Source organism: Miniopterus schreibersii (genome assembly GCF_964146895.1).
Source record: "Miniopterus schreibersii genome assembly, chromosome: 2".
Lineage (NCBI taxonomy): Eukaryota > Metazoa > Chordata > Mammalia > Chiroptera > Miniopteridae > Miniopterus > Miniopterus schreibersii.
Window position 1 is genome coordinate 128,461,916 of NC_138102.1, and position 72,089 is coordinate 128,534,004.

A 72,089-nucleotide genomic window follows, 5' to 3' on the forward strand; every position below is an offset into this window, starting at 1 on the left:
GGGCTGTGAGGGAAGGGCCTGCCCGGGCCTTTCCCGGGCTTGTACATGGTGATCTTCTCCCTTTACCTTCACGCCCTCTTCCCTCTGTACAGGGCTGCGTCCAAATGTCCTCTCTCATAAGGACACCAATCATATTGGATTAGGGTACACCCTAACGGCCTCATTTTAATTTAATTACATCTTTAAAGGCAGTAATTATCTTTAAATAGTCCCATTCTAAGGTAGTGGGGGTTAGAACTTCAAATATGAAATTTGGGGGTGACACAATTAATCCCATAACAATATGTAAATTATACTGCAATAAAACTTCAAAAATCACTTATATTAGTGGAGCACTTACTAGATTCTAGGTACTATGCTAAGCACTTTACATATACCATCTCGTTTGATCTTTTCAATAACACTGTAAGTAAGTATGATTATGTCTACTTTAAACATGAGGAAAGCAAGGCACAGAAAAGTTATATAATTTGCCTGTGGTCACAAAACCAGTAAACAATGAGCCTGACTTCAAACCACATAGTCCAACTCCAGAGCCCATGCTTTTAATCCCTATGCTACACCTGCATGTGCTGGGCAGTCAGGCTCTTTAAATCAGTTCTCTGATATCTGTTTGATGACCTCAATTATATGCAAGAGAAAACTAAGGCTCAGAGAAATTAAGCAGCCTGCCTGGCCGGGAGTGGCTCAGCGGTTGAGCGTCGACCTGGGATCCAGGCGATTGGGGTTCGATTCCCGGTCAGGGCACATGCCCGGGTTGTGGGCTGCAGCCGATCAATGAGTCTCAAATCATTGATGTTTCTATCTCTCCCTCTCTCCCTCTTCTTTCCTCTCTCTGAAATCAATAAAGATATATTTTAAAAAAAAAAAAAAGAAAAGAAATTAAGCAACCTGCCCAAGTTCATACAGTCCATAATTGGGTTTTCTCTAAAACCCAAGAAATTTCTTAAGATTATGGTATTTAAGAAGTACAAATTGGTGGTTACAAAATAGTTGGAGGGATGTAAAGTACAGCATAAGGGATAAATCAATAATATTGTAATAATTACGTGTGGTGTCAGGTGGGTACTAGACTTATTAGGGAGATCACTTCATAATTTATATAAATGTCTAATCACTATGCTGTACACCTGAAACTAATATAATATTGAATGTCAACTATAATTGAAAAAAATTTTTAAATTTTAATATTATGGTATTTTTAAGTATGTGTAACTGTTGCTCTCACCATTTTAAAAAATGTTTTTATTGATTTTTAAAGAAGGAGAGAGGAAGGGAGAGGGAAAGAGAGAGAAACTTCAATTGGCTGCCTCCTACATGCTCCCTACTGGGGATTGAACCCAAAACCTGGGCATGTGCCCTGACTGGGAATCTAACCTGTGACCTCTTGGTGCATGGGACAACACTCAACCAACTGAGCCACACCTGCCAGGACTCTCACTATTTTTGATGGAGATCTCAGGGCAAGGAAACACTGCCTGGCACACAATAGATGCTCAATAAGTAGTTGTGGAATGAATGAGCACTTAATGAAAAGGGGTGGTCTGTAGTTTCAACTTCACAGTGATGGACAAAGGAATCTGCTCATGCTGGAGACCTGAGCTGCCTCAAGCCTGCAATACTGGAGACTTCTTGGGCTGCCACACGTCAGGGGATCCTCTGGCATGTGGAGTTCGTGATATAAACTCCAGAAGTTACCTCTTGGCTGAATACCTATGTATGGGGAAATGGGCACCCTCATAGTCTGCTGGTATGAGTGCAAACTGGGGTGAACTTTTCATTGGGCAACCTCACAATGTGTATCAGAAAACCTTACACACACAACCTTTATATCCTGAAAATTCCTCATCCGAGAATATACAATTGTTGAGAAAAAATTGAAAACAATCTAAATATCCAATAATAAAAGAATAATTATGGTACAGTCATAGAATGGAATAATATACAGTCCTTCACGATGATGTTGCTTTATGTTATTGCTCTAGATAAAGTTCATGCTGTGGGGGGGAAAAAAAAAGTTCCTGCTGTGAACGAAAAAGAGGTGCTGAAATAAATCACAAATTCCTAACTAGGCAGTCATGCTGGGTAGTCACGATTTAGGCCTATAATTTCTTTTTTTTTTTTTTTAATCCTCACTCGAGGATATTTTTTCCATTGCTTTTCAGAGAGAGTGGAAGGGAGGAGAGAGAGAAACATCGATGTGAGAGAGACACATCGATTGGTTGCCCCCCCGGGTGCTGGGGCCAGGGGATCGAGCCTGCGACCAAGGTACCTGCGTACCCTTGGCCGGAATTGAACTTGGACCCTTCAGTTTGCGGGCCGATGCTCTAACCACTGAGCAAAACTGTCTAGGGCCAGGCCTATAATATTTTATGAAAGGTTTTAAGCCAGTCCTTTCCATTGTTCTTGTTCATCCAAGTTAACACACCTTTGAAATGCCAGAATACCCCTTGAACATGTACCCACCCTTAAGAAAGCTCGTAAATTTGTAATCCAATCCCCCACCTTGCTTTCTCCCACCCTGATGTAATCTCCCTTACTTTCCCTCCTTAATTTCAAATGCTTAAAAGAAACTGCAGGCCCTGGCTGGTGTGGCTCAGTTGGTTGCCCAGTCTCTCAAGGCACATTGTGGGTTCTCTCCCCTGTTGGGGTTTGTGCAGGAGGCAACCGATTGATGTTTCTCTCTCCTATCGATGTTTCTTTCTCTCTCTTTCCCTTCCTCTCTCTCTAAAATCAATTTTAAAAATTAAAAAAACAACAACTGCAAAACTGTCATTTTCCAGAGCATTTGGGATTTTGCTTCCTTCCCTAGGATTTTGTCATCAGTTTTGGCTCAAATAAACTCATAAAAATTCTGTATAAGTTTGGACATTTCTTATGTCCACAATGCCATATATATATGAGGCATATTGACATACATTTTATTAGCTTCAGGTGTACAATCTAATGATTCAATACTTGTGTACACTGCAAAGTCATTATACCTCACCATAAAAAGTTACAAAATTTGTGTGTGTGTGGCTGTGTGTGATAAGAAATTTCAAGATCCAGTCTCTTGGCAATCTTCATGTTGTAATATTAAGTGAAAAAAAGCAAAAACTAAGCCAACTACATAACAGTTCACAGAAAAAAAAAGTGAAGATGGCCATTAAGTATATGAAAAGATACTCAATCTCATTCAGAATTTAAAGCAATGTCAAAACAACAGTGAGATTTCACCTATGAGATTGTCAAAGAGTTAGCCAAGGGGTAGGGAAACAGGTGCTCTAATGCACAATTGTTTAAAGTCTAAACTGATATAAAATTTTAGGAGAAATTTGGCAATATCATTAAAATTTAAAAATACGTAATTCCTTTTTTGATCGAGCAATATTACTTCTAACAGTTCTACTATAGGACAATTTTACTTTGTCCTATAGACTTCGCAGATATACATGCAAAGATGTTCATTACAGCACTAACTGTAGTAACAAAAAACTTGGAAACAGTTCAGTGTTCATTAACAGCCAAGTAATTAAATAAATGGCAGAACATTCACACAGTGAAACATGGGCAGCCCTTAAAATAAGTAAATTATGTAGATCTCTATGTGTTTATTGGCAAAGATATTTACATTAGTCAGGGTCCAGCAAGGAACACAAAACTCATGTTAGATAATTCAATAGAGGGAATACAGGAATTACAAAAATTCAGAGGCAAACTATCTTATATCCGGAAGGTGGTGATCCAGGGACACAGGCAGCCCTGCACTGCAAGGCACAGGTAGGAGGGGAGTTGGGAACGCAGGGCCACCAAAAGTAGCCTATCAAAGTCCATTTCTTCTACTCTCTCTGCTTCTTTTTGGGTTACCAGCTTCAATCACTCTCTATGGACCAACTTCCTATTCTCCATGCATATAGCTGCACCAGCCCTAGTTGAAGCTGAAGGTAATCCCAGGAGATAACCTGGTTGATCCAGATTGGGTTAAGCACCCACCCAAATCCAATCATCTCTAGCCAGGAGGAAGGGCCGAGGGACTCACCTCTGTAAGTGGGGACTGGAGTCCTCCCCAGAGGGGCTGAGGTTGGGGAGATCCCGTCTGCTACTGACAACATGGGAAACTGGATTGGTACCCATGCCGTCTCCTGAGGTGGGGGATTCATGACGGGGAGATCGGAATGGAAGATGATAACATAAGTGTTGGATATGTTCAACTGAGATGCCCATGGAACACCCAAATGTGTTGTCCAGGAGGTAAATTAATGTAAGTCCAAAGTTCAGCTTGGGAATTTGGACTGGAAATCTAGGCTTGGAACAATAAAAACAGAATTTTGAAACCATAGGTAAGTAAGAAAAAAATAGTGCTCACTCAAGCTAGAACTCCAGAGAATAAAAAATATTTACAGGATAAACGGGAATAAAGCACTAAAAGAGACTGGGGGAAAACTGATCAAAAGGACTGGGGAGGGAAAAAAAATCATGAAAAGAAGAAAGAGAGAAATTTTCTAGGAAAAGAAAGTAGTCAATTTTGTTGGAAAGATAAACCCCAAAAACTGCCCAGCTGGACATGGCCCCAAGGCCTCTGGTGATGTGGGTATCAGAGTGAAGGAAGAAACCAAATTGAAATGGTGTTTAGGAGGTTATGAAATAAATTCTCCATGCTTTAATGCTTTCGCGGCCAATCATGAAACAGCCTTGGTGATATTAAATAGAAGAAATAAGTCAGATGTTTGTGCTTCAAGGTCCTTCTGCAAATCTCTCTCTCTCTCTCTCTCTTTCTCTCTCTCCCCCCCTCTCCCTCCCTCTCTCTTTTCAAATATATTTTGAATAGAGTAATTTAGACTAAGCTAGTTAGTTCGGGACATTTACGAAGGCCTAATCTCAGGTTTTTACTCTGAATTCAGAGAGCAAATCCTAGAGCTCCCTCTTGAGGTTGGTGATACTCTCTGAATATTACTAGCCTTGGAAACAGAAGGATCAGCAAACTGGTCCTGGGTCTGTACCTGGCCCTCTGCCTGTTTTTGTATGGCCTGCGAACTAAGGATTATCATCATCATTATTATTATTACATTTTTCATTGTTTGAAAAAATATCAAATGAAGGAAAATATTTTGTGATGTAAAAATTATGACATTCAAATTTCAGTGTCATTAAATAAATACATGACATAGTTTAGGTATGGCTGCTTTCATGCTACAGTAGCAGAGTTGAGTAGCAGTGACAGAGAATGTATAGCTCACAATGCCTAAAATATTTACTATCTGGCTCTTTTCAGAAAGTGTCTACCTAGAAGACTGGACAAGGCAGTCCTGAGACTTTAGGTTGCTTTTAGAGATATAAAAATACCTTAGTTCTGTTCATCAAACCTCAATGAAAACTTACTATAAATGTGTCTAATCTCTTCTTTTTTAAAAAAATGTTTTTATTGATTTTTTTTTTAGAGAAAGGGAGAGGGGGAGAGACATCAACCGGCTGCCTCCTACACACCCCCTACTGGGGATCGAGCCTGGGCATGTGCCCTGACCCGGAATCAAACCAGCGACTGTTTGGTACATGGGACTATGCTCAGCCAACTGAGCCACACCAGCCAGGGCAAATGTGTGTAATCTCTTAAACTCTTCAGTGTAGGAACAAGTCCTGCATATGTAGACCCACATGAATGCCTCTACTTTAGGCCAAATCCAGGAGGTTTTCACCTTTATTTGCACTTATTTGTGATATCTTGGGACACAGCTGGGCAAGACTCTGTGCCTAGCACTGGGACAGGCTAGCGCAGATAGAAGGAAAGGGGAGATCTCGACTTGTGCCTCAGTGTGGAGCAGAGCCAGTGCAGCCTGGAAGTGAAGCAGCAGAGAATATAATGTCAGCTAACATTTGTTGTTGTTTTGGGTTTTTGTGTGTATTTTCCCCCAGATAACATTTATTGAGCACTTTCTGTATGACAGGCATGCCAAGTGCTTTCCATATAATTATCAAGATAAACAAAACTAACTCCCCCTCTTTCACCAAGAGTGAAAAGTCTGAAAAATGGTAGTACGAACATAAGGTTAACAGCGAGACCTGGGAGATCATAGTTTCACAGCTAGACCTGGGAGATCATGGATTCCAGTTTTTCCTTTTCGGGTGAGTTAATTACAATACAAAAGTGAGGCAAGCAAGATGCAGTGGTAATTCAGAAGGTAAACTTACTTGGGAGTGGGGAAAGGGAAATCTGGAACTGGAAAGAAGGAAATATGTCAACAACAACAAAAGAGATGGGATAGTGCAGGGTATACTTAAGGAACAGCATGAAGATTCTACTGGTTGAAAAGGACAGTGTCTATAAACTAATTATTTAACTTAAAATTTTATTCTCAATATGCCCCAACAGCTCTTCCAATTATGCCCAACAGGGGAGGTCTTCTTAGGTTTAATTACACATTGACTTACAACTCTGCTGTAGACCACACTCGGCTATTGCCTCTGGTACAGCCCGGGAACCACGGGCCACCATCAGCGGTGCACAAGTGCCCCTGGAGTCCGTGAGGCCGTCCACGCAGTGCTGCTAAGATTTAAAGAAGCAAGGAGTCCATCAGGTGATGTGGAATCTGTCCTGGCTTACAGGCCTCGCCCTCTGCAGGAGCTGGTCGCCCTCGTAACAGATTCATAGGTACAGCTTGCAGGTTTTCTATGAGGGACATGCCAGTTACTAACTAGAGTCAGAGCACAGGCAAGTCTGAAAATGTGACCTCCTGCCAGGGGTTGATGGTTCTCTCGGTACAGGTGCAGTGTACGAACAGGGGCTCTCTCCCCCATGCGCACTAGGCTTGATACACCAGGCTCAGCAAGTGGCCTGAGACACAGAACTAGAAAGGTAACCACGGGTCAAATTCTCATGCGTAAAGGGAAAGGGTTTCGTTAACCCTCTACCCATCGTCCCCCAAGCCCACTCCAATTTCAGTGTTTTCCTCAAAAGTAACTCCTGTTAATAAATTTTCTAATAGTTGACATTAAATTGTATCAGTAAGCACTTAGTTCTTTGGTTTTTTTTAAAAAGTGTTTTTATTGATATTTTTTAGAGAGAGAGGAAGGAAGAGGGATAGAGAGAGAAACATCGATGAGAGAGGAATATTGATCGGCTGCCTCCTGCATGCCCCCTACTGGGGGGTCGAGCCTGCAACCCTGGCCTGTGCCCTGACCCCGCGTCAAAATGGCAACCTCGTGGTGCTTGGGAGGGCGCTCAACCAACTGAGCCACACTGGCCAGGCTTTTTATTGTCATTTTAGAGTATACTCCGTCCACTTTTAAAAAAGGTTCGCTGTAAAAGTGCGCCATGTTATGCGGGCAGCAGCCTCATACGTTTTGCGTGCCTTTTCTGAGTTTAGATATGTTCAGATACCCACATACTCACCACTGTGCCACACTGCCCACAATACCCAGCACAGTAGCGTGCTGTGCCGCTTGCAGCGTAGGAGCAATAGGCTATACCACACAGTCTAGGAGTGTGGTCGGCTATACCATCTAGGTTTGTGTAAGTACACTCTCTGATGTTTGTACAGTGACAAAAAACCCCTAACGATGCATTTCTCAGAAGGCATCCCCGTCGTTAGGCAACACATGACTGTATTTTAAAGCAAATCTCAGATTTCTAAACTCAATTTGAGATTCAGAACTTTATGATTTCTGAGTTTCCCATTATACCTTAGAAAGTCTTTGCAACTCCAAACACAACATTTACTCATGTTTTTTCTAGCTGTACCTCATTTTATTTGGTTTCAATCTCAAGAGTTTTAAGTCTATTATTATTTAAAAAACAACAACAAAAAACAACTGAAGACATTGGGGGTAATTGAAGGAATATCTGGAATGTCTTGTACAAGAGATTTCAAATATCCATTCTTTAATATCCCATCTAACAGGACTTAACACCCGAATGCTCTTACCTGTTACTAAATGGCTAGCAAGATTCTTATCTCAATGTGTTTGTACTCATGCCGCCTGATGTTCATATTTGATGCAGTCTTAAATTACTCCAAGAAAAGAGATTTGAGAAGTATTTAGGCATGAGCTAACACTTTGAACATAAGAATTATCGAGGCAGAAAGGCTGTAGATTATTGGTCTGAGTCACATTGCTAGATGACTAACCCCTTAATCTCCTGTCTCCTACATGTAAAATACACATAGCAGCACTACCTACCTACCACACTGTTCAGAAAAGTCAGACTACACTTTGATCTTCTTTAAAGAAGTGAGCTCCCTAATTAGCTGACTTTCCTTCACTTGTTCTTCGTCTTTATCTCAGAAGTAATTCATCCTTGGTAAAGAAATATTCCCTTCCACTTCTATAAGAATGGGGAAACAGAAATCAAAACCTTGTATTTTTAAAGTTTGCTTTAAAATTCTAAACAAAACTTGTCATATGTTTTAAAAAATTTTTATTGAGATAAAATTCACATAGTAGTAAAACCATGTTTCAGGGTACAATTCAGTGTTTTTAGTATATTCACAAGATTGTGCAATTATCGCCAATTCTAGAACATTTCATCACCCCAAGTGGAAATTCCCTTCACCCATCCCCTGGCAACCAGTAACCAAGTTTCTATTTTTATGAATTTGCTTAATCTGGGCATTTCATATAAATGAAATCATGTAACATGTGCCTTTTGTCTGGCTTCATTCATGTTTGTATTCAAGGTTCATTCTGTTGTAGCAGAATCAGTACTTCTTTCTGGTTAAGTGACATTCCATTGTATGGCTATGCCCCATTTTATTTATCCATTCATCAGTTGGTGGATATTTGGGTTGTGTCCTTTTTGTGCCATAAACATTCATGTACAAGTTCTTGTGTAAACATGTTTTCATTTTGCTTAGGTACACACCTAGAAGTGGAATTGCTGGGTCATCAGGGTAACTAAGCTTAGCTTTTGAAGAATTGCCAAACTATTTTTCCAAGTAGTATACAGTCCCACCAGCAACATGAAGGTTCTGATTTCTCCACATCCTCACCAACTTATTTTTGTTTTACAATTATAGCCATCCTGCCCTGGCCGGTGTGGCTGTTGGTTGGGTGTCGTCCAGTGCACTGAAAGGTTGCCGGTTTAATCCCCGGTCAGGGCCCACGCCCCGGCTGTGGGCTTGACCCCCGGTTGGGGGTGTGCAGGGGGCAGCCTACGGACATTTCACTCTCACATTGGTGTTTCTCTCTCTCACTCTTCCTTCCTCTCTAAAAAAATCAATAAAACAATCTTTAACAAAAAATTATAGCCATTCTAGTGGGTATGAAGTCATATCTTATGTTTCTGGTTTGCATTTTCCTAATGACTAATCATGTTGAGCATCTCCTCATGTATTTATTTTCCATTTGTAGTTCTATTTACTTACTTACATATTTATTTTCCATTTGTATTTCTTTGGAAAAATGTCTATTCAATCATTTGCCCATTTTAAAATTGGTGGTCCTTACACAGAGACAGTGACCCTAAATGACACACTAGATCAGATGGATTTAATTGACATTTACAGAACATTTCATCCCAAAGCCGCAGAATATACATTCCTCTCAAGTGCACATGGGTCATTCTCAAAGACAGATCACATGTTAGGACACAAAACCAGTCTCTACAAGTTCAAGAAGACTGAATCATATCAAGCATCTCAGATCACAATAGCATGAAATCAGAAATCAATTACAGTAAAAACATTTAAACACATGGAGGCAAAATAGCATGTTATTAAACAATGAATGGGTTACCAATAAGATCAAGAAAGAAAAAAAAAATTCCTGGAAACAAATGAAAATGAACACACAACCCAAAATCTATGGGACACAGCGAAAGCAGTCCTAGGAGGGAAGTTCATGGCACTATAGCCCTACCTCAAAAAGCAAGAAACATTTTTAATGACCTACCTAACCCTACAACTTACAGAATTAGAAAGCTCCCTTGTGAAGCCATCCGGATCAGGGCTTTTGTTTGCTGGGAGTTTTTTTTATTGCTGCTTCAATTTCATCAGTTATTAGCCTATTCAGGTTTTCTGATTCTTCCTGATTGTTTTACATGATCTCACTCATAGGTGGAATCTAATAAACAAAACAGACTGAGGAACAGACTAGATCCAGAGACATAGAAGCATGGAACAGACTGATAAATCTCAGTGGGAAGGTGGGGGTGGGGGTAGAGGGGTGGGAGTTGGGGGGGGAAGAGATTAATCGAAGAACTTATATGCATATATGCATAACACATGGACACAGACAATAGGGTGATGAAGTCCTGGGGGTAGGGATCAATGGGGGGAAAATGGGGATATCTGTAATACTTTCAACAATGAAGATAAATTTTTAAAGTCGGTTGTCTTTTTATTTTTCAATGTTTTTATTGATTTGAGAGAGAGAAACATCAATCGGCTGCCTCCCGCTGGGGATGGAGGCTAAAACGTGGGCACGTGCCTTGACGGGGAATTGAGCTGGTGACCCTCTCAGTGCATGAGACAATGCTCAACCGAGCCACACCAGCCAAGGCAGTCTTTTTTTTTATAGTTATGAGAGTTCTCTCTGCATACTCATGGGAGATCCTACTTAGATTAAAGCCAGCACAGAAGTAAGAGCTGACAGGGTAAGAGTGAGCCATGATGACAGATTTTGAACTCATATATCCACCAATGCATAAAGTCAGAAATGGGTATCTTCCCCCATTAGTTTTTCCGATCCATCCCCAGGCCCTACCTTATACTGTAGGCACTGGGATAAAAGGTAGAAGAAAGCTGAATGATGCCTGGCAAAATTAGAAGTGCTATCCCCAACCCCCAGGGGGTCCCTGGCATTAACTTCAGACCACAAAGACCTTTGCACGACCTCCATAACGTTTATAAATGCCACAACTTAAGAAATAAAGCGACAAAGTAAAAAAACTAATCCACCAGGGCAGACGGAGGAAAGTGTCTTAGTGCTAGATGGCTAGTTATAACACCACAGGATATAGGATCCCTGCATTAGGTAAAGGCATGGTTGCCATTTTTAGGAGCTTTGTAACTTAATGTTTTCTTTTTTTTTTTTTAATTGATTTGGCGGGGGGGGGGGGGGGGGGAGAGGGATGGGGAGAGAAACATCAACTTTGTTCCACTTATTTAAGCATTCATTGGTTGCTTCTGACTGGAGATGGGAGCCTGCAACCTTGGTGTATAGGAACGACACTAACCAACTGAGCTACCCGACAAGGGTGTTAATGTTACATTTCTCAAAATACTATCCTATTGTTGTCCCTAGGTTGCCAAAATGGTTCTGCCAACATGGCCTTAAATATTAAGTACTACTAAATGTTCAAATTGCAGGAGGTGAGTCTGAAAGTAGAGGGCTCAGCATGTGGATTTGAACAGGAGAGCTTGAGAAAATGGTAGAGAAATTGGGGGTAGTATGTGAAGCTGATGCACAGGTGCTTCCGATGTGTCTTTGGAACATGCATGAGGGATTAAACTTTTCTATGTGGAAACTACCACTGAGGTTGTTAGGCAGAACTACTGAAGATACGATCTTTGCCATCAAAGAGCTTCTGTATACTACAATGGATGCCAATAAGAGATGGGTGATCACAATAGTATGAAGATACATTAATTGTAATGAGAGGGCTCTGGGAACATCAAAGGGAAAGGAAGAAACACATAATGAAGCAGAAGGATCAGTAAACCACTTATTGAGTACTTACTGGTTATTGGCACATCAAATACAAAAGAATCAGGATGAGGGCAGGTAAGAACTTAAGGAATTAAATATATACATTAATTTTACCACTAATTCTAATTACCAGGGAAGTACGAAACATGTATAAGTTATATTTTATAATGTAATTTGATGCCTGTCAAAAGGATAAGCTATATATACAATGTAATTTTAAAAAGTTTAATTACCCTAAAATGGGTTGATAAAATGCCTATACAGCACTCATGTTTATTATGTACATATATTTCACATTAACTATTGCTTGAAAAGCACAAGTACTTTGACCCCCTTGCTGAGAAATCGATGGTATGTATGCAGTTCTAAGAAGCATTTGCAGTCCACGTCTCTTTTACACTCCACCTGATTTTCTGTTCAGTTTTCTATCACGTTCTCTTCAGAACTGCTTATATCTCTTTTGTCTGATCATCTTCTTCAAGTTTCCTGATTTCATTTTTTAAACAATTTATAGTTTCACGACTTGCTTTTAATCTCTCCTTAAGCTCTGCAATTTCAAAGCTTGTTTTTTTCTTCGCAGCTTCTAATTTTTCTCTGGTTTTCACCTCAAGTTCTGCAACTAAGAAAAGCATACATTTTTATTGAAATATTTCATTTTTCTTACATGTCTAACATGTCATAGAGTAATATATAAAGCATTTCCCAAGGTCAATGTTTCCATGATGAAATGTGGACAACTTAAGATATATAACATTACACATAGGGGTGTGGGTAAGAAAATCTGAACTCCCAAGAGAGGATCCCAGATGTTTTCTGTAGCTAATAATAGTTGAAATTTTATAACATACTATCTTCGTTTTTCTCCACATACATGTTAATTTAGAAATAAGAGGGCATACAATTCAAAAGACATCCAGCTAATAAGAACACTAAATATATAGTGTTCTTACATTTATGTACAGGTAAAACTTACATAAATGAAATCACACTGGTAAAACAAAAAGGAGAGCAGTGTGTGTCTAGGTTTGAATTCCAGCTCTACCATTTATTAGCTGTGCCACTCTGAATACTTTATTATTTCTATCCTCATTTCCTCATTTCTAAAATGGATATTATTTTTTGAGGAGATTTTAAACGAATTCATGTATATAAAGTATCTAGAATATTATCTGGTATATAAAAAGCCCTACTAACTACAAGTATGACAGAGGAACATTAAATGATACTTAAAACATTCTAGCTGGCTATATAACAAATTACTAAAGAAAATATCACTACTGCAAAACAGAATTCATCTACTTAAATATTCCATTTAGTGTAGCATTGTTTTACAAAGAGAAATGCCTACTTTCACCCAACATCTCCATCTTGTGGACATTTCAGGTAATTGCTGCTGATGACCATTAAAGCACAGTTGTATATATGCTTTAAGTATAGCACGAGAGGATCTCCAATTGGAAGAAGCATGGTTTAGTGAAGGAAAAAAAACCCCTTTGAGGCCAGTAGGGCATGGCTCAGCGGTTGAGCGTCGACTTAGGATCCAGGCGATCAGGGTTCGATTCCCGGTCAGTGCACATGTCCGGTTGCAGGCTAGGGCCCCAGTCGGGGGCGTGCAGGAGGCAGCAGATCAATGACTCTCATCACTGATGTTTCTCTCTCTCTCTCTCCCCCTCTCCCTTCCTCTCTCTGAAATCAATAAAGATATATTTAAAAAACAAACAAAAAAAACCCTTTGAAATCAGAAAAACTTGAGTTAAAATACACCCTTGGGCCCCTATTAGCTGAATGCTGACATCTCTAAGTCTCCCTCAATCTCATCTTTCTGCATGATACAGTTAAAACTGTGTATCTCTCAGAGGATTTATGAGAATTAATCAATACAGGTGGCCCTTTGTATCCACGGTTCTGCATCTGTAGAACAAAAATATTGGGGTAAAAATGTTATGGTGTTGCTAATGTGTACTATGTAGTTAGGCTAGATGACCACATCTGCACTAAACATGTAGAGACTTTTTTTTCTTATTATTCCTTAAACAATACAGTTCAACAACTATTCACATAGCATTTACACTGTATTAGGTATTATAAGTAACCCAGAGATGATTTATAGTGTACAGGGGAATATACACAGGTAATATGCAAACACACCATTTTATACAAGGTATTTGGGCATCAGCAGATTATCATATCCTCCGGGGGTCCTAGAAGCAAGCCCCATGGATACCAAGGGAAGACTGTATGTATATGTAAAGCATCTAGCACATTAAAATCATGCAATAATGTTTTCTTATTTTGCACATTGCTGGTGACTTTCTTTTTCTGATACATTTTGTGACACAGGTAAATATTTATACTGCCAAACAATCTGTATTTTTCTACGTAATTTCTTTCATTGCTTTTATTTGTAAAATTATTTTCACCTCTATAAAAAAAAAAGTTTTACCTCACGAAGATGTAAAGTAGGACATACAAAATATAGTTAATAATATTGTAATAACTATGTATGGTGCCAGGTGGGTACTAGAGATATTGAGGGTAATATTTTATATTTATAAAGCATATGATTGTCTTACCTCTATGCTCTACACCTGAAACTAATACAAAATAGTACTGAATGTAAACTATAATTAAAAAATAAAGTTAGCTTGGCCAGGCGTGGCTCAGCAGTTGAGCATCGACCTATGATACAGGAGATACAGGTTCAATTCCCAGTCAAGGCACATGCCTGGGTTGCGGGATTGATCCCCAGTGGGGGGCATGCAGGAGGCAAGCAATTAATGACTCTTATCATTGGTGTTTCTACCTCTCTCTTTCCCTCTCCCTTCCTTTCTCTGAAATCAATAAAGATATGTTTAATAAATAAATAAATAAAATTAGCCCTGGCTGGTGTGGCTCAGTTGGTTGGAGAGTAGTCCCAATATGCCAAGGTTGTGGGTTCAGTTCCCCAGTCAGGGCACACACAAGAATCAACCAATGAATGCTTAAGGAAAACAACAAATTGATGTTTCTATCTCTCTCTTCCTTCCTCTCTCCAAAAATCAATAAAATTTTAAAAAATAAAAATTTTTAAAAGTTTGTACTTTTTGACCCCTTTCACCCATTTTGCCTACCCTATACCCCATGGCAACCACCAATCTGTTCTCTGTATCTAGGAACTTGTTTTTTTTAATCCCTCATATAAGTGAGATCATACGGTTTTTGTCTTTCCCTGACTTATTTCACTTAACATAATTCCCTCAAGGCCCATCCATGTTGTTACAAATGGCAAAATTTCATTCTTTTTTATGGCTGAATAGTATTCCACTGTGTATATATAGATACCATATCTTCTCTAGCCATTCATCTATCAATGGACACTTAAGGTAGTTTCCATATCTTGGGTACTGTAAATAATGCTTCAATAAACATGCCAGTATATGTATCTCTTTGAATTAGTGTTTTCCTTTTCTTTGGATAAATACCCAGAAGTAGAATTGCTGAAACATATGATAGTTCTAAGTTTTTGAAAAACCTCCATACTGTTTTTCCACAGTGGCTGAAGCAATTTATAATCCCACCAACACTGCACGAGGGTTCCCTTTTTTCCATATCCTTGCCAACACCTGTTAGATGCCTTTTCCCCATTTTTTCCCTTTGTCTTTTTTTTTTATGCTGCTGATGCTTTTTTTGATAACAGCCATTTTTACAGGTGTGAGGTGATATTTCATTGTGGTTTTGATTTGCGTTTCCCTGATGATTAGTGATGTTGAACATCTTTACATGTACCTGTTGATCATCTATATGCCTTCTTTGGGAAAATGTCTACTCAGATTTTCTGCTCATTTTTAAATTAAATTGTTTGCTTTTTTAGCTACTGAATTGTATGAGTTATTTATATATTTTGGATATTAACCGCTTATCAGATACATGATTTGCAGTATATTCTCCCATTCACTAGGTTGCCTTTTCATTTTGTTGATGGTCTCCTTTGCTGTGCAAAAGCTTTTTAGTTATTGGTTACTGCCTTTTCTTATGATGTGTAGAAGCTCTTTATATATTAAAGAAACTAGTCATTTGTGATATGAGTACAATATTTTTTCATGGTTTTCATGATTTATTCCCTTGCTCCCTCCTCACATCAATTAAAAAACATAATGAATGAAAGACACTTTGTTAGATGCTAGGGTACAGAGGTAGGAGATGGACAAGAAAGAAAAATGCAGTATAATGTCATAAGATAATCATAGGGAGCCATGAAAAGACTGGACTTATACTAAGGGGGGAGGGTATGTGTGTATGAAGGAAAGCTTCACGGCTGTAGTAAAATCTGAACTAAGGTTTACAGAATGAGAAAGGAATTAGGTAGATGAAGTAGACATAGCAGGCCCTGAAAATAGCACATATACATTTGGAAACAACAAGTAGTCCTGTGTGACTGTCTGTCTTAAATCTAGTCAGGAAGACCTGATTTAACTCATTTGTCAGAAAGAGCATTCACTATAGACATAGATTCTTTTAGTTACACTTTATCCTTGACAAATCATAAGGCTGCAAAGGGCAGTATATATCTGGAAGAAGACCTAGGTTAACTAGCAATGAGATCCTGGGGGAAACAGTTTAAACTTCCTTTATCTTGTTCTAGTTTTCGGCTTTCTACATGTTAAATGCTTATATTAAAAAATAAAATTTGTTTTAAATTTCCAAATGAAGCCTCAACTTGGAGTAAATCAATCCAAAGAAGAATAATTATTTGTTCAGAGCCAATATAACTCACTGGTTTGAAGCACAGACTGTAAGGCTTTTACACAGAGATAGAACAGCTTATTGTTAAGAGTACGAACTCTGGCTCTGATTTGTGGCTCTAGGGTCTTTACTTACAAAATGGGGCTAATAGTAGTACCTTCCTCCTATGGTTATTATGATATCCAATAAGTTAAGATATGTAAAGTGCTTGTCTAGTACACAGTAAGCTCTCATTAAGTGTTCATTTAAAGTATTCCTCCTAAAAGCAATTATTACTATTAAAAGCTACATCATTAGTGTTCAAGTAAATTTCCATGGGTTTACTAGTATAAATATCTTTATAAACTTTTAATATGCTCCATAAAGAGCAAGCTCTATCCTGAATATTACTCTATCTAAAAATTTTACTAAGTTTCTAGAGCCTAAGTTCTGAGGACAGCCTGGGATACAGTCCTGGCTCTACCACTAATTAGCTGGATTTGTGGCAACTTAACCTCCCTATGCATCAGTTTCCTTTTATAAAATAGGTTACCTAATAAAATTATTGTAGATTTAAATTTTATACATGTGCAGATTTAGAAGAGTACAAATAGTAAACACTCAATAAATCTGATATCTTATTATTACCAAATATTGCATATAATGCCCTCAAATTGGTGAAAGTGTACATATCTTTTTTAGGCCTTTGATTAACATTACTAAATTGCTTTCCTATGAGGCTAAAGCAATTTATACCCATACAAACAATTTGAGAATGCAAAGTTCACCACATCCTTACTATTAAAAATTCCTTTTGCTAATTTGATACACATATGGTCACCCATTATTGTTTGGTTTGTATTTCTAAAATTATTAGCAGGGCTAAATATTTTCCCATTTTATTTACTAGTGATATCTTCTTTCATCTGTACGTGTCTTTTGTTCATGTATCAATTGAAGTTTAAAATTTTTTCTATTTTATTTGTCCATTTTAGGGTTTTCATATTTTCTGCAAATTTACTTTTCTTCTTTGCTCTTTTGAAATGCAGAAGTTAAATATTTTTTACAAAATCAGGTTTCCCTTTCTTTAACATCTCAAATTTAAAAATTCTTCCCCAGCCAGAACAGTCATTTCTCTAAATTTTTAAAACACAGATTGATTGACTTAAAAAAAAATTTAATTATTTTTAATTAAACTGGAATTTGTTTTGATAAATGCTATGAAGCAATTATCTAAAATAAGTTTTCCTCTCAAAAGCTTATCAACTGCGCCAGTACCACTTTTGCAATTATCATTTTTTTCCTTAATGATTTGATATTGCTAAGAAAATAAAGTGTATATAATTCAAAACATGCAATGTACTAGTAAAAACTTCCCAAGGTTATACAGCTCCATACATAAGTGTTAACACATAAAATACATTTACAGAAAAGCCTTTTTATAAAACACATTAATTGCTTGTATCTACTTATTATACAAAAATGATTTGTTAATTTGTTTTGTTGAAAACACAAAAATGTGGTCACTTGAATTTTAAGAAAAAAGTTTCCTCTATGAGTTGGGTCCATTTCTTGGTATGGGAGAAAGAAGATCTATGGAGCACAAATGACCAGTAACAAATTAAAATAGCATATTAGGATATTAGGTGCTTTTTTATCTTTTCAAAGTGGTCATATACATATCTGTTTTATGTTCATAACAAAGTAGGCCAGGTAAATATATTTGCAGATGCAGAAAGTAAAGCATAAAAATTTTAAATGAGTATGATTTTAAATTTTAAATGACTACCAAATGGCAAAATTATAATCAGTATTCAGGTCTTTTAACTTGTAGGTATGGGTTTCATAAAAATACAAACAAAACACTACTATAACCAATAAAGGTTACATAGCAACTCCCTTCCCCCCTGCATTCTCATCCCCCACCGTTCTTTTACTGAATCACATCACTTCTTTTAACCTACAAATATACTAGTTTATTTCCCCCAGTACCACTCTACTCTAAAGACCCCATATCCTGCTTCTGCTACCACTGCAAGTTTCAAGGCAGAGGTGTGCACAGAGCCTGTCTCCAGTTTCTCTCATTTCATTCTCTCTTCATCCACGTCAGCTCCTTACTATCTGTCCTTACTATTCTCCTTCAACTGCTCCTGTTAAGGTCATCAAGGTCCTCTACCTTACTATAGCCCATCTCTTGGCCCTCATCTATCTTGACGTATCAGCATTATTGGACATGGCTAATGATTATTTCTTGATATACTTTCTGTACTTGGCTTTAGGACATTATAAGCACCTAGTTTTTCTTCCTCCATATTCACTGTTTTTTATTTCCTTTGCTGATCATCTCCTTAAATCTCTAAATATTGTAGTGCTCATGGCCCAGTTCTTGGACTTCTTTTCTGTCTTCACTCACTCTTTTGATGGTACCACTGGGTGTCATAATTTATAAATCCATCTGTTTATTAACTTCCAAATTTTTATCTTCAGCCTAGAACTCTCCTTGAGTTCCAGACTTTTAGGTGCAACTGTCTTCTCAATGTAACCACTTAGATATCTTACAGGCATCCTACATCCAACATGTCCAAGACTGTACTCCTAACTACTCTTTTTTTTAATCCTCACCTAAGGATATTTTTTTCCATTGCTTTTCAGAGAGAGTGGGAGAGAGAAGCATTGATGTGAGAGACACTGGTTAATTGCCTCCCGAACACGCCCCAACCGGGCTGGGTATTGAACCTGTAATCGAGGTATGTGCCCTTGGCCGGAATTGAACCTGAGACCCTTCAGTCTGCAGGCCAATGCTCTAACCACTGAGCACAACCGGCTCGGGCAGTCCTAACTACTCTTTCCCTAAAACCTGCCCCTTTCACACTTGCCCATCTCTGTAAAAAGCAATGACAATTTTTTGGTTCCTCGGACACAAAACCTTAAAAGGAATTCTTTGTTGATCTTCTCTCACATCTTTACAAAAAAATTATTGATTTTACAAAGAGGGAGAGAGAGTGCGTAATATCTAATGGTTGCCTCTTGCATGCGCCCCAACCAGGGATCGAACCCACAACCTGGGTACGTTCCCTGACTAGAAATTGAACCCACCACCTCTCGGTGTACAAGACAATGCTCCAACCAAGCCACACTGGCCCATGCTTCTCTTACATCTTTTTATTCAAACCATCAGCAAATCCTATTGTATCTCTCTTTAAAATAGATCCAGAATCTGACCCCTTCTCAGCACACTACACTGCTATCACTTGTGTACCACCCACCATTCTATTGTATCTAGACTACTGAAACAGCATCTCTCCTCTTTCCTTTTCTGCTTTAAGAGTCTATTACAGACACAGCAGCCAAGGTAATTGATCTTTTTATTTTTATTTTAAATATATTTTTATTGATTTCAGAGAGAGGAAGACAGAGAGAGAGAGATAGAAACTTCAATGATAAGAGAGAGTGATTGATTGGCTGCCTCCTGGACACCCCCTGCCAGGGACTGGGCCCACAACCCAGGCATGTGCCCTCACCGGGAAATGAACAGTGATCTCCTCGATCCTAGGTCGATGCTCAATCACTGAGCCATGCCCGTGGGGCTGACCTTTTTAAAAGCCAGTCTTACACTTTCACTCTTCTGCTCAAACCCCACAAATGACTTGATGCGTTCTTCACTTTAATAAAGTCCTCACAGTTACCCACAAGCCTCTGTATGATCTGGTTCCCTATTAACTTCTTTGGCCTCATCTCCCACTCCTTGTCCCCTTGTTCACTAAACTCTAGTCACACTGGCCTCTTTGCTGTTCATCATATATGCCCTGCATACTCTTACCTCAGGGCTTTTGCCCTTGTCACTCCCTCTACAGATAACATTCTTCTTTAAAAATATGTTTTTACTGATTTTTTTTTTTGGATTTTTTTTTTACAAGAGAGGGAAGGAGAGGGAGAGAGAGAAATATCTATTGGCTGCCTCCTGCATGCTCCACACTGGGGATTGAGCCTGCAACCCGGGCACGTGCCCTAACTGGGAATCAAACCCTCGACCTTTTCGTTCATGGGACTATGTTCAACCAACTGAGTCACACCAGCCAGAGCCAGATAACATTCTTATCTCAGACAGTTTCAAGGCTCACTTCTTTACTCCTTTAGGCATTCACTCAAATGCCACAATCTCAGGAAGCATTCTGTGACCTGGTATTTAAAACTCCAATCATCATTATCTCTTCCCACCAAAAATGCTCCCTCCCCTGTTTTATTTGTCTCCATGCCACCCATTCACTATCTTACTTTATTGTTTTATTTAAAACCTGTCTTCTTCCCACTAGAATGTAAGCTCCATGAGGACAGGGCTCTTTGCCTGGTTTGGACACCGCTCTATCCTCAGAACTTAGAACAATGCCTGGCATATAAAGGGGAATCACTGCATATTGTAGGCAAATATATAAAAGATCAAAAGAACAAATGAATGAATGGTGACATAAATGTTAACACAGGATGGCAACTAGGTTTCATCTTGAGTGGCAACTGCAAATGGGCATTAGCTGCATGGAGAAGTATGCATGGTATTCTGAGGCCAGTGTCACCTTAGAGGGAAAATATACCGTGGCTGAGTATCAGTGTGGCATTCTGGTACCCTCCACCTTAGTATTAATCTGAAACTATGTAAAATAACATCGGTTGAGAGAAAAAGAGAAATAAACTAGTTCACAGAATACAAAAGTATAATTATATTCTGCAAGTTTTTTCACAAAACTAGTAAACAGAAAATGAGTAACAGGTTAAGCAAGATTAATAAAAAGCTGTGCTTAAATGTAATTAGGGAATAAAAGACAAAAAGTACTTTAGAGAATGTGAGAGGCTGTCTTTTACCTTTTTGAAAGTTAGCCCTACTTTAGAAACCATTCAAAATATTCTTCTTACATTTTCTATAGTAATACTTATATCTTATTTTTTAACTACTGAAACATTTATTTATATATAGCATCAGAAAAAAATTTAGCCCTAGACAGTTTTGCTCAGTGGTTAGAATGTTGGCCTGTGGACTAAAGGGTCCCAGGTTGGATTCCAGCCAAGGGCACGGACCTACCTCAGTTGCAGGCTTGCCTGCCCTGTCAGGGTGTTTGCGGGAGGCAACCAATTGATGTTTTTCTCTCCCTCTCTCCCTCTCTCTCTCCCCCCCAACACTCTCTCTGAAAAGCAATGGAAAAAATACCCTTGGGTGAGGATTAAAAAAAAAAGAAAAAAATTTAAAAGTCACTAATCATACAATCCTTTCACCATTATATAACACATCATTTTTCAGGATTAATTATGTACTCATGACACTTACATTCTGTTTCATGCTTATAGGCTCCTAATGTTAGCTGACGAGATGTTGTTAATAACTGTTGCATCATTGCTGTTGGATCTTGAAATATCTAATGGAATGAAATGAAAAAAGGCCAAATAACTTCAAAGTTCTATAATTTAAAATGCTTTTAAAACTCTTGATATAAAATGTTCTTACCATTTCATCATAGAACTCTGAAACCACTGTCTTTTTCCCCAGCATTGCATTGGTGTCTGATTGAAACAACTTTAATAAATGATACAGGGTTACCTGTGAAATAAAAGAAGACATCACATCTGTGCAATGGTTAGCTTCATCACTGTGAAACACTGTCATTTCTGTAACTGAATTAGAAACTGGAATTAGTAAACATACGAAATTCAGGATCTTGTCTCAACTACAACTTACTGTGGCAAATCACTCAAACTCTCTTACTTTTACTTTCCTATTAGATATTACCATCCATCCACATCTGAGTTCATGTTCAAGAGAGTGACTATATATAAAAATAAAATAAGATACAGCTATGGAAATTAAACTGGGAAATCATTAACATATTCTTTTACATTTAACACAAGTGAAATTAGATTGTGACAGTTTTTCTGTGAAGATTAAAGTTTACAAATTTGCTATGGGGAAAAAGATTTGATACTTTCAAAAGGAATGACTAATATTAAAATGCTCAATGAGGGCAAGATAATTTCTTTGGTGATCTATAAGTAACAAAGTCAGTGATAATTCACTTTAGCAAGAGCAACATGTCTTCAAAATACTTAAAAACAGGTATGGTAAGACATCAAAGGAAAAGTTTTGTAGCACAATGTGTGATTACTTGAGCAAAATAAAACCCAGCTGGCTAAATATGAGTTCATGTTGAAGTTGGAGAAACCAATTCAGAGGCCTAAAAGAATTTTCCAAAACTTAGCAAAAATCATTCTAATGAACATGCATCAATCATAAGCCATATTTCAAGCAGATAGTTTGACAAATTTATGGAACAGACAGAAAGCAGATAACACTACATGGATGGATATTCCGTAACAGGGAAATCCACAACCTGAAAAGGTAAAGAAGAGAATTGATCACAGGTGGGAGCCAGCTCTCCCAGTGGAGCTCCAGAGAGGATCCAAGCTCAAAGTTGGCAGGTGTAGAAATCAAGAATGCTGTGGGGGCCCAGCCTACCATAGCTCATTGGTTGAGCATCAGCTTATGATCCAGATCTTGGTTTGATTCCCCGTCAGAGCACATGCCCCGGCTGTGGGCTTGAACCCCAGTGGAGGCCGTGCAGGAGGCAGCCAATCAGTGACTCTCTCATCATTGATGTTTCTATCTCTCTCCCTCTCCCTTCCTCTCTCTGAAATCAATGGGGATATATTAAAAAAAAAAAAAAGAATGCTGTGGGGGGATAGGCCTGTTACTCTTCCTTTCTTCTCCTTTCACTCACAGATAAAAGAGCTCACAGATATCCTCCTGTGGAACCTAGAATTTTTTCACTCAAACAATCAATATGAAGTAAAAATAAAGATATTTTCAGATAGCAATGGCTCTGAAAGTTTATTTCTTAGGCATCCTTTCTGAAGAAATTCCTCCAGCAAAATGAAAAAAAGAAACCCGAAAAGATGAAGAAAAAGGATCATTTGTCAACATTAGGAGTTGATAGGCACATCTAAAATGGAAAAATTCAGCCCGGCCGGGCGTGACTCAGCGGTTGAGCGTCGACTTGGGATCCAGGTGATCGGGGTTTGGTTCCCGGTTAGGGCACATGCCCCGGTTGCGGGCTCGATCAATGACTCTCTCATCGTTGATGTTTCTATCTCTCTCTCTCTCCCTCGCCTTTCCTCTCTTTGAAATCAATAAAGATATGTTTAAAAAATAAAATAAAATGGAAAAATTCAAATTTAGGGATTTAAATATATGAAATACACAGGAGTAATTTCTAGAGAGAAACAGAAAACAGGAACTATGGTTTTCCTGGAGAAAGGGCCATTTATGGGACAAAAGATGATGTTATGAGTTGAACTGTGACCCCCCCAAAAGTTGAAGTCTTAAACCTCAGTACAGGTGAATGTGATCTTACCTGGTAATAGGGTCTTTGCAGATGTAATTGAATTAAGATGAAGTCATGAGGGTGTGCCCAAATTCAATATGACTAGTGTCCTCATAAGAAGAGACACAAAAAAAGGTGATGTGACAATGAAAGCAGAGAATGAAGCTATGCTGCTGCAAGCTAAGGATGCCTGGGGCTACCAGGAACTACAAGAGGCAAGAAAGGATCCTCCCCTAGCTGCTCTGGAGACAGCATAGCCATCACCTTGATTTTGAACTTCTAGCTTCCAGAATTATGTGAATAACTTTCTGTTGTCTAGCCACTTGGTTTGTGGTACTTTGTTATGGCAGCTCTAGAAAACTAATACAAAAGACTTATACTTTTTATATTTAAAAACTTTTTAAAAATCATGTGCATGTTTGACTTTTATAATTTAACAAAAATATAAAACTACATCATAAAACTGTCCTCCCCTAAATTTATTATTTAGAATACCAGAGGCATTCATGCAGATATAGGCAATGAAAATTTTTAAGACAGATGTCTCCAATTTTGAGCTGTGTTTGTTGATTTTTAGAGCAATGAAAATGCCTATACTTGCTACAGAGATATTTCTAGGCATAAAAACCCAACTTTAGCCCAGCCAGTGTGGCTCATTTGGTTGAGCATCAGGAGGTCACAGTCAGGGCACATGCCCAGGTTGCAAGGCGAGATCCCTAGGGGAGGCGTGCAGGAGGAAGCCAATCAATTATTCCCTCTCATCATTGATGTTTCTATCTTTCCCTCTCCCTTCCTCTCTCTAAACTCAATGAAAATAGATGGGGAGGGGAGGACTTTCCAAGGGATTAGTCTTCTTAGTTTGAATTTCTTAAAAACGCCTCAAGTACTTCTGATGCAGTCAGTTAGAAACTAATTCTATGAACCCCTGGCCCAGGTGACACTCAACTCCTTTAAAACCACATAGAGTTTTAAAAACGTAATCTAATAATTAAAGTGTAAATGTTTGGTGCTAGAGGAATGAGCTTAAATCTATCAAGATGAAAATTAATGGTGATGACTGTTAAAGCCCTGAAATGAACTAAACACCAGCCACAAAAATGTGAAATGAGAGAGCCATGACTAAGTTGTGACCCTATAGATTTAAAAATAAAACAGGCTTATGCCAAGGTTGTAGGTCCCATCCCCAGTCAGGGCACATATAAGCAGCAGCCAATGAATGCATAAATAAGTGGAACAAAGAATCGATGTTTCTCTCTCTTTCTCCCCCTTCCTCTCTCAAAAATCAATCAACCAACCAATCAATAAACAAAAACAGGCTTAGTGGTTTATCAAAAGAAAGAGTAATGGAAAGAGTATGGGGACTAAATGCAAATACTTGGGTTCAAAATTAGCTCTGCCACAACTAACAGTATTTTTGAGACTTGATCTCTGAGCCTTAGAATTCTCATATCTAAAATGAGGATATCACCAACTTCACAAAGTTGCCGAGGGATCAAAGTGAAAAGTTTGAGGGACTTTTTAAATTATCAAGCAACAATCTAAAAAGAAGAGATCAAAAGATGAAAAAGTCAGTGATTATCAGTAAGGATTCATGAATAAAATAGAAAGTAAAGCTAGTAGTACTGATGGCAGCTTGAAAAAGCAAAAAGAATGTTTCTAGGGCTTTGAACTATAAAAAACTGGATACTCCCATTTCAGACAGCACATGGACTCAACTTGTTTAATACTAATAACCAAATGAAACTAATGAATTTAAAATTTTTGCTGTAGTAGCCCTGGCCGGGTAGCTCAGCTGGTTGGAGCGTCGTCCAGATACACCAAAGTGGCAGGTTTGATCCCTGATCGGCGCACATACAAGAAGCAACCAATAAAAGCATAAATAAGTGGAACGACAAATTAACATTTCTCTTTCTCTCTCCCTCTTCCCCTCTGTCACTCTAAAATAATCAATCAATAAATAAAATTTTTGCTGAAGTAATCACATGATTTTCATATTTTTCCAATAAATGTTCACACTGCATTCCTTCTTTCTATACCGAAAAATAAGTTTTGGAAGGCACATCACTTAAAAATAAAAAATCTTAGCTCATGGCAAGATACACCATGCCATAAGTGTACATAAAGTATATCTGAATAAAAATGTCAACATATAATACGCTCTTCATTAAATATTGTTACATTTTCACAATTACTAAAAAAATCTAATGTTTTCAATTATCATTACTCACAGGTCTTTCATTAGGATCAATAAAAAATATTTTGATGATTATTTCAAATTCACCCCATCCTGTTTCAGTAATTTCATACGGAGGCTTAGTAACAACTGAAGAAGAGAAAAAATAAAACAATTACAATTGTAAATTACTGATGCAGTTTCCTAGCTCTTTTTAAATTTGTATATTATAAATGAAAAAACTTTACTGTACCTCTTAAAGGGTTGCCATAGCTTTCATGTAACTTAAATTGAATTTTCTTCACATACGCGGACATATCCTAAAATACAGAGGAATTAATTAATTCTGCCATCTACATATAAAAACTAGGAGAGACATACAGAGCATATGTATCTAATTTTATAAAATATACTTGCCCTCAAATATTATGGAATCCAATTTTCTAAAAAAACCCATACCAACATGAATTATACCTAGGAGGTTTGCTTTTTATTTTAAACTAGGAAGCCTGTGATGAATTCTTTCATAATTCATAATATATAAGAATATACATATCAATTCACTTGTTTTGCAAATCATTTTTCTGTATTTATCTACAGACAATACTCTAAATCAATTTCCCCCCCATAAAAATAACAGTACACTTCAAATATTTAACCATATAATCCAAAGCTAATTTAAGAACCGGAACTTCAAAGAACAAAATTATATCATATAAAGCTAAAGTCAACTAAACTAAGCAACTAAAACGGATATAAAACTCCTCCTTTCCTTAGTTTTATTTTGAAGCACAAAAACATATTCATTAGTTCTGACACATAAAAGAGATTCTCCTAGCGAACATGGCTTTTTCAAAAATATATCATTACAGAAAAATAAGAAAATGCAAAACAGAATAAGCCTCACTCAATAGTAATGTTTATTAATCTTCTTATTTGCTTTCAGGTATTTTTTGTGCTTATTATCTACATTTTTTTTTTAAATTGGAATCATACTGTAATGATATATTAATAGCTGCTTTCATTACTTAACATGATATTGTGAACATCCCCCCTCCTTTTTATTGAATTTACTGGGGTGACACTGGTTAACAAAATTATATAGGTTTCAGGTACACAATTCTACAACACATCATCTGTATGAACATTTTTTCTGAGGCAAATTTTTATAAGTATCTTGAAAGACTTTTTTGTGAAATACATTCATTTTTTTCCTACAAACATGAGTGACAACTAATATTGGGTACCAGATGTCAAAATGATAGAGTCCTGCCTTTAGGATCTCTCTGTGAAGTAGGGGGCAGACAAGAAAATCAGCATTTCAGTGTAATCTTTGTTACTGAGGGCATGAGATACAAGGCTGTAGGAGGGGCACCTAACATAACAGTCTTTGGAGATCAAGAAAGTAATTCTAGTCCTAGCTGGTTTGGCTCAGAGGTTAGAGTGGCCACAGACTGAAGGGTACTGGGTTCAAATCCGACCAAGGGCACATACCTTGGCTGTAGGCTCGATCCCTGGCCCTGGTCGGGATGTGTGCAGGAGGCAACCAATCAATGTGTCTCTCTCACATCGATGTTTCTCTCTGTCTCTCTCTCCCTTACACTCTTTCTGAAAAGCAATGGGAAAAATATCCTCAGGTGAGGATTAAAAAATAAAAATAAAATAAACTTAAAAAGAAAAAAGTAGTTATAAGAAAATACACTTGAACTAAGACTAAGGAAACAGTAAGACTAGAGTAGGTGGAAGGAATGAATGAAGGGGTTTACGAGTGCTCCTTTAGGAAACTGAAAGTAATTTAGTATTGGTAGAATGTAGGGTATAAGGAAATGATGAAGCAAACACAGACAAGGAATAATGCTGCAGAGATAGGATAAGGAAAGGCCATAGCATGACTTCTAAAATAAAATAGTTTTACCTTTATGAGGGCAATAGGTAGTCATTGAATGTTTGTTTTTTAAAATAACCGCTTTATTGAGATAGTCACATACCACATAATTCACCCATTTAAAATGTACCATTCAATGGTTTTTAGTGTATTCACAGAGTTGTACAATCATCAACATAATCAATTTTAGAACATTTTAATCATACAAGAAAGAAACCCCATACCCTTTGCACTCATTCCTTAATCTTTCTTCCTCGCACCCAATGGCAACCTCTAATCTATTTTCAGTAGCTGGATTTGCCTATTCTGGACATTTTATAAAAACAGTATTATAGAATATGTGGTTTTTGTGTCTGGTCTCTTTCTCTGACCATAATGTTTTACTGCCTAGTAATATTCTATTGCATGGATATGCCACATTTTATTTACTCAAGACATCTGAGTTGTTTCCATTCTTTGGATACTGTGAATAATGCTGCTATGAACATTCATATACAAGTTTGTGTGTGGACTTTGAAGGGTTTAAATAGAGGAACAGTTTATTCATTCAATAAAGATCTGTTGAATACCTACTATGTACTGGCTGCATTCAAGGCACTAGAGATTCAGCAGCAAAACAAAATTACCAGCAGCCAGATTATATAGCAGTTTTGTCTTTCATCTTCTCTGATGGTTTTATTACCAAATTATCACTTAAAAATTAACTACTGTTCCTGAAACACCTGATTAAATACTAGGCTAACTTAAGATGTGGTGATTGGAAGAAGTGCTGTGGTTATAGAATAGTTCTTGTTACTGTAACTTAATTAGAAAAGTTTTTGTAAATTTGATTTCTACTGAACAATATGAAGATGACAGCTCTCACTTTATTCTTTTGATTTTTCGGGGGTAATATTTCTAAAAAGGACCAATTTTATAATCAGAAAGTCACCATAAAATAACATTACAATTTACCTTCAAGCAAAACAAACTGTAGTTTCAAAACAGTTATAGGAAAAAACTGTGCCTACCTCATTTCTATAGGGTTTTACATATACTGTCCACTGATGGGTATGCCCATCTTCTTCTCTTTTCTTTCCAAAATATCGAGCAACGTTGCCATAAACTATTGGTTTAACGATAGTAACCCCCTAAAAGAAAAATAATTTAAACACCAATTAATAATGTATCATTCCTCAAATAAACAGAACAAAAGTTCAAATGTTTATTTTTTAAAAAGGCAGGCATACAAGAGACTCACTTAAGATCAAAAGATATACAGACTGAAAGTAAAGGGATGAAAAAAGATACTTCATGAAAATGGAAACAAACAAACAAAAAAGGCCCAGGTAGCAATACTTATACCAGACAAAATAAACTTTAAAAGCTATAAGGAGACAAACTGGAAAAGAGATATGTATCCATATGTTCAATGTAGCATTATTTAAGATAGTCAAGATAAAGAAGCAACCTAAGTGTCCATCAACAGATGACTGGATAAAGAAGTGGTAAATATATACAATAGAATATTACTCAGCCATAAAAAAGAATGAAATCTTACCATTTCCAACAGCATGGACGGACCTTAGAGGGCATTATGCTAAATGAAATCAGTCAGACAGAGACAGACAAATACCATATAATTTCAACTATATGTGTAATCTAAAGAACAAAATAAACAAAACAGAAACAAACTCATAGATACAGAGAATATTTTGATGGTTGCCAGATTGGATAGGGATGGGGAGAGGTGCTGAAAAAGGTGAAGAAATTAAGTTCAAACTGGTAGCTACAAAACCGTCATAGGGATATAAAGTACTGCATAGGGAATACAGTCAACAATACTGTACTATGTATGGTGTGAGATGGGTACTAGATATACCAAGGTGATCACTTTGTAAATCTAATTGCTATGTTGAAACTAATATATGTCAACAGTAATTGAAAATTAAAATAAAAAAAACTAGAGTTTGTTTATAACATGATTTTTCTCAATAAATCAATTTTAGACAATTATCCTCATTTCACAGTAATACAAATAACTAAACACAAGATTAATTACAATGTTCCCACTTTGAAAATGTCTATTTAAAATATGTAAAGTACACTGAGAATTTTTCTGAAAAGAAACACAAAAGGCTCTTTATTCACAAACTTTAAAGCGAGTCTCTGGAATAAAGATCACCAACTTTGACTATAATCATCTGATGGTAATGTACTTATAAGCTTATGGCAGTGTTTTCCAAAGCACAGTACAAATATTAAAGGCACCTTGGCAGAGGATTTTAGGTAGAATAAGGGCAAAGATTTTTCATTTTATTATTTATGGGTTTACTTCAATCAGTATTAGAAAAACCATAACTATAACTAGCAATTCAAACCTATAATTTCAAAAATATTAATGCTTAGGAAAGAGCTTTTTTTAAAAAATATATCTTTGCTTTCAGAGAGAGGAAGGGAGAGGGAGAGAGAGAAACATCAATGATGAGAGAATCAATGATTGGCTGCCTCCTGCACGCCCCCTACTGGGGATGAGCCCACAACCTGGGCACCTGCCCTGATCAGAAATTGAACCAGGATCTCCTGGATCATAGGCGATGCTCAATCACTGAGCAACACTGGCCAGGCTGGAACAGGCTTTTAAAAATTAATCTAAATAAAAATATTAAATATTACAGCTGGATCTAGATAACGATTAAGTACCACTTGGACGACTGATGCTAGTTTAACACTGGCAATGGCCATGCTTGCTACATTTGTGCTCAGCTCTGAGATGTACGGACATGTTTCTTATCACATCTGGTAAGTGTAAAGGCAGTGAGTGTTGACAGATTATGATGGAGAAGAGAGAGAAAAAATTTCAAGTGAAGACAAAATGCTGAATGTTACACATGAATTTCAGACCAATTGTTCAATAATAGTAAGAATGTATCTGAAGGTCAAAGAGGAAGCTCTACCACATGTGATAAGTGCTGTGCCAATGTAACCAATAATTAATAAGAAATGAGGAAAAGCAGTGAACAAATGGAAAACCTTTTAATTGTGGCTGAATAATTAACAAATAAATCCAATGCCTATTAGTTTAAAGCCAGTCCAGAAGAAGAAAAACTGTATGAGAACTTAAATAATCACAGTAAGTGCTACTGACACTTTTGTGGCAACCACAGATGGGGTCTCAGGTTGGAGACCTGAATGAATGAGTACAAGCACTGACTTGGTGAGTGGATAACAGATCCCGTGGCTGTTACGGTGTTGGTAAGGAACTTGCAGAGCTCCTCAATGATAAAAAGGGGTCTCATCTGTCAACAGACTTTCTACCTTGATAAAATTTATCTAAATTGGAAAAAGATGCCTATAAGACCTCATAACAATCAGCAAGGAGAAGAAATAAGTCCCTAAGTTTAAAGCAGCAATTTTCAACTGGCATGCTGCAAGAATTTTTAAAACACGCAATACCTGACTAGTCAGGGGCACTGAGCTCTTTTCTCTTAGAGATTGTCAAATAAAAAAATGACAACAGCCAACACAACAAAAGTCGTCTGGTGCAAATGAATCAAAATTATTACCTATTTTTTTGTCAGATCGGCAAAAAATATATTTTTGGTGTGCAGCAGAATTTTAGTAATTAGTTTATGTGTGCCATGAGATGAAAAAGGTTGACAATCACTGGTTTAAAGCTTTACATGACTAACTCACACCAGTTTTCATTGGAAAGCATTTGAGGACTATGTTCTCCTCAAGTCACTTGGGACTTAAACTTACAAACTTTTAGAACCTAACATGATTACAAGTATAGAAAGTTCTTCTCCAAAATCTGTTTTAACGCTTTGTTTGGTAGTCCTTTCCTATCAGTCCAAAACCTTGCCCAAAAAGTCTCGGAAAATGTGTATGTTTTTGAATTTACCGGCCATCTCTTTCCCCTTACATTAAATTTCAGCAGCTTTTGAAATTTTCGAAGAACCCCCACTTTATGTGATATTAAACACTGTGTATGATAGTTATAAACACCATATTATAGTTAAAATTATGTGAAAACAATATGACAGATAAGGGCTCTAAAAACCTATGCTAACTAGATTGACGCAAAAGTGGGTGATTTCTTTTTAAAGAAAAATGTCCTTTCTAGGATAAATAAAAATCATAAGGGGTAGAAATAAGTGTTATGTTGGTCCTGCCTTAAAAATTAATGTGCCAGGGGATTTAAGAAAGTGGGAGGGGAATGTATCACAGTGTTCAACTTTGTTAGGCTCTATACCTAAAAACAAAAGGAGCTAATATATATGTTCCCTATTGCCAGGCAATGTTCTTTGCATTAATGTCCTGATTAATATCTTGGCTGTAGCTTTGGGGCATTGGAAACACCATGAACTTGGGCAAGTTTTCTGACCTTTCTACCTCCCGGTTCTTTGGTTATCACCCTTGTCAATCCGCTGTAAGGGCTGAATCAGAATCGGGTGAAGCTTTTGGCCACTGTGCTTGGCAGGCGGGAAGCGTTTAACAAATACTTGCTTCTGCTACTCTCCTCACAAGGAGGTGGGTGGCACCCCCTGCTTAGCGGCGACCCGAGAAGACGGCAGCGCCAAGCCAGGGCTTCCCAGCCCTCCGAGGGGCTTGTCTCCTGGGCAACAATGTCCGGCTTTCCCCAAGCCACCACTGTGTTTGCTTTTCGGCCGGGATGGAAGGGAGGTGGTGACGCCGGGAAGCTGGGGCCCCATGAAACACAGGTTTTCCCCCAGGAGCTTCAACTCGCTCTCCGCCTGGAAACCACAGTTCAAATCCGCGGCGAGAAGGCGCGAGAGGGAAACGCGCGGGCCCTGCCCACGCCGCGCAGGGAGGAGCCGGGGCGGCGGAGCCACTCCCGGAGGGAGGCGGGGGCCGGGCACTGACCTTCACTCTCCCGCCGGAGTCAGGCCCAAATTCGGCCATTCTCTTGAACATATTGTCCTACGGTAGAAGATGCCGCCGCCAGGGAAAGAGACCGAGGCCGGCGGGGTCGCCGCTGCCCGCAGAGGCCCCGCTCGCTCCTCCTGCGCGGGCCCAGGCGGAGGGTTTCTGGCCCAGGGAAGGCGAGTCACTGGCGCTCGCGGAGGTGAGGAACCGCCAACCACCCGCCGGGGGTTGTGGACCAGAAGCCCATTCAGCCCGCGCCGGGGGAGAGCGGAACCGGAGGGGCGCCGGGGACGCCTTGCGCAGGCGCCAACGGGCGCACGCGCGCCGCGCACGCGCAGGCCGCTCCGCCGCGGTGGGGCGGGCCTTTTGTCTCCGGGGCCCTTCGGCGCGCGGGAGCCTTCGGTTCGCCTGTCACCCGCCCGGACGCCTCAGCGTCGTGGTGACTGGGAGATGGCTTGTGGAGGCAGAACCTTGCCATCGCCGAAGCGCTCTAATTCTGAAATCAAGTTCATGAAATCTCGCCCACGCACAGCTTTTCGCCGTCTTCATTCAGACCTCAGTGCTTGAACCGCTCGTTTCTCGCCTTCATCCTTTCTACTCGGTTTGCCATCTAAGGTGCGTAACTGGACACAAACGTTGCCCTTCTGGGGAACCAACTACTGTGCAGATTAGTGCGGTGCTCAATTAGTGGTCTTCAATTTAAGTGAAGGTCTAGGGGCTGGCAAGTAGTGCTCCCTCCTTTTTTTTTTTCTTTTTTCTATATGAAACTAGAAGCTACTCTAACGTGTCCCTAGTTTCCTCAAACCTCCGGCTCTGACACCAGCCCTCTCATTATCATCACAGGATTTTGCACCTTACTTCACGGAAAAAAGAGACCTCCACGCCGCCAGACTTGATTTGCCCGGTATTGCCTCCCTTTCTTCTGTCCAAGAGGGAGTCTTCCTTTTTTTATTTATTTATTTATTTATTATTTATTATTTATTTATTTTAAAATATATCTTTATTGATTTCAGAGAGAGGAAGGGAGAGAGGGAGAGAGAAACATCAATGATGAAAGAGTCATTGATCGGCTGCCTCCTGCACGCCCCCGACTGGGGATCGAGCCCACAACCCGGGCATGTGCCCTGACCGGGAATCGAACCGGATCTCCTGGATCCTAGGTCGATGCTCAACCGCTGAGCCATGCCCGGCCGGGCGGGAGTCTTCCTTTTTTAAAAAAAATATTATTTTTCAGCCTGGCTGGGCGTGACTCATCGGTTGAGTATCGGCCTAGGATCCAGGAGATCGCTGTTCGATTCCTGGTCAGGGCACATGCAGGGTTGCGAGCTCGATCCCCAGTGGGGGGCTTGCAGGAAGCAGCTGATCAGTGACTCTCATCATTGACGTTTCTCTCTCTCTCTCTCTCTCTCCCTCTCCCTTCCTCTCTTTGAAATCAATAAAAACATATTTTTTTTTAAATTATTTTTCAATTACAGTTGACATACACTATTATATTAGTTTCAGGTGTACAACATAGTGATTACACACATACAACTTAAGAAGTGATTACCCTGCTCGGGGATGGTGTGGCTCAGCTGGTTGGAAGTTGACCCAGGCACCAAGAGGTCACTGGTTTGATTCCCAGTGGGGGCACATGCCAGGGTTGCAGGCTCATCCCTGGAAGGGGGCCGTAGAGGGCATGCAGGAGGCAGCCGATTGATGTTTCTTTCTCCTCCCTTCCTCTCTCTGTAAAAATCAATTAAAAAAATAAAGTTATCACCCTGATAATTGGACATCATACATAGTTGCAATATTATTGACTCTATTCCCTATACTGTACTTTACATCCCCGTGACTATTTTTATAACAGTTTGTACTTCTTAATCAGAGGGAATCTTCTTCCAGTTTAAAATCAATCCTTCTGTCTGTGTTCTTGATCTCATTCTTTTTTGCTTTTTCAAGGGTTTTGCCCCATTAACCACCCCCAATCTGTTTGTATCTTCAACCTTCCTTCTTCTTTGGCTCTTTCCCATAGAAGAGTTAAACAAGCTTAAATCTCACACCTGTCAGAAGTGCTAGTATCATAACGTCAACAAGCTAGTGTTGACAAGGATGTGGAGAAAAGGAATCTTGTGCACTGTTGGAGGGATTGTAAGTTGGTGCAGCCACTATGGAAAACAGTATGTAGATTCCTCAAAATAAAAATAAAACTAACATATGACCCAGCAATTCCATTTCTGGGTATTTCTCTGAAGAAAACAAAAACACTCATTCGAAAACATATGTGCAGCTCTATGTTCACTGCAGCATTATTTACAGATGAATGGATAAAGAAGACACGATATGCAATAAAAAGAATGAAATCTTCCAATTTGCGACAACACGGATAAACCTAGAGGATATTATTCCAAGTGAAATAAGTCTAACAGAGAAAGACAGATACCGTATGATTTCACTTACATGTGGAATCTAAAAGGACAAAACAAACGAACAAAACAAAACAGAAACAGACTTAGAGACACAGAGAACAAACTGATGGTTGCCAGAGGGGAGGGGATGAGAGGTGGGGGATTGGTGAAAAGGGTGAAGAGAAACAAGAGATATAAACTTGCCGTTATAAATAAGTCATGTAAATAAGTAATGTACAGCACAGGGAATATAGTGAATAATGTTGTAATAACTTTGTACCATGACAGATGGTTACTAGATCTATTGTGGTGATCATATCATAAGGTATATAAATGTTGAATCACTATGTTGTACACTTGAAACTAATATAATATTGTATGTCAATTACACTTTATTTTTTTAATCCTCACCTGAGGATATTTTTTCCATTGCTTTTCAGAGATAGTGGAAGGGAGAGAGAGAAACATCAATGTGAGAGAGACACATCCATTGGTTGCCTCCTACACGAGCCCCGACCAGAGCCGAGATTGAGCCTGCAACCAAGGTATTGAGCCTGCCTTTGGCAGGAGGTGAACCTGGGACCCTTCAGTCTGCAGGCCAACGCTCTAACCACTGAGCCAAACCGGGTAGGGCTCAACTATACTTTAATAAAAATAAATTAATTAATTAAATTTTAAAACGGTAAAAAAATTAACCAATACATCTTTAATATTGCATATTTCTATCTCTGCACTGTCCTTCAAAGTCGAATTTGAAAAGGCTGTCAACATTTTGTTTCTATATGCTCCTCAATTCATCACCTTCTGAATTTCACCCTCACTGAAACCTCTCTGACCAGAGTTACTGACTTCTCTATCAGTAAATCCATTAGCCACTTCTCCTTAATTCACTTGACTTCTTGGACAAGAACCGTATCTTCTTCACCTTATAGGAAGTATCTTTAGGCCCAAGTGAACATGTCTTGTCAGTAGTAATCAATGTTTGTTGAATAGTGAATAAATGAAAAATGGAGAAGTCAAGAAGACTTGAAGCTGTTTTTCCAAAGGCATTTGAACTCAGTGTGATCTGTTAAAGCATGTTGTCATACAGCATCCTGCACACCGCAACACGGGACTTTTTGTCCCCTGTGCCCTCTCCCAGATTTCACCTTTTTCTAATCACAGCTTTCAGAATGTGATCTCTAGACCTCAAATTTGCCCTTTATAATTATTTTTCCAACTTTCCTATTTCTGTTTTCCCCCTGTTTCTCAGAGGATTTTTTATTCTTTGCTTAAAATGTTACCCTAAGTATTTTTAAAGTAAAATAACATTTAATAAAATAAAGTACACAGAGCACACTGGGAACCTTTGGGGAAAGAAAATGAACTGAAAACACATCTTTTGCTTCCTCCCCAAACTCCTTTAAAACAAATAAAGAGAATTTCAGAATTATTGGTTGGGGAGAGTGGAGAGAAGACAGAAAAAAATTTTAAGTCTGGAATACAAATGGCAAGTGGTAGAGGGCAATCCTGAGAGCTAAGCAGTCAGAGTTAATAAGCTACCCAATTTGCACTGCAGAAACCCCCCAACTCTCAAGAATTTGTGGTTGTAGGGACCTCTGAAAGTCAGGGGAAAGAGGAGGAGAAGAGGTAGCCAAAAAAAAAGACTGATTAAGAGTCTGTTTAAGAAACATTAAGGTGCATAGAGCTGAGCAATTACTCCTCACTTACCCCCAAGGGATGAAATAGAGGTAAAGCAGGGCTTCTGCATTGAGGAACACCAGACAGAGTTGAGGGAGGAATACCATACAGAAAACAGGTACATCAGCCAAACATATGCCTACTGGGTGCTGACCTTCATCCCTCACTTAACTCTTAAAATTCAGGCAACCAGGCCTTTGTTTTTAATCAGGGAATAGGGAGCGGCTTCTCTGGGGAGTCAGCCTAAAAGGAGAAATCCAAGGCTCCCCAGTGAAACTGACTCAACAGGGCTTGATCACCTTTCAGTGAAGTACATGGTCTAATCCACATAGGCCCTTGGAACTTCAAATTAATTTTTTAGTTTCCCACTCCAAAATTTAAGTAGATAACCAAGGATTGATTACCAAATAGCTGAGAAATGCCTTTAATGTTAAAGATATAAGCCAACAAAATGGTAGATGAGAGGAAACAGAGAAGTAAACTAAAAACAAAATAAGCCCAAATCATTATTATTACCATATTCAGATAAAATAAATAGTAAATATGACACAAAACAAGGGGAAAAGGAACATTCAGAGAACCAAAAAAAGCTCTTGGAAATTTAAAATATGATAGCAGAAATGAAAAACAAGAAAAAGATTGGACAATATCAAAGAAATCTCCCAGAAAGTAGAGCAAAAGACAAAGAAAACAGGAAAGAAAAGATAAGAACATCTGTATTTTGCTAAGTCTACCATAACAAAATATCATAGGTTGGGTAGCTTAAACAACAGAAATTATTTTCTCACAGTTGTGGAGGTTAGAAGTCCAAGATCAAGGTGTTGTCAGGTTTGGTTTCTTCTGAGGCCTCTCTCCTTTGCTTGCAGATGGTCATCTTTTGGCTGCATCCTTGCATGGTCTTTTCTCTGTGCACAGGCATCCCTAGTGTCTCTTCCTCTTTTTTTTTTTTAAATCCTCACCTGAGGATATTTTTTCCATTAATTTTTAGACAGACTAGAAGGGAGGAAGTAGAGGGGAAGAGAGAGAAAGAGAAACATCAACGTGAGAGAGACATATAGATTGGTTGCCTCAGGCTCACACCCCAACGGGGCTGGGGATGGAAACTAGAACCGAGGTACTTGCCCTTGACTGGGAATGGAACCCTCGACTCTTTAGTCCTTGGGCTGGCGGCCTAACCACTCAGCCAAACTAGCCAGGGCTCTTTTTGTTGTTGATTTGTGAGAGAAGGAGGGGGAGAGAGAGAGACAGAGAAAGAATGAATCATCAATTTGTTGTTCCACTTACTTATGCATTCATTGGTTTATTCTTGTATGTGTCCTGACCGGAGATTGAACCAGAAACCTTGGCTTTTCTGGATGACACTAACCAACTGAGCTACCCGGCCAGGGCTCTTTCTCTTTTTATAAGGATACCAGTCCTATTGAATTAGAATCCCACTCTTATCACCTCATTTACTCTTAATTACCTCTTTGAAGGCCCTGTCTTCAAATACAGTCACATTGGGAATCAGGGCTTCAACAAATGAATTTTGGAGGGACACAATTCAGTCCATAACTACATCAGAGGACCAGTTGAGGAATTCCAGAGAAAACAAGGTAGAAGGAAGGAAATAATAAATGATTCAGGAAAGTTTTCCTGAATATCCAAAGGATATTAGTTTCCAAACTGAAAGATCCTACCAAGCACCCAGAACAAAGATGAAGACAGATCTACATCAAAGCATGTCATTGTGACATATGTCGAGAACATTGGACATAAAGAGATGATCCCACGTGATTCCAGGTCATAAAGACTCCAAAATCAGAATGGCTTCACATTGCACACTAGTAACTCTGGAATCTAGGGAGCAATGGAGTTCCCTAGATTCTGTTTCCTAGGTAGTCCCATTGCAATGGAACACTTCCAAAATTCTGAAAGAAAATTAATTACAATTTAGTGTTCCATACTTAGCCAACCCTCAGCCAAGTGTGTGAATAGAATAAAGACAATTCAGAAATGCTAAGTCTCAAAAAAAGTACCTCTCATGCACCCTTTTCAGGAATATTCTGGATACATGATCCACAAAATGAGGGAATAAACCAAGAAGGAGGGAATTATGAAATACAGGAAACACAATAAATATCAAATATGAAGGGGGAAAGAAGAAAATCACAAGATGCTGCTGGAAGAAAGAGCCCAGGATGATAGTTATGTATTAGGCATAGACAGCAACCACTCCTAATTAGAGTTGGTCAGAAATCTTTGGGAATTAATGCTTTAGGAAGATGAAATTGACAAGTCTAGCTGCATCTGAAACCTTAAGAGGAGATTTAAAGTTTGGGAATTGACCTAATGACAGATACACAGAAAACTAAGCAAGTTTAAGTATTATGCAGTTATTAGCCTTAGGGCAAGTAAATGAATTTTGGAGGGACACAATTCTCTTGTATAAGAGAAGAAAGTAATTTTATTTATGGCTATATAAACGCTGAGTATTTAACAAAAAAATGTATTGGAAATAAAATAATTACATTGAGAGTGGGCTTTGGGGAAGGGTGCCATGTGTGATGGAGAAATAGAACTTAATCCTTAACTTCCATAGTGGGAAGTCAATATCCTAAAATGAAAAAATCGGGAAAGAGCAATGTAAGTCTAATATTTAAAAGCATGGAAGTAAATATAAAACTATTAACATTAAGCTAAAAGAATAGAAAGTGGTTGCATGTGACGGGGAACGAATGGGGAGGCACATCTTTTATAACAAACCTTTCAGAGCTATTTACTCTGTGAATATTGAGAAATTATAACCTTGTTAAAATTAAAACTGATTTTAATAGATAATATGCATGAGACATGCACTTAATTTAAAAACATTATGTTTGTGAATGATATTAGTCACTCTTGATTATAATTTTTAGTAAGTCCCTTTAGCAATTTCTAAGAAAAAAATTTTTTTTAATGAGTCTGCTAAATAGAAATGCAAGAAATGTACTCTTAGGGATTAGTTATAACTGCAGCTACATGCAGAGCTCCATTATCATCTGGAATATCACCACATTTCTGATAATATCCTGGAGTAAACTAAGCAACTTAGGAATTGAGTTTCTTTTAAAAATGATCAAACATTGATATTGATTTTTAATCTGTCCCCATAAAGAAAACATAAATTTGTGTGGGGAACTTGATTATACTAAATTAACAGGTATAGGTAAGAAATTGTTTTATTTTATCAAAACACTAAGCAAAATCTCCAACAAACACTGCTTTCCCTCTTCAGCCAACTTTTGCTAATCTCTGGTTGTTTCTTCAGCCAGCCTGCATTGCCGGGTTATTCTGGTGCTTCTAGGACACATCCCATCTCTGCATCTGAGCTGTCACTCTTCATGTCTCTCTCCCCTACCTTGACCCATTCTTCCTAAGCCTCTGAATACCTGATCAGAATGGTCCCAGAATATTGAAACCTAAAGCTGCGCCTGTGTTGTGTCCCTCTGCTGCCCTCCGGTGGCTGGTCTATGCACTAATTCACATGGAATTTAGACTTGCCCCTTGGAATCCCAGAAGCTGTTGTACTGGAATCATGTGGGCTTGATGAGTTAGAAAAATCTTAGAATGCTCAACTTTGGGGGACATATTAGATAATCAAAAAAAAGATTTGTTAAATCAACTGATATTTACTGAGCATGTATCACGTTCCAGGCATTGTTCCAGGTGTTTGGAATATAAGCAAAAACAAGAGTGAACAATTTCTGGCATCTTCCCCCTCAGGACAGTGGCTCAGCATGGGGCGGTTCAGCAAAGATGCAACACAGTAAAGAAGGTGCCCAGATGTGGGGGGAGAGGAAGCCCAATGTTGGGTATTAGAACCTGAGTGGAGAGCATCTATTCCATGGTGTGGCAGTGTTGGGAGATTGGTTACAGACAGGCAAATTAATCACACACATACACATACTAAGAATGCATTTTAAGGATACTAAGGACAATGGAAACCAGGTTTCTCACTGTCAGAGAAGGGAGTTATCAACACGAAAAAGGAGAAAACTTGAATAAACCCTGTGGTATGGGATTAGAATTGGAGGGATTGATGTGAATTCAATATAAATAGATAGCTATAGAGATAAATATTATGTAAATACACATATCTTATAGCTCTGTCCATTGGTGAGGATGGTGAAACTCTAGTGCCTGGATCTTGTTTTTTTAAATGCCATTATCCAGTCTGAGGAATTAGGGCTTTTTGGAGAAATGGCTGATTCTGGGCTGGAGCAGGAACAGAACAAAGTGAGCCTTAGAGCATCTTGTGTCAGAAAACAAGAAAATGCTCAAAGAATTTGTAGGGCCATTACAAAATCACACAGAAGCTAGCTTGCAGGGGTTCTACTGGCCAAATCAGGGACAATGTGAACATTAAAACAAATCACAATACTGGATTATAATTCATTATAATTTGAATACAGTAAGAAGCCATGGGGCCATTCTGATGTAACATAATATATAAATTGAAATGTTGATGCGGAACAGCCTCAAAGTATCTTAACCTCCTCGAAAATACTTTACAGTAAAGGTAACTTGCAGACATCACCTTAAGTGATCAGAGTGAACATCATCAGTAATAGAATATTTCAGAACTACATGCCACTTGAGAGGATGTGATGAGAAGAGCACAGCATCAAGTATCACTTCTGCAGTAGTGTATTTCTGCCACAGATGCATAACCTAATTTAATCAGGAGAACATAAGAAAAAGAAAAACTTGCCCAGCTGGCATGGCTCAGGGGTTGAGCATTTCCCTGGGATCCAGGAGATCACGGTTCCATTCCTGATCAGGGCATATGCCAGGGCTCTGGGCTCAGTCCCCAGTAGGGGGTGTGCAGGAGGCAGCCGATTAATGACTCTCTCATCATTGATGTTTCTCTCTCTCTGCCCCTCTTCCTTCTTCTCTCTGAAATCAATAAAGACATATTTTTTTAAAAAAAGGAAAAAAAAACTTTAGTACATTTTACAACACAACCTGTTTGTGTTGTTCAAAAGTGTTAAAGTCTTAAAAGTCAAGAAAAAAACCTGAAGAAAATATCCAGATTGAAGGAAACTAAAGAAGAAGAAAAAAGTCAACCAAATATAACACATGATTCTGAATTAGATCTTTTTACTATGAAGAACTGATGGGGACAATTGATGAAATCAAATGAGATCTGTTGATGATCAGGTGGTATGTTAACTTCCTGACTTGGATGATGTTTTGAGACTACTTAGGAATTACACACTGAATGAATCAGGACGCTGGACACCGTGTTGACAGTTTCCTTTCAAACTATTCAGAAGAAATAACAGAACTCTGTACTGTACTTGCATCTTATATATTTTAGGAAAGATTGAGATTATTTTAATGTCTTCAAAAAGTGGAAAAAAGTCTTCTTTTGGAGGTTGTATTTCAGCGAGAAGAGACAAATTAAAAAATAAGTGAAGTATTAGTCTATCAAATGGTTAGAGGCTTAGTCCAGGGGCACTCCCACAGTTAGAAATTGAATAGCAGAGAAAGAGCCAGCCAAGGACTGAGAGCAATCAGTGGGGCAGGACATGCGCACGGAGAAGCTGAAGGAGAAGGTTTCCTAGAAGAATGAAGTGATTGTCTCTGTAGATGGCCCCAAGGAGTAGTGAGAGGGCACAGTGAGAATAGCGGACAGATTAAGGGTTGAAAAGAGAATGGGAGGTGATGACATGGAGCTGGTGAGTATAGATACCTAGCCTCAGAAGCGTTGCTATAAAAGGGAGCAGAGGATGTTGTGGTAGTTGGAGGGTTATGTAGGGTCCACGGAGAATTCTTTGTAGTGGAGGCTACTAGTGCAGCTTGGACAATGACAAGGGTGATTCAGCAACGGGGGAGAAACTCAGGATGCAGGAAACACTCAGCCTAACTTGGAGCAGTGAGAGGGATGCGATGGAGATTGCATGTGGAGACACTGCCTTTGGCAGGAGCAGAAGCCCTCATCCCAGTAATAGCAGGGAGGGAAGGAAGGAAGAGTGGACCTAGGGGAAGGTGTGACCCCTGTATGGTGACAAGGAGGGGATAATTTTGTATGAGATTGTTTCTGTTCTCTCAGTGTAATATGAGGCCAGAGATGGATAGAAGGTGTGCTGGGGCTTTGAAAAGAGGAGGGGGTGTCATCTTGAAGGGTGTCGGCCGGTTTCTGTTCTGAAAGAGCTGCATTTAATACCAGTCTTTGCAGGTGACACACATGATCTCTGCTACTCAAATTGATAATCCTTGGGTCTGGCTTCGAAAAATCTGCAGGTGTTTTGTGATTATTTCTGGTATTACGTTTCTCATCATTTGCAAGCTGACTGCCATTTATGAAAGATACTGGAAGTCAGAGGAAATCGCCACAATCCAACTACAATTATCAGGGGATTTTATTAACAAGGATCGAAATGATGACTCAGTAATGAAGAAACCGACAGACACCCCCTCAGAATGATCTTAAACTAAACCTGGATGCCTTTAGGCCTTTTAAAAGTTTCTGGAGCACTTTTAAATAGAAATAAATTGTGGCTTTATAAAAATTAAAATAAAATAAAAAAGAGAGAAGGAAAAGTAAAATAGAAATATTCATTTTGGAGAGTGGGGACACTAACCCAAAAGGACTGCAGAGACGTGACTAAAATGGCCCGCAGACTCGAGGGCCCACGTGAGATTTGTGGTTACGAATTTAAAGCGAGATCTGTGAGCATGCTTGTGGAGTTTTTCCCCAGCAATACCCAGCTGTTTGGGTACAGGTGAAGATATAAGGAAACTTTAAGAGGGCCAAATCAGTTTTTTCAAATATACATATTTTTTTCTTCAGAGATACTAGAGGGGTCTAAACGAAGAAAGACAAGGTATGAGGCCTTTAATGAAAATTTTTTTTTTTTTCTTTTTGCAACATGGTAATTTCACACCGGTGGTTGTTAATTAGCAATTATTTCAATACTTTCAAACTCATTTGCCTCTAGTTTTAGTCAAAATGCATAAATCTAAGCTTATGAAATTAAGAAACAGAAACAGCTAATCTAATCCTTCTTGATAGTCCTTCATGATCAGCAAGATGCATAAAAGAGTTTTCTAAATTTTATAAATTGTGAGTTCATTTTTAAAGCTGTATAAAAGCAACATTTCTAAGAAAACATTTAACCAAAGGTCACACTTAATGAAAACAAAATTCTTCATTCAAGTTGTCTCCATTTTCAGCTATCTGACATTCTGCTCCTTTGCAAATTTGATATTGCCCAACAAAGAATGATAATCTTTTACCGTTTGGGAGACGACTAACCAGGTGGAGACCTTGAATGCCTACACAGCTGAGATTTTGCCTAAGATCAATGAGTTTTAAGAGAGTCTTTTGTTACATATTTATCAAATATTGAGGAGTACTTGTATTATTCAAGATGAAGTCTGGGTTATTTCTTTGATTAAGAATTGAATGTACTGGAGATGTATTTGATAATCAAGATGTTAGATAAATTTTCACTCGCATAAGTTCTATTAGCAAATTGAAACACGTTGTAGGCTTACTATCCAGTAGTAAACACATTAGAAAACATTAGCCTCTTAGAAGAAAGACCACATTTTATTCCTGCTTCTGTAAAAAGTTTATTTGTTTCAAAGAACAGTATTGTGAGCTTTTACTAAACTACTACTACTCCCTAAATATGAAAGAAGAGACAAAATGAGCTGAAGAAGTAAAATTCCAGTTACACTCCACATCCTTGAATATACTGAGTGAGATCCTGGTTTTGACAACGATTTCTCCAAGCCACCCTGTAGGGAAAGGTAAAACAAATGGTGATAAGTTTAAAGCATATCTTTATTGTAATATATATATCAAGTCCTTTGGGAGAACAAAATATTTTATCAATATATGAAATACAGGCTATTGATAGATCCAGGTATTGCCATCTATTAAATGGAGACATGTACATCAAATACTTTACTTCTCCCCAAAGCCTGCGCTAAAGCATAGAATGCTGACCATGGCAGTCATGTACTTTCCCCAACAGCAGCTGCAAAGTACATTCCACATTTACCTCATTCCAAAAAATGTCAAAATATGACAAGGAACTTGTAGAATGTGGAGAATCTTAAAAATTCTAGAAATTCCCCCAAATAATTGCAGGAGTAAGAGAAAAAGATTCTGAATCAGTTAAAGTAAATTGCTTCTAAGTGATACATTGTTTGGCATGAGTCTAAAGCTGCAGCGTTCAGTTCTCAGTAGCATACTGTGGTCTTTGAGAATCTCTCCCTTCTCTCCTAACAGTAGGGTAAAATAGCTTTCCCCTTTAATGCTTAAACATACCATGCTCTGATGCCTTGTGGGTCGCTGACAACCCTCTTTGCACACGCTACAGCTTGAGTGATGTCATCTTGCAGCAAAACTGAAAAAGAGGTGGTGAGGAATGAAGACAACTTTCACAGAAGTTTTCATTTCAAGTTTAGGTTTAGCCAGATTTATTCTCTTAGGCTGAGGAATGGACACTAAAATTCTTTTCCACAAGTTATGTATCAGTGAATGTTGGGGGGAAATTTTTCTTCATTCCATCCCATTTGGCATGAAATAAAGCATTCTGTTTCTCATTTATCGAAGTCATTGGAAGCTCTGGAATTATTAACTAATGTGATAAATGGTTCTCTTTGTAATAGGCACTATAAGAAGAAAAAGAGGAACGAACCTAGTAATTTTTTTTTTTTTTAATATATCTTTATTGATTTCAGAGAGAGGAAAGGAGAGGGAGATAGAGAGATAGAAACACCAATGATTTGAGAGTCATTGATCGGCTGCAGCCCACAACCTGGGCATGTGCCCTGACCGGGAATGGAACCCCGATCGCTTGGATCCTAGGTCGATGCTCAACTGCTGAGCCACGCCCGGCCGGGTGAACCTAGTAATTTTTTAAGCAGCAATTTTACTACTAGAAATTTCTTCTAAAGAAATAAAAAAAAAATGCACCCAAAGACGTACACACAAGGCATTTCATCACAATTAATAAAAGGTAACAATGGAAATAGCTTAAATGCTAACAGTAAAAGTTGAGTCAATAAATTATAGAATAATTATACAGAGCAATTCTATCCATCCTTTAAAAATAATAAATATTGCCTGGCCGGCCTGGCTCAGCGGTTGAGCATTGACTTATGATCAGGCGATCATGGCTCGATTCCCGGTCAGGGCACATGCCCGGGTTGCAGGCACGATCCCCAGCAGGGGGCGTGCAGGAGGCAGCTGATCAATGACTCTCATCATTGATGTTTCTATCTGTCTCTCCCCTCTCCCTTCCTCTCTCTGAAATCAATAAAGATATATTTAAAAATAAACAAATAAATAAATATTAGCCCTGGTTGGTGTGGCTCAGTGAATAGAGCGCACCAAAAAGCCATGGGTTCGATTTCTGATCAAGGGCACATACCCGGTTTGCAGGTTCAATCCCAGCCCTTGTCAGGGCTCTTGCGAGGCAACCAATCCATGTGTCTCTCTCACATGGATGTTTTTCTCTCTCTTTCTCTCCCCCTCCCTTCCTTCCACTCTCTCTCTAAATCAATGGAAAAAATATCCTCAGGTGAGGATTAACCAAAAATAAAATAATAAAAATAATAAAGATTGGTTTGTTTTTTTTTAAATATATCTTTATTGATTTCAGAGAGAAGAAAGGAGAGAGAGAGAGGTAGAAACATCAATGATGAGAGAGTCATTGATTGAGCCCATAACCTGGGCATGTGCCCTGACCAGGAACCGAACCCCAATCACCTGGATCCTAGGTCAACGCTCAACCACTGAGCCACACCCGGCCAGGCAAGATTGGTATTTTTTAACATAGAAATAGTTTTGTGTGATAAAGAGCAAATCGTAAAGCAGTATATATAGTACAATTTCATTTTTTTAAAACACACATTGCTTACATGTTTATATGTAGGTATATTTGTATATGATATAGTTTTAGATTCATATACATGATTGATATATATTCCAAAAGAATATATACCAAAAGTTACCAGTAGTCATAAATCTCTTGGTAGTAAGAATTTTTATTCAATGACCACAGATATTATATAATACAAAATATTTTTTAAATAAATTAACTGGATACAAAAGAACATTCTAAGAATAATCTTTTCTATTAGTAATTTTAACATTTAGAAATTTAATATCAATTTTACAATACTCCAATATTTCTATTTTTATGAGTTTATTTTATTTTTTAAAGTCAGTGTCTCTTTTTTTAATCTTCTCCTGAGAATATGAGTTTGTTTGTTTTTTAATTTTAGAGAAAGAGGAAGGGAGAGTGAGAGAGAAAAGCATTGATCATTTGCCTCCTGTACACACCCCAAATGGGGATTGAACCCGCAACCTAGGTATGTGTCCTGACCAGGGATCAAACCTGCAACCTTTTGGTGCACTGGACAACTCTCCAACCAACTGAGCCACCCGCCCAGGGCAGGATGGAGTTTTCTGAGGTTCCTGATGAACTTTTCAAAACCTTTTCATTTGTGTTGAATCTGTATTCTTGTAAGTATAACCCAATGGTCCTGTGTCATCACTCAAACGTTATTTTTTCTTACCGTTGCAGGATATACGACAGGCGTTAGCTGCGCCTGGGGTTTTGCCGTCATTGCACCAGTAGCGGCTATTGATCTGAAATATCCCATAATCAGTGCTTTTGCTTCCAGGATTGTAGTTTGTAGCTCTTGTGTTGTAACTGCTTTCCCATTTGGCCAAACACACCCCTGAAAAGAACTTCTTTTTAGTAACAAATAGCAACACCTCATGACTTATACTGCATACTATAATCAGCTCTATATAGCTACTTCTATTTTACTAATGACTTACTTTATAAGTATAAAGGTATAGAACAGGAAAGACTCATCCTTCCACCCACCCATATATCCTTCAAACTGTTCACTCATTCATTCAAAAATAGTTATTAAGGGGAAATGTTTGAATTCAATCTAAAACTACAGTGATAACATTGACAAATATGGACTAAAATAGAAAATAACTTTTACACAGGTACATCTTGGATGATGTGGAAGAAAATGAAAACAGTTAATCCACTAGAATGAGTAAGAATAATAAAATATCATTTCACGTTGCATTTCAGGGATTCTGATATAAACAGTGATTGAGTGGAAACAGGTTCCTACTGCTTCTGTATTGAGATTTCAACTTAATTTTTTTAAAAAACACAACTTTGCTATTAAAAGCCTCGTGTCATGCATGAGAATAAAAAAAGAGAAAAATACTGCAGTATACTAGGCTCACAGAACCCAAATTCCACCCGGGAAATAGCTGGAGTCAAGTACCAAAGACTTGACAGAGATTTCTCAGGGCTCAAGCATCTTAGCCTACCTGTGCCACCGAGTCTGGGGCAACCGGCAGATTTAGTGGCACTCAAAGAATACAACGGGTCGTGGTTTATTTAGAATGGTACAGAATTTTGCCCTCCCAGGCCCTCACTCCTTCATCTGGTATATCTGATTCCAAAGGAACAAGGTGATGTGAGTTTTTTCCCAACCATTTTAAATATACAAACACTCAGGGAAAAAATTTTAAAGCCCATTCACTCAAAGCCCCTTTCTTATCATTCATCCTCTATCAGTACCTGTTGCACATCTGACCGACTATTGGGAAGCGTGAAGAAGAGTTAACTTACAGTCTGCCAGCTTCACTCCCCTGAAGCCATCCATTCCAAGCCTTTTCAGAGTCCTGGCCAACTCACACCTTTCATAGACCTTGCCCTGGACGGCAACAGAAAGGAGGAAAAGCCCCAGAATGAGAAGAGCCTTCATGTTGCCTGAGCAGCCAGACCTCTAGGCTGGCCTGGGTAGGCTCGCCCCGGTATTTAACATCTTTTAACTTCCTTCTTTCCCAGTGGTTTGGAGGCTCCACCCTCTGAGATGTGGGGAAAACAGGAACAATTTTTTTGGTTCACCAACTTTCAAAGGTTAAAAGAATTAACCGACAGGAAAATGAAGAAATGACATTGTTTAAAGCCCTGGCTCAGGAAGAATTTGTACTGGCACTGTTTTCAAAACAGGAACTTTCTCTTACTGTATTATGGATTTGAGCAACTATAAAGGAAAAAAAACAAAAACAAACACTTGACACAGACCGAAAATGGGCTCTAATCTTTGATTAACGTTCATTTCATTAAATTGTTCTGTGTGCATTCACTATGCTGTTTTCACTTTTTTTCACTTCAAATTATTTTATGTACTCTTTGCACAAAAGAACATGGCACATTGTCGTTTTAATAGGTATGTAGCACAACACCATGTTGCTCAGCCAGATTTCAACTCTAACTTTTTTTGTTACTCTGATACATTTTTTGTTTATAAATAAACCTCATGTGAACAACACTCCAACTCCTTTTCAACAGTGCCTTACCTCAGATTTCCATGTTAAAACAGAGGGGTCATTATAAAGTAGGGGAACTTTATAATCACACCTACAGAAGAATAGCAGAGTATGCCACTCAAAACTCTGCCCCTTTGCCAGAAGGATTACTTTGAGCTGAAGGCAACTGAGAAGAAGCATATCCACGAAAAGTTCTCTCTAAACTATCTGCCTGAGAACAGAACATAAATTTGTACAGAAGCTAATAACGTACAATCCTAGATGCTCATCAGCCCCGAGGGAGCACAGAACAAACTTTATTGACTAGCTATTTTCTCCCATTAGTTCTCCATATATTTAGCATCCCGCAGTTTGCTGCCCTTGGAAGCTGAAGACTCTTTTCCTCTGTCTCATTTCTCTAAAAATGTATTGTTCTTGGTGAAGATGCTATGTAAGCCCAAATTCTAGCCACCTCTTTTACTCATCCCCGAATTTCTCCCGAGTATATATGAGATGTGCATAGTAATAAGCAGGTTTGTTTTCTCTTGTTAATCTGTCTTTCGTTACAGAGTCTCAGCTGAAACCCTAAAAGGGTAGAAGGGAAGAGATTTTTTTTTCCCTCCTGTGCAGTTTCTGGCAATGAGGATGGGACAGTAAAAGACAGGGATGTCCCACTCTCCCTAGAGACTACAGTTGAGATGTGGGGCAAATGACAACAGATAGCAGAAGGTAAGAATTCTTACTGTGTCAGTGTCCCATGTAGGACTAGTCAAGAGAGGAAGATAAAAACTTCTCCTAGTCTCTTCCTTTCCAAATTTCTACTGGCAGGAGAAAAACATTTGTAAAAATAGATCTGGAATTGTGACTCTTGTAATTTGGTTTGGGGCACCCATAGGTTATTGATTCTTAGCCTGCCAGAAATTAGTCATGTTTTCTTTTTTCTCTGTCTTTTGTGTCATTTTTCATAAGGATGAAAATCATAAGATGAGCATCTCCATTTGTCTTATTTTATGTACCCAAAACTTCCATTTGTAACCAGTGAGAATACTCTCTGGTTTCTGCCACTTGGGTGTGAAGAGAGGGGTAGATTATTAAGCTTGGATCAGGCAGCTCTCCAGCTGGCTAGGAGCCTAAGACATGTGACAAGCAGTACTCTCTTTGTCCAAATGTGCCAGCTTTCAGGGAAGATTGTCTTAATAAAGAGAGCCAGTATATAAAGGACCATTGTCATCTCTACCTCTGTTACCTTATTTGTACTGGGAAAATTCCCATCTCAGTATCACCTTTCCAGTAACGCAGATGAATGGGTCTGTGATTTAAAGTGTCTCACTTTGTGGGAGATAGAAGTTTCTTTACTACCTGTGACAATGAGGTCTTTGCTTTCTTAGGCTATCTTTGGAGTAGCTCTGCATCTTGAGAAATCTGCATCTTTTACATGCTCTTTGGAGACAGCTCTTGTGTCCATGGTTAAGCCATAAAAAGGCTTATTGGTATGAAGTGACAATTGAAATAGGTATATCTTTGAAGATCTGGACTTTCACATCTAAAAGGATTTTCTAGAGTTCGTATCCTAAACAAATTTGAGGAAATTGGAGGAAAGAAAGAGAGAAAGGAAGGGAGGGAGGGAAGGAGGAAAATAGATACAGAAGAATGCCTTAGTTGGTGTGTGTTGGGGGAAATGAATGGGAGAGGATATTCACAAACAACAACTCTGACAAGGGGTTAATATCCAAAATGTGTAAAGAACACATACAGCCTGGCCGAGCGTGGCTCAGCAGTTGAGCATCAACCTAGGATCCAGGCCATTGGGGTTCGATTCCCGGTCAGGGCACATGCCCTGGTTGCCGGCTCGATCCCCAGTCGGGGGCGTGCAGGAGGCAGCTGATCAATGACTCTCTCATCATTGATGTCTCTCTCTCGCTGGCTTGCTCCCTCCCTCTCCCTTCCTCTCTCTAAAATCAATAAAGATATATTTAAAAAACAAACAAAAAACATATACAACTTAAGACCAAACAAACAAGCAATCCAGTTAAAAAATGAGCAGAGGACCTGAACAAGGCACCTCTCCCAAAAGGAGAGACGAACGGCCAACAGCTATCTGAAAAGATGTTCAACCTCACTAGCTATTAGGGAAATGCAAATCAAAACTACAGTGAGATGCCATCTCACACCTGTTAGAATGGCTGCTGTCAACAGGACAAGTAATTACAAGTGTTGGCGACGTTGTGGAGAAAACGGAACCCTCATTCACTGCTGGTGGGAACGTAGACTGGTGCAGCCACTATGGAAAACAGTATGGAAGCTCCCCAAAAAATTAAGAATAGGGTTATCATATGACCCAGCAAGCCCTCTTCTGGTTATCTAACCCCCAAATTTGCAAACATTTATTCACAAAGATATACGCACCCTTATGTCATTGCAGCACTATTCATGGCGGCCAAGACATGGAAACAAAGTGTCCTTCAATAGGTGATTGGATGAAGAAGACTTGGAACATATATACAATGGAACACTACTCAGCCATAAGAAAAGATGAAATACTGCTCTGGCTGGTGTTGCTCAGTGGTTGGAGCATCGTCTTGTGCACCGAAGGGTCTCAGGTTAGATTCCCAGTCCAGGGCTCATACCTGGGTTGCAGGTTTGATGCCCAGCCCTGGCCGGGGCTTGTGTGGGAGGCAACCAATCAATGTGTCTCTCTCACGTGGATGTTTCTCTCTCTCTCCCCTCCCTACCTTCCACTCTCTCTAAGGATCAATGGAAGAAATATCCTCCAGTGAGGATTAACAACAATAAGAAATACTGTCATTTGCAACAACATGGATGGATCATGAGAATATCATGCTAAGTGAAATAAGTCAGAAAAATCTAAGAACCATATGATTTCACTCATATGTGTGATATAAAATGGAAAGCAACCAATGAACAAACAAGACAAACAAACAAAAATTCATAGACACAGACACCAGTATTGTGGTTGCCAGAGGGGGGGGCGATGAGGGAATAGTAAAGGGGAAAGGGGATCAAATATATGGTGACAGAAGATTTGACTTTTTGAGTGGTGAGCACACAATGCAATATACAGATGATGTATCAGAATTGTACACTTGAATAGAATTGCATATAATTTTATTAATCCAAATCACCCCAACAAATTTAATTTTTTTAAATGCAAAATCAAACAAAAAAACAAAACAAAACAAAAACATGAAAACCCCCAAACATTAGAAGATGGAGATCAGGCTTAAAGCAAATGTCAAAACTGTAAGTGATACTAAGCATGTGTGAAACTTACATAAATACTGGTAGCCAGGAAATAGCTTTGACAAAGGCCCAGAAAAATGCAACAAAGACTTGATTTAATGAGCCTTACACTGTAAGCAGACCCCAGTGTCCAGGACTTCCTATACAGGGTATCCCCAAAAAATGTATACACACTTGGGTGGGGAGAGATTAATCTGTGTCCATGGGTTACACATGTATACATAACCCATGGACACAGACAATAGTGTGGTGAAGGCGTGGAAGGGGGGTGGATGCAGGGTAGAGGGGGTCAATGGGGGGAAAAAGGGACATCTGTAATACTTTCAAGAATAAAGATAACATTTTAAAAAATGTATACACACTTTAATAGCTGATAGCTGTAGATTCTATTACATTTTGAAAATGAATTGTATTCTGCCTTCATAATTATTCAAAGTATGTATACATTTTTGGGGGGACACCCTGTATTTTGGGCCTTCACTAAAAAAAAATTCATTGGGCTCATACCCTTAAAGAAAAAAACCTGAAATAGTTATTATTCTTGATTTCTGATAATAGGCAAATGTGCCCCTGAGTTCCTTCTTAGATAAAACCTACTTCCTTTATCAGTCCTTTGGAAATATTAATCTTTCCATATCTTTAAAATGTAAGCATCCAAGGAGATAAGTGTTGGTTAAAGCAACTGCTAAGACAGGGGGCAAAGGGGAGTTTAAAAAACAAACCGCTCCTTGATATTTCCATAGGCTCCTTTGACCAAAATATAGTCCACAGACTCTGTAAGATTACCTATTAAAGACAAATAAAAATTTTCAAAGTGTTCTCCAAAATATTGGTACAAAGCTTTAGTCATCTGAGTAGGTAAACTTAACTTGTTCCATCTGCCAAAAACACCATTTAGACCCAACTATTCTTTTATAAGCTAGTTGAGTTTTGTATTATAGTACCTCTATATTGTAGCTAACTTTTAAAATAAAAACTCTGAGGTATCTGTTTGCATCTGTCTGTATTTTTATGTGTGTCTGTTATGTATGTTATTTTTCTCTCTCCAGATATTTCTAAAAACTAACTTGTAAAAGAGCTCTTTTTAAAAATTGGCTTAAAGAAAATGTAAGCACTTATAATAATTAAGGCTAGTCAAATAAGCTTATGTTATCTCTGCTAGATGTTTGAGACTGTAAAGTTGTAAATTCAACCTAAGAACAAAATATGCAATAAAGATGATTTGCTTAATGTATGTTAACATGGCAGGGGGGAAAAGCCATATGTTTAACTTTTTAAGTTCTTTGTTTTTGTGATTTTTGCAAGGGAAGTAAGATGTGTTTTTGGTAGCAAAAGGTTTGAAGTTTGAGGATACACTTTTGTTAAAAGAAAAGAAGAGTCATTTTGTCCTAATTTAGAGGTTATTTAAAGATTATTTTAGAGTAGGAAAAAAGAGGGTAAAGGGTAAAACCTAAATAGGTATAGAAAGCGTGGAAAAGAGAGAGAGATGAAGGGAAAAGAAAAGGTAGGGCTTCTTATCTTGTGTAGTTAAGCTGGTGAAAATGGAATTAATTTATTATAAGCATTTTTAAAATAAGCTTTAATAGCAATAGTGTGCCTGTGCAAAACTTGAATTTAATTTTCTCTCTGTGTTCAAATAAGAGATTCCTTTGGACAACAGCGTGGTGATTGGGGGAGGGGGAAGGGGAAGAGGGCATGGTGTTGGAAAAAATAAAATAAAATAAAGTAAAATAAAATAAATAATTTAAAAATAAAATAAATATAAAGAAACATGTTTCTCTTTACCTTTTAAGTAACTTGCCTGGGAAATGAGGAGTCTGTGTCTTATCAGGATAATTACCTGTGCTTCAAGGTTCCTTATCAGGTCTTTAATTACTTAAGAAAACCCACTCCTTTCAATATTCAAAGAGGTAAGGTTTTTTCCTCAGGTGTTAGTTCCTTGGATTTGCCTCTGATACTACACTAGATCTTAGCCAAAAGGCTGAGAATCGATTGTGTATTGGCCTTTGAAATCTCTTATTGTTGCTTTGGTTAAATAAGTAACTAAGTATTATTGCATAGTAACCTGTGATCCTGTTTAACCAGTGTTCCAACTTTTTAACATTTTTTTACAACTTCCCAAAATCAAATTCTAAATCAAGTCTCCTGGACCTTAAACTGACTTTGAGATTTCCCAAATGGCCTCTGGACAATCTCAAAGGTTTGTTCTCTGTCCTTATAAATAGAGACATGTTAAACTCATCAGGTTTATTTGATATGTTAAATTACATGGGAAACACGTCAAATGAAAGTGATATTTAACAGTTATATTTGTATGGGTATATATTATTAATATAAGTGTTCCAGAAATTGTGTAAAATTTCTAGAAATCTGATATGTCCTGGTATAATGGTATCTGTCATAATTCCAGTTATCATTTTTAAATGCTATATATTACAGAAATCACCAACTTTTTTTTGCCAATTGCATTTAAATGCACTTTCATCAGATCTTTAACCACACCATTTTAAGTCTTTTGTCAACCACAGATAATTTTTATTTTACTCTGATTTTCTGTGAAAACGTTTGAAACTGCTAACCCCTAATCAAGCAGAATAAGAATTACAAAGGACTACAGGAACCGATGAAGTTTTTTATAACTTTTTAATGACTTTTTGTTTAATATTGTACTAGATTATTTTAGAAAATAAAAATTTTTTAAAAAACAAAAGATTTTTTCCCTCCCCTACACTATCCAAACCCATATTTCCAACTACATGCTACCTTTAAAAGTGGTCATCTAGGATGCTGTGCAATTTTTAAAATTTATGCTAGCAAGAGAAATTGTGCTTCTGTATCTGTTTATGAAGACAGATTCTGAGCCACAAAAAAATGTCATCATTTTGTAGTTACCCTCATTTTTCACTTGCAGTCTATTTCTTTTGGCTTCTAAGATTATTCACTAGTATGACTCTAAAAGACAACTTGATTCTTGTGATTTAATAAAAAATTAAGAATAACTCCTTTTTTCAGGCTAGGCCTAATTTTAATTCTTTAATAATAAATAATGAGACAGGTTTTCAATACCCAAAGAGAGAGAACGCCATTAAAAGAAGCAATCTTTGGTTCTCTTTATAGTCTTTCCAAGTCAATGCTAAAGAACATCTAGGATATCTCAGAGAAGTGACAAAATGTCATATCCCATGGAACAAGCAAGGATATTATAATAAAGAAATAATCAGAGAATTAAAAAGGAGCCCGAGATGAATAAAACATTTACTAGGAAGGTTGAGATAAATTTGAGACATGTTCCCAGAAATAGCATAAAAAGACAGATTTAAAAAAAAAAAAAAATAGGAGGGAAGAAATGAGAGAATTAGAGAAGAGATCAAATAGCCAATTAATAGGAATTCTTAAAAGGAATTTCAGAGGAAAAGGGAATATAAAATAAATTCATGAAACTGAAGAACACAGGTTTCCAGATTGAAAGAGCCCCGTCCAATGGTATGGACCAAAATCTGTAGCAATACAAGTCACCATAAGATTTTAGAACACCAGGGACAAAGAGAAAATTTAACATTTAAGAACGACGACATTCAACCCAGAGTCCTACATCCAGTCACGCAGTGGAGCGTGAGAGGAGGGAAGAAAAGGCATTCTCAGACATGGAAGGGCAAAAAGCGGCTGCTTTGCACTCGTTACCGGGAAGCCTCTGAAGGATATGTTCCATTTTTAAAAAGAGCAAATAAGAAAGCAAACAGGGTCCTAACACAGAAGGGAAGTGGAGGAAATTGCCAAATGAAGAGAGAAGTGTTGTCCAACATTGAAATCTGTGCTCCAGGTTAAAGAGAAGCCAATCCAAGCTGTGGCAAGAGGGAGAGGCCCGGGCGAGCTGGACTCCACGGGGAAAGCCAGCGGGACGGCCTGGAATGGCTCAGCTTACTGCACAGGCTTGGCAGGTCTGGCTGAGACTCTGGGTAATGAATCAGTACGTGAATAAGTAAGTGGAAAGCTAAGCAAACAGGAAAACAATTACTAATACCAAGAAAAAATAAAAAACTTAAGAATGGAAACACAACCAAACTACGCTATGTTACACTCATCTGTGAGCGTTGATGCTTATAAAGCGGAACAAGAAAGGCTCGGGGCATTGAGGGAGAGCTAAATTTTCATCTTCCTCGGTGGAAATAAATAGCAAATGTCTCTGATTCAAGATCAAGAAATAGTAGAATAAAGATGTTCTCGAGATATATGGCAGTAAATACTAGAAGAAATAGCTAGAAAAGTGAAAAGGGATTACCTCTAATGTTGGGCACTAGATGAGAAAGGTTAGGGCTATTTTTCATCACTGAATTTATAACTCTTTATTTGACTTATAAAAATATCATTTTTTCATGATAAAAAAAAGGTAAAAATATGTTAGAGAAAAAACTAAAAGACATCCACCGAAATGCTTGCAGTGGTTATTTATGACTACCTCTCAGAATTTTTTATTTACTTTGTATTTTTTGGCATTTTCTAAGTTTTGTTTGTTCAGCATATGTGACTTCTGCAATAAGCAAAATAATAAAGAATTACATACACACACAGGAATGTGCAGAATCACTAAAAAAGGGTAATTATTTTGAAGTCTTCAACGTCCCTCTCTAATGTATGAACTCAGTCATATTTGTCAGAAACATCCTTGCATTTAACTTTATAACCACCTTCTTCCTGTGCAGCTCACCTGTACCCAGATCAGTGATACAGGTGATCTAAAATTTCAATGCAAAGGAGTCAAATATTCACTTTCGCTGAGCAGTAAAATGGCATATAAGCTACATAAAAAGCAACATGAAAGAATATCTCAGTACAAGTCTGTTTTGGTAGAATCATTTTTATTGCATAATTAATTTTTTTTTAAAGACTAAAAAAAGCTCTTACAAGAATAGCATTTATAGTTCTTGGAATAAAACACCAGTTGCCAAGCTCCTGCGATACTACGTCTCATGCAGGCATTCATTTGGGGAAATAAGTTCACTGTAGGGGAAGATAAACTGGGGAGGAAGTACACTTAGGCATGGGTCTTGGGGAGGAAAATTTGGCCAGATCTAAGATGATAGATCTTTGAACTTCCCCGTTCAAAGTGTGTTGGGCTCTGCATCCTACTTTCACGTGGGGCCTAGAGCAAAGGCAAGAAGTCTCTTGCATGGCATGTAGCTGCTGGGAAAACTGAACACTAATTGCCCTGCCTTGAGACTCAGTGAATCTGGGAAAGGAGCTTCCTGCCTTTGAATGAACCACGGGCAGCTTGGGCACGAACCCCTGTGTGAACATCTCAGGCATGCCCACGATGGCCTGGAGTTCTAAGGTCTTCCTCAAGCTTTCTGGATTTTGTAGTTTCTTGAGATGCTTGGGAGCTCCTGGGTAGCTCCACAAGTGCTAAAATAGCATCAGCTAAAGAAGCTAAGAAAGAGCCATTGCCTCACCACATGGGAAAGTGGGCTTAGAGATAAATTTAGTTAGATTCAGAAAAATAAAGCAGTTTCTTGCACCCATTTCTGGTATAGCAAATTTATACCCAGACTATGGATCTACACTATTTGATTTAGACTTGTCTGCTCCAGCTAGAATGTGATTGGAGAGTGGGAAGTGAGATGGTTCTTGGGAGCCCTAGAGATAAAACTAGTTTCCTGAAAATGACTCTCTGGTTCCGTGATCCATGTCGCTGTTACCCGGAGGTAAGCCCAGGTGTTTTGGTTTTGAGAGACTCAGACAACTGGGACAGACCTCTCTGTCTTCATAGTCTTTTTCACTGTAATTCATGCCATCACTGTTGGGTTTTTTTTTGGTTGTTTCTGCAACCCTGTTTTCTCTATTAGCATTAAATAATTCAAATCTCTTTGTATTAGTTGGTGAGGAGCATGAAAAACTATGGGGGAGAAAGCCTTCTAAAGTAACAGACACTGGTCAATCAAAATGGTTTGTGTTAATGAAAAGAGGCATTGGCATGGGTTTTGTCAAAGAGCAGGAACAGTCACTAGCCAGTGAAGCAGTTCCGTTTCCTTGGAGCTGCTGAGAGCCTGGGGAGACCATGGTCAGGGCAGCTGCGCGGATCCTGGGGACACCCTGTGGAGTCTGGCTCAGGGGTGCGGAGAACCTGGGCTCACCTCCGCTGGGGCAGCACGGCTCCTGGGGGTGAGTTGGGGGGTGAGGGCCAAAGGCAGAGGAGGAACACCTCCCAGCTCTCCAGAGGCTGAAAGGTTAAGGGGAGATAATTCCTCACTCAGCTAGTGGAGCTGTAGCCCTTCATCTAGCTGTGCAGCGGCCTTGGAAACAGGACCAGCACTCCCAGCAGCTGCTCCCTGCAAGCCCAGTAGCCTGGCCGCAGGTCAGAGGGACCTCCTGTGGGGACATTTCCTGCCTTAGGAGCAGAGCTTGACCCCCATTCAAGGGTCAAGCAATTTTGTTGGCCCCTGGGGTGCATGGGACTCTGGCAAATGGTAAATAATTTGGGTTTGCCCAGAAGACAATAGTATTTTCCCCACAAGCATTAGTGATCACTTTCTGTTCTTTTAGCTCTCAATATCCCTGTAATTTAAACCCCTGCTCTTTGCAAAATAGCAAGATAATTTCTTTCCTGAGCCTCTTGACACCATCCAAACTCCAGAAATCATTTAACTTGTGCACATAATTTACTCTATGGCCTTGCTATTGTTGTGCTTTGAGGCAGGTAACTAACTGGTTCATATGGAGAGGAAATAATACGATTTAACACATACCAGAGGAATTAATTCTACTGTAGTGCCAGTCAATACTGTGCTACTGAGTCTCTAGCCAGAGCTACATGTTACTGTGTTTGACACCTACCACTCAATCACTAACCCTAATAAATAGCACCAGCCTAGTAAAATCTGCATGCACTCTACCACCAGCTACAGAGATTTCACCCTTGCTGGCATTTGCCATGGGCTCCCCCTCTTCTCTCTTCACTCCTGCTCTTTCCTCAGTCTGCCCTGCAGACACTGAAAAAAGTGCTAAGATGTCTGGTGAAAACTGGCGAAGAGAAATGAGGTTGGAGGGGTGAGCAGGGCAGTGCAATTTGAGATGTAGTCTCCAAGGCAATGGTGGAACTATTCATAAGTATTAAAATGGAGAGTAACAGGATCAAAAGCTTCTTAAAATATATCTTTATTGATTTCAGAGAGAGGAAAGGAGAGGGATAGAGAGATAGAAACATCAATGATGAGATTGTCATTGATCGGCTGCAGCCCACAACCCGGGCATGTGCCCTGACCTGGAATCGAACCCGGATCGCCTGGATCCTAGGTCGACGCTCAACCGCTGAGCCACGCCCGGCCGGGCTCAAAAGCTTTTTAAAAAATTACCTTAGACTAGATTCAGGGACTGTTGCTAGAGAACTGACAAGCAGCCCTGGCCAATGTGGTTTAGTTGGTTGGAGCATCGTCCTGTACACCAAAATGTTGCTGGTTTGATCCCCAGTATGGGATCTGTCTCTCTCCCTCTCTCTCTCCCTCCCTCTCTCTCTCTCAAATCAATAAAACATTTAAAAAAAAGTGATACATAATCCAGACGGCAGATGATGGTGGGGTATGAAGAGAACTCCAGGGTTCAAGAGATATTTGGGAGGTTTGACTCATCAAGATTGGTGATTACCCAGAGATAAAGGAAAAAAGAAAGGTAGATCATGCTAGCTTTTGTTTATCAAATGCTTACAGAGTGTTAGTCACTTAATAAACGTTACCTATAATTCTTACAGGGGTCTAACAGGTAGGTATTATTTCCATTTACAGATTAAAATATATGTGTCCTGGAGAAGAGTTACTTGCCCAAAGAAACATACCTAGTTAAGTGGCAGAGCTGGGGTTCAGATTTCAAGCATTCCAGGGCCTTTTCAGTTAGCTTGTAAAAATCGAAGTGAAAGGGAAGACATTCTGTTGACATGCTATAACTTCTTTGCTTACCTCTTGTCTGACTTTAGTTCCTAATCCAGACCAATGCAACCCTTTTTTTATATATTTACTTTAAAAGTGTGAGTTTCCTCTAAGAGGTTGGTCTAACACCAGGCAATGCCATGGAGCAACTAGAGACTCTTTTAAAAGTCAATATGCTTGGTATGCGAGCAACTGATAAAAGAATTCTCGGTGTGGTTTTTGATTTCTTTGTGAATGCTATCCGAACACTCTATTAGTTCTGTTATCTTTAAGTTTCCAGGGTCAGTGCAATTGGAAGTTTGGCTGGATCTCACTTCCTCTTTTCATGTTATAAACAAATGCTTTCCTTCCCACTTTGGTCAAGTTACAAGAACCCCTTCTCAATTTACACAATAATTGGGCATTCAACATTGAGAAATTATAATGAAATAGCTAACTGATTTTTCAAACATGTGATGAAATGTAATTTTGTTTGCAAAGAGATAGAACTGTTCCAGTCTTAGTTTCCTCTTTTCAGAAGTTCTCTGATTTCATTTTTTTATTAAGTAACATTTTGGAAGGTTCTCTATGCTCTTTTGATTTGTGCCAATGCAACTGCATAGTCATTAAATTTCTTTCGTTGAACTAGAAATTAGTCATTTCAATCTTTAAATTAGCTTGAAAATAAGGGAGTAAGATCATATACTTAGGCTGTATTTTCTCTGTTTCGACAAACAGAAACTTTATTTCTACTCTTAGCAAGCAAATAAGATAATACGCTCAACTTCTTAGCAGTAATTTCTATGTACACATTCCATTGAAGACGAAGCCGTTCTCCCTTTTGGCATCATGCAAAGTTGTTTGGATGCAGCCACACGGTCGTGTCACCCCCTACCCTCCACACCCCACGTCCGGTCAATATCATACCTCCAGGAGGTGACCGATTGCTGGCGCGGGAATAGTCTCCTTCCAACTCAGCCAAGTAGGAACTGAACCCACAAACACAGCACCATTTACCCACAGCTCTCACTGTGGCCCGAGCCAAAGATGATGGGGACTCGTACCCGTTTCTCACACAGTTTCCTTAACAGCTGATTCAAAATGATTTTCAATTAAAGAGTAACTTAGCAAATTAGAAGTGCTATAAAAATATAAACTGGTAGCCCTGGCCTGCGCAGCTCAGTGGCTAGAGCATGGGCTAGAGCATCCTTATGAACTTGGGTTCCCAGTCACGGGGTCAAGGGCAGGTACCTCGGCTGAAGGCTATACCCCTGCCCTGCCCCCCAGGTCAGGGTGCTAGCCGAAGGCAAACAAACCATGTCTCTCTCACATCGATGTCTCTCTCTCTCTCCTCTCTCCCCCCATCCCTCCCTTCCACTCTCTCTAAAAAAAAAAATCAATGGTAAAAATATCTGGGTGAAGATATACATAAATATATTGGTAAACTAACTGCTTAAAAAATGAATGGGTGTTTCAACATCTAGCAAGTAAAAATACTTTAAAGTTTTTAAAAGTGTATTATCTTCTGAAATCGAAAAGTTTACACACATACTCACACGAGTACTAATTTTGGGAATAAAATCTAAATACACAAAAACTACACTTAAAATATCTTCCTTGTGTAAGAAATTCAATCACATTGCATGTTAGGTAGCCTCTGTGTATTGTGGTGTATGGAATCTGGTTTAGATCTGAATTTCATGATGGGACTACTGACATGGCTTTCTAAGTAGTCAGTCTCCTTACCCCCAGTTTCTCTCCTCCTTCCCAACACACTCTGCACCAGGAGCATGCCAGCCTTGAACTCAGGACTCCGTGTTTAGAACATGCATGTCAGTCACAGTTCATCTATGATTTGATTGTCTATCCCTGTGGTTTCCTGTTGTAATGTCTTTATATTCATCCTTATGAACTTTGTGAGACAGATACTCCTTTCAGGCTACTACTCTGCTTTCTCAGGGAGATGAGCACTCAGGTGTACAAGGTAGACATTCAACAAAATTGCCAAATTCATGGTGTGTAAAATGCATTTCACCTGCAATTAAGGTGTTGCTCTCTTCTCTTGACTACTTGTGTTAAAATAGGATTCTGACATTACCAATGATGCAAGAAATTAATACAAAATTACATGTAAAAACCAACCACAAATTGCAGAAGGAAGAGCTTCTCAAACATCAGAAAACAATTACCCAAGGTAGCCTAGAATTTTAAAAAGAGGGAGGATAATTTTTAAAATTTAACTCAGACCTCTGCAATCAATTAGAAATAAGACCACATGTTTGAGACCCAGGATTCCTCATGCCAGGTAAAACATTTCTGAAAGTATAATTCAACACTTCATTTATTTTTTTTATTTTTATTTTTTAAATATATCTTCATTGATTTCAGAGAGAGGAAAGGATAGGGAAAGAGAGAGAGAGAGAAACATCAATGATGAGAAAGTCATTGATCGAGCCCGCAACCCGGGCTTGTGCCCTGACCAGGAATCAAACCCCGATTGCCTGGATCCCAGGTTGATGCTCAACCGCTGAGCCACGCCCGGCCGGGCTCAACACTTCATTTAAAGTTAGTAAGGGGGCCCGGCCGGGCGTGGCTCAGCAGTTGAGCGTCGACCTAGGATCCAGGCGATCAGGGTTCGATTCCTGGTCAGGGCACATGCCCGGGTTGCGGGCTGCAGCCAACCAATGACTCTCTCATCATTGATGTTTCTGTCTCTCTCTCTCTCTCTCTCTCTCCCCCCCTCTCCCTGAAATCAATAAAGATATATCTTAAAAAATATAAAGTTAGTAATATATTATGGAAGAAGGTCTTGTGTAACACCTGGCTATAAAGTTTAGTAATTTGTCCATTAATTTGATTCAATAAATAATAAAAGTTGATTGAGTATCTTGTACGTAAGAAACACTATATTAATGCTCAGGCTGATCCCAAGGTGGAAAAGCATGGCTGTTTTCCCCACAAGACATGCAAACCAACAATTACACTGCAGTGGAATAGCTGCTTCATGGTTGGTCTGTGCAAAGTGCTGAGGGAGCTTCGCAGCGTCTCGCAGCGCTCCAGCTGAACGAGAACTGGAAGAAGAGCAGGATTTTGTTTGGTGGGCACTTGGGGTAGGAGGCTTGTGGCAGAAACTCCAGTGCTCATCCATGTCTGGTTTTCCCTCCTTTGAGGCACAGGGGAGGATTATATTCCCCACTCCCTTGTAGTCAGGCAGAGCTCTGGGTAGAAATGACTTGTGTCACTTCTCAGCTGAAGCATTTAATTGCTGGTGCAAAGTATTCCAATGCCTTTTGTCTGCCTTGGCACCTGGTAAAGCTGGATGTGTGAGAAGGTGTAGCTACCCGATGGTGGACCCTCTATCGGCCTGGGTGCCTGAGAGACTCCGTAGAGCCGACCACTTGCTGAACTGTGATGGACATCGTGGCATCGGTGAGAAATAAATTGTGCGTTAAGCCATTGAAATTTTGGGATTATTCTGTTATCTCAGCATTTCAGATAGAGGTAAAACATATTTAAAAATAAAAGAAAGGGAGCCCTGGCCGGTGTGCTCAGTGGTTAGGGCGTCCGCCCACGCCGAAGGGTCCCAGTTCGATTCCTGGTCAAGGGCAGGTACTTGGGTTGCAGGTTCATCGAGGGCCCGGTCAGGGCAAAATGCAGGAGGTAACCAGTCAGTGTGTCCCACAAGCTATTTCTCTCTCTCTCTTCCCTCCCTCCCTCCCTCCCTCCCTCCCTCCCTCCCTCCCTCCCTCCCTCCCTCCCTCTCTCTCTAAAAATCAATAGAAAAAATATCCTGAGGTGAGGATTAACAAAATAAACAAATAAATAAAATTAACAAAATAAACAAACAAACAAATAAAAAACAAATAAATAAATTCTTTTACATGGGAGATCTCCCATGTAAAAGAATTCCAAGTAAGACGCTTCCAGACACTTTGCCCTCGAGGAAGTGGAGTGTAACTCCCAACTCCTCAACTGTGGGCTGTGCATAGTGACTTCCTTCCACACGCCACAGTATGGAAAGGGTGGGCAAGAGTAATTTTATGGTAGAAAATCTAATAAACACTACCTCAGCCAAGTGTTGAAAGGTCAGTTTCAACAGTGATAAGTTATGTTGCTAGTATGTATCCCAGATATGTGATAAAAAGGGTATGTTACCTCTGTAGTCTTCCTCCCCAAACACATGACCCTAGCCTATTCATGAGGAAAATTCCAATTAAGGGTCGTTCTACAAAATACCTGATCGGTACTCCTCAAAATTGCCAAAGTCATCAAAAACAAGGAAAGCATGAAAAATTGTTATAGACAAGGGGTGCTAAAAAAAAAAGACAAAAAAAAAAAAGACAGAATATCTAAATGTAATATAGTACCCTGGAGAGGATCCTGGAAGAGAAAAGGAACATTTGGTAAAAACTAAGGGAATCTGAATAAAGGATGAACTTCAGTTAATAATAACATATCAATATTGGTTCATCAATTGTAACAAATGTACCACGTGGGAAAGGGGGTGTGGGGTGTACAGAAACGGTCTGTATTGCCTTTGCAATTTTATGTAAATCTCAAACTATTTTAAAATTAAGTATTGATCATTTTTAAGAGGCATAAGAGAGAACATGGTGTTTTCTGGAAATCCCTTTTGAAGTGGGGAGTGGAAATTAAGAGTTTGGCTATGTAAGCAAAAGATCTTTTATGCTATTCAAAGGAGATTCCGTTTTTATTGTTTGTTTGTTTTCCATTGCTTTTCAGAGAGAGCGGAAGGGAGAGAGAAAGAGAGAGAGGAACATCAGTGTGAGAGCGGCACGTCGGTCGGTTGCCTCCCATACATGCCCCGACTGGGGCTGGGGATGGAGCCTGCAACCGAGATACATGCCCTCGGTTGGAATCGAATCCAGGACCCTTCAGTCCGTGGCCAACGCTCTAACCACTGAGCCAAACTGGCTAGGGCAAAGAGATTCCGTTTTTATTGTATTTTATTTTAAAAAATATGTCTTTATTGATTTCAGAGAGAGGAAGGGAGAAGGAGATAGAAGCCTCAATGATGAGAGAGTCATTGATCGGCCGCCTCTTGCACGCCCCCTGCTGGGGATCGAGCCCGCAACCCGGGCACGTGCCCTGACCGGGAATCGAACAGCGATCTCCTGGATCCTAGGGATATGCTCAGCTGCTGAGCCACGCTGGCCAGGCGAGATTCCATTTTTAGATTGCATAAGCTGAGTGAGAGATCCTTAGAAGACCTATGGATGGGCTGCAGGGGTGTTGCAAAACCTCTGAATTACATAAAATTTTATTGTGTGTGTGTATATGGATGTTTTTCTCTGAAGGTCAAAAGCTTTATTATTCATTTGTTCTAAAATATGTTAATAATCAATGCTGAAGTCAATGTAGAAACTCTGAAATAATCTGAGCAAGAGAAGCGACACAATTATATTTTTGTTTAAAAAAAGATCAGCCCGGCCGGGCGTGGCTCAGCGGTTGAGCGTCGGCCTAGGATCCAGGCGATTGGGGTTCGATTCCCGGTCAGGGCACATGCCCGGGTTGCGGGCTGCAGCCGATCAGTGACTCTCTCATCATTGATGTTTCCATTTCTCTCTCTCTCCCTCTCCCTTCCTCTCTCTGAAATCAATAAAGATATATTTAATAAATAAATAAATAAATAAATAAAGATCAGCCTTTGGTGGTACAGTCTAAAGTGATAGTGTGTGTGTCTGTGTGTGTGTGTGTGTGTGTGTGTGTGTATGCAGAAGGAAGGCAGGAATTAAAGGCAAGATAATAGTAAAGAAGTGATCTTCAGACTTTTTTGATTGTGGCCCACCTTTCGGGGGGAAGAAATTATCCTATAATTTGCCTTACCTTACCATTGTCACTTTCCTAAGGAAAAAGTACTTAGTCATTCCAATGAAACATGATTTTCTTAAACCAAGGTTTGGTGAGATTATATACACATCTACTTTAGCATTAGAGTTGTGAATGGTTAATATTTGAATCAAAATGTGAATATGTCTTTAAGGATAATTATAAACTTAAAGCACTGTGATGCTTCCCATAAATCTGCATTTATGGGAAGTTAGGATTAAAAAGCAGTAAGAAGCAAGAACTGAAAACCATGACACTGATAACAGGCATGCTTTATGAAAATTAGGGTAATTCCAACTATTTATGCACAGTAACACTGCATTCAGCCAGGCTTCTTTGCAGAATGGAGTTTAACCAGTAAATCCTATTAATGTCTAATTTTAACTTATTAATACAAAATCTCAGTAATCCTTAGCAACTCACTTAGGTGGTTATTAATAATTAATTCTTTGTTGCATATACAAATGAAAATAAATGGAAGTATACATCATTAGTCATAAAAATGAAGAAAGCTTTCATTTTTGACCAATTCATGGTCTCTTAGGAGCACTGTGGACTACAAATCATTCTTTGAGAAACTGCTATTATGACCTAGAAGAGAAATGATGAGAAGCCGAGATAGAGGAATGTAGGAGGTACACAGAGGGAGGGACGGATAAAAGATATCAAGAGATCAGAATCAGGAGAATTGTTTGATTGCTTGGATGGGGAGATAAAAGGTAGAGGGAAAACATTAGCTTGCTTTTGGGGTTTCTAGTGGGCCCATTATGAGGAATGCAGGATGGTGGATAAACGGCGGGGAGGTCAGGGTAGGTAGGAGATAGGCAATAAGTCCAACTGGGAATATGTTGTGTTTGAGATCCCAAGTGAATATGCCATGTAGACAGATCAATCCTGAGATCCTTCAGCTCAGAAAAAAGGGTCTGGGCTGGAGCTGTAAGTTCCTAACTTAGGAAAGTGAGGCATTCATATTATAGTTTAACTTCTCTAACATTTACAACAATAAATTGAAATTCCAATGGGGAAAAAATCCATTATACCTCTTGAAATAAATATAGACAACCAGGATTAGGGAAGGGAGAAGTCAGACCAATTAAGAATCCCTGAAAGCCCTGGCAGGGTAGCTTAGTTGGTTAGAGCATCGTTCCAATAGGCCAAGTGCAAGGTCAGGGCACTTACAAGAATTAACCAATGAATGCCTAAATAAGTGGAATAAATCAACGTTTCTCTCAAAAAAAAAAAAATTAATTAAAAAAATGATAAAAAAGAATCCCTGAGTTCTAGCCAGAGCAACTACCTATGTGTGATTAAAAATTCTTGGTAAATAAAGTTTCCACTGCCTAATTTCTTGAAATTATGTTCTACACATCTTTCTTTCTCCTTACCAATCTCTCCCTCCATAAAACATGGAATTTTAATGTCTGTTTATTTGTTGTTGTTGCTGATGCTGCTGTTTTACTTTTCATTGATGTACAACTTACATTTAGAAAAGTTCACAAGTTTTAAGTTTCCAGCTGAAGAAATTTTTACATATTTCTGGGTAGTCAACACAGAGATTGACATACAGCATATATCCAGTACCCCAGAAGGTTCACTGTGCCTCCTTCCACTCAACACTTCCCCAAATGTAGCCACTACTTTGATCTATATTACAAGCTTTTCCTGTTCCGAGCTTCATAAAAATGGAATCAAAGAGCGTATTTTCTTCATGTGTGGCTCATATCATACCACATTATGTCTTTGAGATTCATTTATGCGTTGCCACTTTGTAATAGTACTTCATTTTTTTCTGTGTAGTACTTTGTAAAAATATACCACAATTTATCCGTTCTATTGTAGATGAATTTTCCATTTTTTGTAAATGTGAATAAAGTTGTTATGAACATTCTTGCAGCACATGTGTTTTGCAGACATCTGCACTCAAGTCATTTCTCTTGAATGTTATCCAAGAAATGGAGTTGTTGGGTCATAGGATTAGTGTTTGTTTAGTTTCGGTAACTTTTGTTAGTTTTCCAAAGTAGTTGTGCATAATTAGACTCCCACCAGTAATGATGAAAGTTTCCATTTCTCCACACCCTTGGTATTAATGGAATTTTTCATTGTAGTCTATCTGGTGGGTAGGCAGTGGTATCTCATTGTTTTTCGGTTTTTTAAGAGTTTTATTGATTTTTTAGAGAGAGGAAGGGGGAGAGAAAGAAAGAGAAACATTTAGGTGCGAGCAAAACATCTACCAGCTGCTTCCTGCACCCCCGCTACGGGGGATCAAACCCACAACCTGGGCATGTGCCCTGGCCAGGAATTGAGCCAGCAACCTTCTGTTGCACAGGATGTTGCCCAACCAACTGAACCACACTGGCCAGGGCTCATTTGTTTGTTTGTTTATTTTTGTTTTATGTTTTTATTGATTTTAGAGAAAGAGGAGGGAGAGGGAGAGAGCGATAGAAACTTTGATGAGAGAGAAACATTGATCAGCTGCCTCCTTCACACCCCCTGCTGGGGATGGAGCCCACAACCCCGGCATGGGACCTAACCAGGAATTGAACCGGTGACCTCTTGGTTCACTGGCCAAGCTCATTGTCTTTTTAAAACAGTTTTCTCAAGGTATATTATGCATATAATAAACTTCACATATTTAAAGTGTAAAAACTGGTGAGTTTTGCATATCTATACACCCATGGGACAATCACCATCAAGTCAGTGAACCTATCTATCATTTCCAAAAGTTTTCTGTTGCTCTTTGTAATTTCTCCCTCCTCTCATCCTCACCTGCCTGTTTCCAAATCACCACTGATTTGGTTTCTCTCACTATAAATTCACCTGTTTTGGAGTTTTACATAAATGGGATCACACAGTATCTACTCTTTGTTGTCTAGCTGCTTCTTTAATTCAGCATAATTATTTTGAGATTTGTCTATATCTTTGCATGTGTCAACAGTCTATTATTTTTATTGCTGAACACTATCCCATTGTAGAGCTATATACCACAATTTGTTATGTCCACTCACCTGTTGATGGACATTTGGGTTGTTTCCGGTTTTTGGACATTTGGGTTGTTTCCGGTTTTTGGCTATAACAAATAAAGCTGATAGGAATATCTGTGTCCAAGTGTTTGAATAGTCTTATATTTTCTTTCTCTTGGGTAAATACCTAGGATTAGAATTCCTAGATCACATAATTAATGCATGTTTAGCTTTTTAAGAAACTGTCAAACAGTTTCCCAAAGTGATTTTGCCATTTTAGAGTCCCACCACCAGGGTATGGCACTTCCAGTTCTCCCATAATTCTTGGCAACACACGGATGGCATGGCCGGTCTTTTTCATTTTAGGCATTCTTCATGCGCTCATTTGCCATCTGTATTTGTTCTTTGGTAAAGTGTTTGCTGAAGTCTTTGTCCATTTTAAAAAATAGGTTGTTTTCTTATTGCTGAGTTTTAAGAGTACTTTGTATGTTCTAGATACAAGTTCTTTATCACATATTTGCTTTGTCAATATTGCCTCCCACTCTGTGATCTGCGGTTTGTCTTGGAGCCTCCTAGCACCATCTTTTGAAGAATAGCAGTTTTTAATTTTGATAAAGTCCAATTTATCCATTTGTTCTTTTATTTTTTAATTTTTTAAATATATCTTTATTGATTTCTGAGAGAGGAAGGGAGAGGGAGAGGAAGAGGGAGAGATAGAAACATCAACGATGAGAGAGTCATTGATCGGCTGCCTCCTGCTCACCTCCTGCTGGGGATCGAGCCCGCAACCCGGGCCTGTGCCCTGACCGGGAATCCAACCGAGATCTCCTGGATCCTAGGTCGATGCTCAACCGCTGGGCCACGCCTGGCCAGGGAAACTTGGAACTTTTTGACGTTTTTTTTCTGGCTCTGCACTAAAACTGTGGAATTCTGTGAAGGGTCTTGACTTCACTGAGCCTCAGTTTCCTGGAGGATGTGATTCAATGGGGTGATTTTTGAAAAGTGCCTCTCGGTCTTGATTGTACCCGGGGGACTTTCATTTATGGAGGTGACTGATGATGACAGAGAAGCTAATGCCATTGATAGACTTTATTGTTGGAGTTGCCGGGAGGACGGCCGGTCGTGCCGGCAGGGCCACAGCGGGGAGCGCCGGTGGGGCGGCGGCCGGGGGCACTGCCACCCCCGGGCAGGGGCAGGCGGGGCAGGGGCCGGGGGCACTGCCACCCCCGGGCAGGGGCAGGCGGGGCAGGGGCCGGGGCACTGCCACCCCCGGGCAGGGGCAGGCGGGGCGGCGGCCGGGGGCACTGCCACCCCCGGGCAGGGGCAGGCGGGGCAGGGGCCGGGGCACTGCCACCCCCGGGCAGGGGCAGGCGGGGCAGGGGCCGGGGCACTGCCACCCCCGGGCAGGGGCAGGCGGGGCGGCGGCCGGGGGCACTGCCACCCCCGGGCAGGGGCAGGCGGGGCGGCGGCCTGCGCGAGCCGCTGGAGTAAGTTCCGCGGGCTCTGGGCCAGGCGGGTGGCCTCCGGTTGCTTGGTACCTGGCCCTGCGGAGGCTCAGGGCAGGGAAAATACTGGGTTGGTGCGTGGGTCAGATAAAGGGGTGGCTGGGAGTCGGGGCTCTGGGTCCCCGGCTGGCACAGTCATCTATTCCTACCTCCGGGTATTAGCCTCAGGAGCAACAGTCTCTCCCTAGCCAGCAAGGCCCCCAAGATGTCAAACTGGCATAAAATACAGAAAATAAAAAGCATGATAAATACATTCCCCTAGTTTTGGGCATATTAGTATGGGTTTTATGAGTGCCGGTTGCCTTCACATCCCTCCTGTCCTTGCCAACCCTGCTCTCACTTCTGTAGCCTCTGGAAGGTGATTCCATTTCTTTTGTTCCCCTCTTGGTGAACCAGACCTTGGTTTCTCTCTATCACAGCCACATTTTGATGCTTCCTGCCTGGGTAAGGCTGAGAGCCCCATGAAGAGGGGGCCCTTCTAGACGCTGGTGGAGGGGGGGGGGCTAGAGCAGGAAATAAGAGTAGTCTGGAAGGACCCAGTTTTGTTGGGGGACAGACATGCCAGTTCCGGGGCTGGAAGAGAGTCCCAGTCTGAAGCCCCATGAGAGGCCGCTCATGAGTCACCGTGCATCAGCACCCTGGCCACAGCGAAGAAACACAGAAAACCTATTCTCCCTGCCTGGGCCCCAGGTTGGTGGAAAGGACAGTCTATCAGACTCTCTCAAGGACTGAGGATCGGCATCCGTGCCAACAACTATGACAAACAGGTCCTTTTCCTGAGTTGTCTGGCTGGCAGACTCAGGATGAAGTGAGAGTAAACAGGATAGGTGCTCTGCACTAAGTATTCTTGGACTCTTTGAGCTTCAAAGAAAGCCGGGCTTATGGGAATAGAACAGGATTTCCTGTTAATGTGGCCAAGTGGGGCCCTAACTGGGAAAGCACCTCCGAACGGCAAAGCAGGAAGAACACAGGGATAAGTATTTTCCCTCTACAACCTTATTCTACCGTGAAAAGCTTATCTATGGATGAATTAGCCCCAGCAGAGCCCACAGTTCCTGAGAATGATATAAACTTGGTTCTTGGTGCCTCAGACTTATTTGCCTAAATAATCTCTCCACTCTTCCCCCCCCCTCAAAAGGAAAGAAACTGCACTAATCTCTTTAGTCCTGGCCAGTTATTCATTCTCCGTGAAGCTCAGCTTCCTCCTCTGTAAAAGGAGAGTACTAATGTTTTCTTTGTAGCTTTGTTGAAACCATACCATGAAGATTCTGGCAAATTTTAAATAGTCAAGAAATGATAGCATCTCCTCTTGTCCTCCTCAGTTCATTCTCCTCTTTAAATAATAAAAAGAAATTATAATAAAGTAACCAGCACAAGTAAACTGATATAGATTGAGCACTTACAGTGTGCTAAAGACTGATCTGAGTACTTCTGTGTATGATCTTGTGATTCTGTGAATTTAATAGACTCAAGAAAGATTCCAGACTGTTAACACATCACATGCCATTAGCATTTATATATAAGACCCTCTGGATTGTCTGAATAAACCACAAATCCAGATGGACAAGGTAAGATGAGATTTATCATAGTTGACTCAACC

General features: G+C 39.3%; 2 protein-coding genes and 1 long non-coding RNA gene across 3 annotated transcripts; 1 reads left to right on the forward strand and 2 right to left on the reverse strand.

The window, feature by feature from the left end:
- Positions 1-9,451: 9,451 nt before the first annotated feature.
- Positions 9,452-32,958, reverse strand: YEATS4 (YEATS domain containing 4). Its single transcript, XM_081128033.1, has 7 exons — positions 32,615-32,958; positions 28,759-28,878; positions 26,117-26,183; positions 25,919-26,013; positions 21,821-21,913; positions 21,644-21,731; positions 9,452-12,244 (listed from the first exon to the last, which is right to left on the reverse strand). Exons 1-7 carry the CDS (start codon positions 32,663-32,665, stop codon positions 12,075-12,077), a joined length of 684 nt encoding a protein of 227 aa, XP_080984159.1. The 5' UTR covers positions 32,666-32,958; the 3' UTR covers positions 9,452-12,074.
- Positions 32,959-32,963: 5 nt separating this feature from the next.
- Positions 32,964-52,191, forward strand: LOC308552740. Its single transcript, XR_013998134.1, has 3 exons — positions 32,964-33,232; positions 51,444-51,621; positions 51,771-52,191. It is a non-coding gene; the product is annotated as an uncharacterized lncRNA (long non-coding RNA).
- LYZ (lysozyme) lies at positions 44,274-48,586 on the reverse strand. The gene is made up of 4 exons (XM_081128034.1): positions 48,339-48,586; positions 47,248-47,412; positions 44,990-45,068; positions 44,274-44,454 (listed from the first exon to the last, which is right to left on the reverse strand). Exons 1-4 carry the CDS (start codon positions 48,472-48,474, stop codon positions 44,388-44,390), a joined length of 447 nt encoding a protein of 148 aa, XP_080984160.1. The 5' UTR covers positions 48,475-48,586; the 3' UTR covers positions 44,274-44,387.
- Positions 52,192-72,089: the final 19,898 nt, after the last annotated feature.

Coding starts and splice junctions, on each gene's coding strand:
- LYZ (XM_081128034.1), bottom strand. CDS start 48,474: ATGAAGGCTCTTCTCATTCTGGGGCTTTTCCTCCTTTCTGTTGCCGTC. Junction 47,413..48,338: donor GGGAGTGAAGCTGGCAGACT/GTAAGTTAACTC, acceptor AGTTCTTTTCAG/GGGTGTGTTTGGCCAAATGG. Junction 44,455..44,989: donor CCACAAGGCATCAGAGCATG/GTATGTTTAAGC, acceptor CTTTCCCTACAG/GGTGGCTTGGAGAAATCGTT.
- YEATS4 (XM_081128033.1), bottom strand. CDS start 32,665: ATGTTCAAGAGAATGGCCGAATTTGGGCCTGACTCCGGCGGGAGAGTG. Junction 26,014..26,116: donor CTATGGCAACCCTTTAAGAG/GTACAGTAAAGT, acceptor TCTCTTCTTCAG/TTGTTACTAAGCCTCCGTAT. Junction 21,914..25,918: donor TTGATCCTAATGAAAGACCT/GTGAGTAATGAT, acceptor TTTATTTCACAG/GTAACCCTGTATCATTTATT.